Below are 72089 nucleotides of genomic sequence, written 5' to 3'. Positions count from 1 at the left end.
TATGTTGTTTTAATTTTTTTTTAAATACATATATACTTACGTCTCATCTTGGAGAATTAACTCAAATGATCGCAGCTGTCTGATTCGATTTCCCCATACTATTCTTCCAACCACATCTAAAAAACATATTTTCTTGTTAAATTTATAGTAGATGATATAAAAATGATTAAAGAAAAGATATAAATATACCAACAAGCCTTCTTTTATTTGTATGATCTTGTGCAACAGTTGTGACAGTAGACACAATTGGATAAAGTGGATATCCACTGGCAAAATCGCTTACTAACCGAGTAAAAGTTGTGGCATGGTTTATCATTATCGCCTTATCACTGGTGCAGATTTTGTACTGTTGGTACATTGGATTGTCCAAATGGTATTCATCAACTTGGAAATGTTGCACAGAGAATACATTTCCTTTCAGATTCATGTTTCGATATCCGGGCACTAAATGGCGAGGTATGATTGCTAATATTTTTTCTCTCTGGTGTAAATAACAAAATGGTAATGGTATTATTTACAAAATTAAACTTTTAATAGAAGTTGAATATTTTAATTGGAAAAAAACCTTACCTGGCGATCTATCATCCACAAGAGCATCCTGTTGTTTTCCATGTCCTCCCAAACATACAATACTCTAACACTTGTAATGTTCCACCATTCATATATTTGCCCCAAAGCAGAAAATTCATTAACAGTAGTATGATAAATATCCATTTCAACTGAAAAACACTTCAGTTAATAATTGCTATACTTGATGGTTTTTCTAATACATATTGCTTGTACTATGAAATAAAGTAAAAGTTCAATACCTGTTTGATTCTGATATAGCATATAGAACAGATGGTTTTATGAAATCAATGGAACAAATGGTTTGATGGTAAAGTATGGAAGCAAGATTCGTAATCTTAAATACGTATATATGTACAGATTACAAAACATGTTTGTTATTAATGGATGAGATAGATTTAATGTATATCATCAGTTTTTTTTTTAAATGACAATTTAAAAAATCCTAATCAGTTTGGATAGAATTTGAAGTGCTTATCTGATAAGCACTATGATAATTTCGAAGTTAGTGTTATCTTTTTCTAATTAATAATGATATAAACTGTAAAGATAATTTCGAAATTAATATGTTGACTAACATTGATCCTTAAAATTTGGGATATGAATGGTTTTGAGCGGGAAAATATTGACACCTGGGTAACCCTCTACAATAAATACCTATGTTTGCTTCTCTGAAATTCGATAATGACTTGATTCTTCCACCTGGGAAGAAGGTATGTTCACATATTTTTTGTTTTCTCTTTTGATTTAATTGTTACGTTGTAACTAATACTACTTTTGACATAGAAAAACGGCCATAATGTCGAACTCAAGTAGCATTGTAAATAAGCAGGAATGTGAACAAATCATCCTTCAACTTTGTATGCATGAGAAACATGAGAAAGAAAAGAAAAGGGAATGGGCATTGCTAAATTGGAATTGGGATGAGGTTATTGATATTCTAAGTTCTGAAGATGAAAAGCTGGATGATGAAGCTGTGGAAAAGTCTGACACATTAGATTCAACAAAACCAAAAACTTTGTCACCACCACTGAAGAGACCCCGTGTCAAAGTTCAAAGCCGAAACAGATGTTATAGGCTTCGTGATGAAGAAGATGGTGAATTTCCTGTTGATGTCGGGTAAGATCATTTGTACTTTGTTTTACAAACGATCATGAAAAACTGTTTTTTTTATATATTTCAAGGATCAAGAAACTTATGAATGCCTTAAATTTTATTTTTTTGTCAGGAGTGGTTTGATTACTGTTGCAGCTGAAAACCAGCCATCTCAGGATGATGAAGATGCAGTTGTTAACACCTAAGTTTTTTTAGTAGATTTATTTGATGTTGGAATTTTTATGGTTGTCTTTTTTTTGGATTGTTTCAAATAAGTAACATGTTTTTATGGTGTTGTTTTTCCTTTGCTATTACATTATTATTTTCTGGGGTATAAATGCATGCCTTGTTTTTATGTCTTTTAAAAGGCAACCAATGTCACACAATCCATAGGTATTTATTGTAGAGGGTTACCCAGGTGTCAATATTTTCCCGCTCAAAACCATTCATATCCCAAATTTTAAGGATCAATGTTAGTCAACATATTAATTTCGAAATTATCTTTACAGTTTATATCATTATTAATTAGAAAAAGATAACACTAACTTCGAAATTATCATAGTGCTTATCAGATAAGCACTTCAAATTCTATCCAAACTGATTAGGATTTTTTAAATTGTCATTTAAAAAAAAAAACTGATGATATACATTAAATCTATCTCATCCATTAATAACAAACATGTTTTGTAATCTGATTAAATGTCACACATATGACATTTAATCAGAAAATCGATCATTCTTCAAATATGACATTTAATCAGAAAATCGATCTAAAAATGAGACATTTGGTGTTTATCGATTTTTCAGGGTCGACGGGTTGTATGAAAAGCGAAGGCTGAGTAATTGAAAATTAGAGGATCGATGGTTGCTACTAATTGCTTGTAACTGGTATTGGTTTCATATCGATGGATGTGGATTCGCATATGAAATCAATTGTGTTCGCATATATGAAATCAGTTCACATATGACATCAATTGAGTTCGCATTTGGTTTTGTGGGTCAAAACAGTTCGCATAAGAAGTTCACGATTTGTTTGAGGTTAATTGATTTTGATTTCGCAAGCTTGGAGTCGGAGATCTGGATTGTGTTCGCATCTATAGAATGCGAGGAGAATTTAATGGTGATATTCAGTTCGCATTTGGTGACACAAGTACGTGGTTGATGATTTTTGGTTGGTTCGCATTTGAAATCAGTGGGTTTCGCATTTAGGTTCGTATCTGGGTTTCTCAAACAACTGAAATGCGAATATGAGACAACTGATTAATTTCTCAGTTAATGCGATGAAATGCGAATGAACTCAAAGACGGATGGATGCAAGATGCGAAGAATTTGAATGAAAATGCAAAGTTTTTAATGTATAAATGCGAATGAACTCAAAGACGGAAGAAAGTTTTTAATCTTAAATGAAATCATAGTTTCCTAATAAATTAATTAACAAAATACTTAACCCGAAAACAAAATCGAAAACCAAAATATAACCACATAACGTGAACCCACCAAACCAATTACGAATGTCAAAGAAAGACACATGAGAATTAACAAAAAAAAAAAAAAAACTTTCATTCACAAATGGTATAATGCATAAATAAAGCTTATTTTTTTCATTTACATACAAAATATTAAGAACAAAACACTCCCATGTTCTTGTACATGATACATACAAAACAAAGAAGAAACTATTATTCATATGGTACCTTCAAATATAAGAATGATACAATAGTCAAATATGTATATGATAAAATTTGAAACAAATCAATCCAAATTCACAAAATTTTGTCAGTTAAATTTTTTTTGTTGTCTGACAATAAATGAAACCAAAAACTTATGCATTGCAATTTTCAAAAACAAAACTTACAAATGGGTTTACCCCAAACAATAACAAAAACTTACATATTGCAACTTTAAAGAAAAAACTAAACATTCAACTACAAGAGCTCTAAAAACCCAACAAGAAGATCATATTCAGATCTTAAGAAGCTTACCCACGATTTCTTTGAGATGTTGGTTTATATCAATCCATTTCAAGTCCTGTAAACACACATAAACACAAAGTTAGACATACGCATAGATACAGGACGATGGTCAGCAGCACCGGAATTTTAGAAGGATGCATAGAGGAAACTAATATGTGGAAGCTATGAGGTAGCTTTTTGATAGAGAGACAGAAAGGGGAAGTGCAAAGAACGATAACAAAGGTGGTGGGTTTAGCAAGCATTGTTATTTTTCTTGAAAACAAACATTAATTAAATGGATAAGGATTCAACAACTACAGTAAAATGATAGAGTAATAAGATATTTCCTTCATTAACTGGAGTCCATATCAGTACAGATAGTTGAAGATATACCTGAATTGATACAGATAGTTGAGAAATGTCAAAAGGACACAAATACCCTTAGTACCACTTAAACAAGAAAGCTTTACTCTAGATACACTTATACAAGAATATTTAATATACAAATGATTACCCAAAATGTAGACAAACATCAGAACCTGAAATGGAGAGGAAACACCGGAAATTGAGAGTAAACATTGACGATTATGTGATAAATGACTGAAAAGAACACTTTAAAATTGCTAACAAAAACCTGTATTGTTAGAGAACGTTTGTAAATTAATAGTGTTTGCCTCCTGGTTCTGCAATAGAGAGAGAGAGAGAGAGAGAGAGAGAGATGGTTGGAGACCTATGACCACAAAAAGAGAAATTCTCAAATTCACAAAATTTTGTCAGTTAAAGAGCACTAACCTTGAAATCGTGTTGGATCCTGGTCCACTGTGACACTTGTGAAAATGGTTGTCTGAGGTTTCTAGAGAGTCGAGTGCGACCAGCTGTGAGTAGTAGATGGTTAGGTCTCCAGGTATGTGTGTAAAATGCGTAACACTTACGACCTCACAGATAAGAAATTTTTTGCAGTCAATTGGTCATATAAGGGGATGGGGCAGAGATATGAAGAAAAGATTCGTTCTAGACTTGACCGGTGCAATCGATCAAAATCAAATAATTAGAGAATAGAACAGTAGCATATGCTAGATGTCGAGAGATGGGGGTTGTGAACGGTGGTAAGATGAAGTGCGATGATGATGAAGGTGGCCTGTTTGATGGTAGTGAAGGTTATGTGACAACAAAGTTTACTGATGGTGTTGTGATGTTCGATATTCGGGTTTCTAAAGGAGATATGCAAGAGAAGAGAAAGGCAGAGGTGTTTAGCAGCGACTGTAATGGTCTCAGTGGTCAAGGTGTGGTGGGTAACTGCGTCGAATATGGGAGGAATTTTAGAGTATTTAATAGAGAGGGAGAGAGTTCAAGGAGAGAAGAGATGGCGACTCATCTAGGGTTATTCTACAAGGAAGGGCTATAGATACTAAGATAAGAGATGATATATAAAGTTTATCTATAGACCGATTCAATTGGCAAAATCTGAGGAAGACGGGTTCTTCTTTGACCAGTTCAATTTGAAGAAGAAAGCCAAAGCCTATTCAATATGTACGTAATTCATGTTAACCGCGTAAGATTTGGTATTTTTCTATGCATAAACTCATTGTAAATAGCGTAATAAGGGTTATACCTCTTAAAATTTAATATTATTTTATTAATGATTACTTGTACTAACAGCTTAATGGTTTGGACGTCTTAAAAAATATTATTATTATATTGAATCTATTTATGGAAATAGTTGGATTTCTATTATAAAGTAGTATAGATATAAAAGTTCAAATGTGGATTGACAATTATTGTTTAGTTGTCGGAACCAATCATAATTTAGTAAAAATTAAACCATTAATTAAATCAATAATGATTGTATAGCAATATTACATAATTAGATAAATTCCAAAATTAAAATCTAATCATATCCCTAAAAATCTACAAACAGTTTCTTATATACTCGTTGAAATAGCATCATCTTCACCCCACCAGCACCATCGTTTCATTCCAGTCGTCGTCAGCAAGAGGTTCCTCATTCTCGAAGATGTTAACAACCGCCGACAAGCAGCACTCTTTATATTAACAGCCACTGGCAATAAGGGTGGATTGTGATGTTCGTTCTTGACTCTCATTCTCGAAGATGTTCATGAAGTATTTTTTTTTTCTTTAATGTAATTGCTTTTTCATTATGCATTCATAATTGCATTTGCAAATATTATTACCTTTTTTTATATGTAATCTCTGTAAGATGCTAGTTTCTTCCAATTAATTGTGCAATTGTCGTAAGTAATTTTTTTTTTCCAAAATTTTTAATTCAAGTGAATCGTTATTCGTGTTTATGCAGTCTAAAAGAGTAGACTATGAAATAAATAAATAATTTTTTTTCTTGATTTTATGGGCCAAGGGTTCCATAGGATAGGTAAATTGTAAGTTATCAAATTTTGTCAATTTTTTCATTTTGTTCCTGTACAATGGAGTTGGTTTTATATATATTACTACTTATATCAATTTTTTTTTTCAGGAACAAGGGTACATTAATTACTTTATGAATCAAACGAACAAGTTTGAATAGGTAATAGAATTGAAAAAAGTTTGTATCTTGTGTTTTATAGCTATTGAACTTTTAATATCGTCATTAGTTATGCTAAAAGAACATATACCTATTATGTTAGAATATACATCATTCTATTAGAATTTACATCATTATTTTAGAATAGTATTGTAGGTTATTGATCTATTAATGGTGAAAACAAAAATTAAAAATGGTCATTGTGTTGGAATATAAATCAAATACTTTTATTAGAATGTATTTTATAACAAAAACAATATGGTATGCATTATGTTTAGGAATATTTGAGTAGTAATTCATGAACTTTTTTTTTGGATTGTCACATCAATTTGGTTGCAATATATAATGTTGAATAAAGTTGATATTGATATTCTTGATATTTGTTTGGTAGTTTCATAAAGCCAAGAATGTTAAAAGAATCCAAGTTCCAAAATACCAAATATTTTGACATTCAAGAAGCCAAAATAATTTCGTACATACCAATAGTTCGACATTCAAGAATCCAAGAACAAATGTGTTTTGATGCTCTCAATGAACATGTGAGATCAGAAAAAGAAGACGGTGAAATTTATTGCTCTTAACTTAGTGAAAAATCAGCATATTCTTATTTTTTTCATGTATTTTACTTAAGAATGATTTTTTGTATATCATTCTTCAAGAATGCAAAATAGAAATTGTTATTCATTGTAAGATTTTTTAGCCTTTTGATGTAGAATAATTTATAAAATGTAATTATATGACATGTTATTAACTTAAAGAATGCTTTTGTTTACTAAATTCTGCCAAGAATAGGTTTTTCTGACAAAAAGAAATGATTTCTTATTTATAAGTATATTCTTTCAGAATGCACATCATACGTATTAACATATTCTGTCATAATGTCTTAACTAAACAAAAAAAACATTATCATTTATAAATCATATTTTTAAAATTAACAGAATCAATTATCCCATAAAATCCAGATTTTCCTTTTTTAAATTTAGTTCAACCGATTAAAATACTCTTACAATGAAATTTGTGTTATTATATAGTAGATATTATTCCATTGTATTATGAAAGACCTTCAAATAATAGTTATTTATTATTTTAATCTATTGGTCCATAATGGTTCCTACGACCACACAATACTTGTTGTCTACATTATAACATAGCACTATATATATATATATATATATATATATATATATATATATATATATATATATATATATATATATATATATATATATATATATATATATATATATATATATATCTGTGTGTGCGCGCGCGCGCGCGTGTGTGTGTGTGTGTGTGTTTGTGTGATTAGATTTATTTAAGATTATGCTAATTTTGTGAAACCGCGACAACAAATATAAAAATAATTTTAAAATGCAAAAAAACGGAAAAATTCAAAAATTATTTTTTTAATTATTATTTTCATCACTAAAATAATAAAAATAATAATAATAAAAATTACCGTTTTTTTGAAATATACATGAAATATTGTAATAGAATATTACACTATAGATATTCTAATGTGATTTTTAGAATATTAAAATATTCAACTAGATTTATCAGATATATAAAATATTGTAATATTTTATTATAATATGTAAAAAAAGGTATCTTCTTTATTTTTTTAATTGTTTTTGGTATTTTTTTTATTTATTTTGGAAAATATAAAGGTCGAAAATAATATTTGATATTTTTTTTCGAAAATTTTCAATTATTTTGTATTTGAAAATTATTTTTTTATCTACAAAATGAGAGGCTAGGATTGCATCTCACGGTCTTACAAATTTAGGCCATCTTACATTAACTTATATATATATATACATATATATATATATATATATATATATATATATATATATATATATATATATATATATATATATATATATATAATATATAAGTTCAATTGAAAAAATATAAAAGGTTGAGAATGAGAGAATTATTCTCAGTCACTTATTTGTTTTTATCGCAAAAACATTCATTGTACCGTTGGAAATGGGAAAAGAATAATGTGTGTTTTCCAACAAAACATGTTTCCTTAAACTATGATAATCATTACATTAATATATACAAAAACATAGTTTTTCGTTTTTTTATTTTTAATGAGCCATTCTTATCGAAAAATGATTTTAAATATATCAAAATTCATAATTATTAATTCTCTATAAATACATATCCATATTAATATAGTTTTAAGATAAAATAAAAAATTTATATTATAAGTGAATAAAAATGCATCATATTTTTACTACAGTACATTCGTTATTCACTTATGAATAAAAAGTATGATTAATTTCTTTTACAGTTTAAGTATCATTTATATATGAATATAGCATACAATAAACATAGTATATTCATATTTAAATATTAGATGATACATTCACTTGTGAATATTATATAGTATATTCACTTGTGAGTATTAGATGGTATATTCACTTATAAATAATAGATGGTATTTTCATATATAAATATTACGTAGTACTACATGGTATCCTTCAGATCTACAAGTTTTTTTAGCTAGATCTCGTGATGTGGAAGGAGTTCCGATGGGATCTTGAGACGTGGAAGGATTTCCGAGGAAATTTAATGTTCAGACAATGGAGTTTCGGTGGAATACAAGCTGGCACTAGTGTCGCCATCTAGATGTGTGATTTCCGCTCTAGATCTATGAGATCCACCACCATTCAACCACTATAGAACCACCAGTAGTGTCTTCCTCCACCATATTTCTAAGTCCATCCACTAATCGCCACTAGCAACGACGACTACCATGCCACTGACGATTGATGTGGCCAGTTACACGAGCATCAACATCTGACGACACCATATATTTGAGATCTTGCAAGCGGCAATGCTAGATCGGTAAGATTTGGTGGCCTTGTTACAACCAATGTGTCACTCATATGTTGGATTAGGTGTCTAACCCCATAACTATAATTGGTATGTACTTGAATTGATAGTAGCAATGTCCTTTTGGGTTGCCTTCAAACCTGGCAATGGAATAGGATAATTGTTGGAGAGAGAAGAATGATTTATTAATTTATTACCTGGTTAATAAATTAATTTGAAATCAAGATAAATGATTTATTAATGTATTATGGATATAATATATTGATTAGAAATTATATTGTTTAATTAATATTTAAATAGAAATTAATTTGGAATTAATTTTAGGATTAAAGGAATTAATTGAAACTGCAGGGACTAAAGGTGACAATGCTCAAAAGTTGAGCATTACAGCATTCTAGAACCTCCCTTAGAGATGGGGAACAAAATCTAGAGTGTCCTAGGGTTTCCTTGGGCTCTAAGGGTGCCTTGGAAGCCTTAAGGAGGAAGTTAAGGGATTAGGGTTATCTAAGATACACCTGCCTTATCCTAAACCTTCCTTATCACCTATATAAACCCCTATAGCATTGGATTTCATCTAAGGCACTCCAAGAGAGGCTTAGAGCCGAATTTTCCACTTCCCTTCTCTCTCCATAGTAATCATTGGTTGCTTGGTTTGTTTGTGAGCCATTAAAGGCGCGACACTTGTGGCGCTTGCTACCAAAGTTCAAGATCTTTAAGGATTTGATTGTTATTACAATATAACAATCAAGGTATGTATCCTAACCCTAATTATATGTTAATTTCTAAAATTACATGTGCCTTATAGGGTTTTCTTGTTTTTGTTTTCAATGCTTGTATGTCTAATAGTGAAAAACATAGATCCTCAAATTAGGGTCGCATGCACACATAGAATTGTTTGCTATGTATAAAACCCATTAGTGGTATCAGAGCCTTAGGTTTTTGTTTTCAATTAGATTTGATACATATGTATGAATATGACAATTAGGGTTTATGGCTAATAAACCCTGGAGGCTTGATTTTCGAAATTAGGGTTTCTAAACCCTAGATTTCGAAATTTTTGTAGGGTTTCCTAAACCCTTTCCTTTGGCCCTAAGATTTCAATTTTAGGGTTGTCTAACCCTAGAATTTTGAAATTTGCCTTGTCCCCTAGATAGGATTCCCAAATTTTAGGGATTTGGATAATGTTGTATCTTGTAATTATCCTTGATTCCTTAAATAGATAATTAAAGATCTTATGAATTATCACATTCCATAAAATTTTCAAATCTTGGGGGATATGGGATTAGATTAAATTAATTGTTTAATTTAATAGGCAATCCTACAAGATTTAATAATTTTAAATTAATTGTTTAATTTTGGATAATTATTAAATCAATATTTTAATATTTAAGAGTTTAAAATTAAAAAGTTTTAATTTTCGAAAAAGTTAAATATGATTAAAACCCTAGTATTTTAAAAGTATAAAATACACCCTTATACTATATGTAACATTAAAAGTATAATATTTTATATATGTATGAGTAAAGAGTCAGTCTTTCCATTAGTAGGGCTCATTCATGAAGCTGGTCTATAAGGAGTGTTTAATGAAATTGCCTATAAAATGGCGATTGAATGGGTATCCACTCTTACCCACCGCACTCTTGACTAGTTAAAGGTCATTAGCTGAATAGGTAGGATAGGACACAACCTTCCATTATAAGTATAATGAAGAACAAAGTAACTAAATGCTTTTACAAATTCCCAAATCATAGTTACTTTAGGCAAAATGTGAAATTGTATGCTAATCCATGGAATTACACTTCGTACCCTTGTCAAAAGTTATTGGAGCGTGCGTGGTTAACCAACACAATAATTTGGGATTGACATTGGTAGCAAAGGGTGGCTCGATGTTTATCATAGATCAATGGAGCGTGTGTGGCTAACCGGCACATTGATTAGGTGATAGTAGCATTGAGTGCACCATGTTGATTCGCATGGTTATTCACACCTTGTTTGTGATCCTCACCAAAGCGGGTACTATGTTTGGTTACGGTATGTTTGTAGAAACAATTAATTTTGATAGGTATTTTGGTTATTGAATGTTTGTAAAAATGATATCTGTAACATCCCAAAATTCTAGACTAAAAATTTCATTTTAAATTAAACAAATATAAAACAAATTATAGAAAACATAATCAAGTTATTTTATTTCATAAAAATCATAGATCATATGTCTCAAAAGAATGTCATGAGATAGTAACAATGTCAAAGTATAAATCCCAAGAATCTCATATGCGGAAAATCATGTGCGTGATACGCTGCTACCATGTCGGCTCCTTTCCCTTCGAGGAAGAAGTACCTAAAACCAAAATTGAAAACTATAAGCACAAGCTTAGTGAGTTCCGTCATCATACCACATACAATACATAACACATGATGTATAACATATCCTGATACTAGCAACCCATTCGGTCTCTTTCAACCCGTAACTTGCCTAGCATATTAGGGTGTTGGCCTACCCCTTCGGTGCTTTCGACCGGTAACTTACCTAGCATAATAGGGTGCTGGCCTACCCCTTCGGTCCTTTCGACTGGTAACTTACCTAGCATATCATGGTGCTAGCCTACCCCTTTGGTCCTGTCGACCGATACCTTGCATAGCATATCAGGCTGCTGGCCTACCCCTTCGGTCCTTTTGACCGGTACTGGGAACTATTTCACCCGTTACTTCTACCACATATAATCCTATTGTATAAACATATAAGTCATATATTTCCTAGCTTATCCAGGTGCTGGCATACCCCTTCGGCCCTATCGACTGGTACTAGGGCCTATCCTACCCCTCCTACCACTATTACATGACATCATAGCATACTAGCACATAAGCATAATAGATAATGACGTATCAGATAATTATTGCAAAGAAAATCATCTCTACTATAGCTCTTACTAGTGGGCCGACATTGGTGCCTTCGATCCACTTCTACTGTAAGGTAACTCACCTCAATGTTGAGTAATAGTTGAACTGTCCTCGGTGCTGGGATCAACTCCTCTCAAACTCATACACATAACAATCTCATTTAATTACCATTTCATACTCATAACCCCTTTAAGGGTCAACTCTGGTCAATGGTCAAAGTGCCAGTCAACATCCTGGTCAAATTCAATATTTTGGTGGACTTAACTCGCCAAGTTGGTCCATCAACTCATCGTGTTCCATAATCCATAAAACTTTGAAATCTCGATCCTACTCGTCGAGTTCTTTCATGAACTTGTCGAGTTCCATGATTCATAAAACTCTAGAAACCTCGATCCTACTTATCGAGTTCTTTCATTAACTCGTCAAGCTCTTCCTTATAACATAGTCGGGACCTTTTACTCACAACTCGCCGAGTTCCTCCATGAACTCTTCGAGTTCTCCTTCATACAGGGTTGGGACATTTTGCTCATAACTCGCCGAGTTCTTCAATATTCAAACCCAAAACATGTCCAACTTGATGAGTCATCTCCTAGACTCAACGAGTTTACTCGGTAAAAGAAAAGGTTGGGGACCGCGACCCAACTCGCCGAGTTGTATGAAATGCTCGTCGAGTCCCTCATAGTCTAAATCCATACATTTGTTTCTAGTCGGGCTTAATGGATCCAAATCATAGATCTGGTTCCCTAAGGTCGATATATGACGTAAAGTTTCTAACTTTAAGTACATGCATGGGTTATTTAGCTCAAAAATCCCTAAAAAGTGGTTCACAAGTTGCATGGGACTCCCATGGTCATAAAGTTGGCACCTTTATGCCATGGAGTCCCTAAAAGGCTTTGGATCTAAAGTCATGACCCAAAAACATTCTTGCATCCATGAATGGTCCCAAAATAGGCTCCTTAAAACCCTAAACTACTCCATGAGTAGATCTAGTAAATAAATAGGCAAGATATAGACTTTATACCTCAATTAAACGAAAATTAAAGTTCTACTTCTGGATCTAAAGCTTTTTCCTTCAACTAAGCACTCAAGAACAACTGAACAATACGTAAACTAGTTAATACAAGATTGTGAGACTATCTTCGTCATGCCCCTCGGGGTACCAATAAATCCTCACTGGTAGTATAACCAGAGTCTCCTGGAGGGAGAGCATGGAATTTGTGAATAGATCTATTTGGGCACGACTGGGGTGACAAATTTTGTAATCGTACGATGCCTGAAGTGTTGGATTAATGTCTAAGTCCATAACTATAATTGGTAAGACTTGACCCGACCCGGCATGGTCCATTTGGGTTGCATGGCATCATGCACTTGGATAGACTATAATGAGAGAAATAAGACACTTACGGTTATTAATATATTATAAGTTCTAGTATATTAATAATAAGAATAATGAGATTATTTAATTAGTATTGATCAAGAATTAATCTAGAATTAATTAAGTGATCAAAAGAAGACTAATTAAATATATGGGTTGATTGTGTAAATCATTCATTCTTATATATGTGGGCTTGTGATCCAAGATTTCTTATGTTGGACTAAGTCCATGGGGTGACCCATGGATACTCCATGGAGGTTAAAATCCATGGAGCATAAGGAATGGGTAAATTCATGAGTTACATGGTGTAACCCTAATAGCCACCATATAAAAGAAACCCATGGCTCAAGAAATCGGAACACTAACACTATGTGTATGTATGAGGGCTACACGATTTCATGAAGTGTTCTAATTTCTCTCTAAGTTATTCCAAGTGCTTATGGTGTTGTGTGAACCATTTGAGGTGTCACACTTGGGGCACTAAGCACTCAAGCTTCATGAAGACAAGCACCATTAAAGAGGTATGTATTCTATCTTGTTATATTGATATTTTGTATGCTAGATTAGGATAATACCTTGGATGTTCATATTTGCATGTATAATAGAGAAAACATAGATCCAAGGTATTTAGGGTTGCATGTACACTTAGGAGTGTTAGAATGCTCATAACCCAACAGTGGTATCAGAGCCTAGGCTTGTTTTCTTGTTATACCTGCAATAGAAGCTGAAAAATCGAGTTTTGATGCTGTCAGCCCAGCTAACTCGCCGAGTCCATGAAGGGACTCGACGAGTCCAAGGCAAAATGCATCCAACTCGCCGAGTTGTGTTCATGCACTCGACGAGTTGGACCCCAGACAACATATCTTCGAGGTTTTTGGCTAGAAATGGACTAGGAACATTACCCTAAGTTGTTTTGAACTTATAAACTTGTTTTTTAATGTGGTAATGTTCATGCTAATCCATTTTCAAAGATAATTGTCAATAGATTCATGTTTTGTATTAGTTTAAAGGTTAGACTAATTACATGAAAAAGTTTGATTTGAATTATCTTGTTCTTATGAGTTGCTTAGATTAATAGAAAAGTTGAGTGAAAAAGTTGTTTTCAATCCAAATTAATCTAAGAGTTGAGTATAAAATGTGTTTGTGTAACTTATCCTTAAGTTACATGAAGAGTCACATTAAAGACTCATAAAACTCATAAAGTTGGCAAAGGTTACAAAAAAGATGAAGAGTCTTGTCCTTAAGTTATGGAGGTTCAAAAGTCACTTCATTAATAAATAAATAAATAAAATATGTAACCTTAATTAATTCCATAAGTTATAAAATAAAGAAAAGATTAATTCTTTATTAGTTTAAAGTCTTCCATAATTTGTCCACAAGTTATGGAACTTGAAGAGTTTTTGGATTAAAACTACTTTAAATACATAAGTTATGGAATTAATTAGTTTTGAATAGTTTCAAAACTTGCCCTCAAGTTTTGGAATTTGTAAAGTTTTCTCTTATGAATACTTTAATTCCAAGTTAGCCCTTAGAATTTTAAAAGTTAAAATTCAACCCTTATACTTTATAATATTATAAGTTAATAATATTTATATGTATAAGAGTAAAGTCGGTCTTACCGCTAGTACGCCTCATTCACGAAGCCGGTCTATAAGGTGGGTATAAGGTTGTTGCCTATAAAATGGCAACTTAATGGGTGTCCACTCTCACCCACTGCTCGCTTGACTGGTGGAGGGTCGTTAGCCGAACGGGTTTGACATGACTATAATTCTCCCTTCATTAAAAGTATTAATGATAAATACTAAGTAACTAAACTTTTAATAATACCCAATCTTAGTTACTTAGAAAAATGTGAATAAGGTGCTAATCCACGAAACTACACTTTGCACTTTGTTTAAGTCGGTTAGTGGAGCGTGTGTGGTTAACCGGCACACTAACTCGTATTTAACAAGGTAGGCGAAGGGTAACTTAATGTTTATCATAGTATCGATGGAGCGTGTGTGGTTAACCGGCACATCGATTGAGGGGTAACACTTAAGGGTACCATTTGCATGGTTACTTCACACCTTGTTTTGTGATCCTCGGCATCCCAGTCACAAAACCTGAAGGGCACACTCGAGATTGAAACATGCCATTGAACAGTTCAATGAATCTCAAAAGATCTAGGAGTTTCAAAACCAATTAAAACCTAATAATACATTTCATTTATCTTGGTGGAAATTGGTGAATCGTCATTCACCTACCTTCAAATTGTTTTATAGCTTGGATTACGGCATACCTCTTCTAAGTTATAAAATAGTTTGTTGGGTCCTAGCCTTAATATTTTCATATTGGATGTCATATTAAGGACTCAAAGATCAACTATCTTGAATATCTCCCATAACATGTCTGGTTTAGACATTTATGATCTTCCCAAATCTCTTGAAACAAGCTTTCCTAAATGAAGATGATGTCCCATGGATATCATACTTCTTTCTCCTCCTCCAATTATTCTCCCTAACCCACAAGTTCTTGAAAAGTTTAAGATCACTCAAGCCCTAATGGCAAGGCAAGGTCTAAGTGTGATCACATCTTGGAGATGTAGTCACATATTGACAAGCCGGGAGAGAAGGGTGTCAAAGTCTTGAGAAAGTTGGTGGTTCAATCACTTTCTAAGTCACATAGTGAGTTCCTTTGGGACACCTATGAAATAGACTATGACAAGACCCTTAATGATCTTATCTATTTGTTAAGATCAACTTCCTCAAAACTTGATGGACATTGACAATAGTGACACAGGAAATCCAGAAAAGCATTCTCTTCCCAATGGAAAGGGATCGGCCATAGTCAACTCGGTTGAACAAAATGGTAAAGAGAAAAGCTAAGTCTGTGATAGTCCCGTGTACCATTATCAAAGGGTCCATATGTTTATATTGCCAAAGAAAGGGTCATTAGTTGCGAAGCTGCCAAATTTACCTAAGGATGTTAAAGTCAATAAGATTGACTCTACTTCAGGTAAAAGTCCACTAATCTAACTCTGTTAAGTTTCTATTTTCAGATTCCTGATACATGATGTGACTGAGTCACATGGTAATGTTTTAAGAATCAAAGAAAAGTAAAGGAACTTAAAGAAAGAATATGCTGAATCTGATCGCGTAGATGGATTTCTATCGCGTAGTTTGAAAATCGGATTCTTAAGCTACTTCTTAGGAGTTATGAGATATTGCTTAGGAATAGATAACAACAAGTTTTCATATGGGTTGTAAGGATAAGTTTTTCCGCATAGTTTTAAAATAAAAGAAATTTTTGATTTTATTTATTTTAAATATCCTTACAATGGCATTTGAGGAAAAATTGTTGCTTATATGATTCCATTAATAGCAAGAGTGGAAATATGAAATTGATTCTTTCATTTGTGGTAATGTCTAAATTTACCAAATAAGGAAAGATTCTCATCACCCAAGTCTCAATTGGACCGGAACTTGGAATCATGCAAGTTGTATAGCATGATGAATGAGAACTTTCAAGTATTGAAAAATTAAGACTAATTACTTATTCACATGGATGTGTGAGTCAAGTAATGGACTAAGGGATCGAGCACATAGTCATGTGCACTGATTAAGTCCACCACAAAAGATATAAGGCTATTCGTCATAGTTTACTAAAGCTCAGTAAATATGATTATACTTACAAGCTTAAGTGTAACTCTGAGACATTGGAAAAGGTTCCAATGTAAGGCAGAGCGAATAAGAAGAATCAAATTAGGCAGAAGGATAAAAGTTTCTCAAATCTGAAAAGATGGGAGAGTACTTTAGTATCAGCTTTGTGATCATCTTAATGATTAAGAAACCATATCAAAATTAGTTCTCTAAGAAAGTCTTAGTGCATTCTTATGACTAAGAAGAAGGGATCTTGAAATTGTTGAAATGGTTAAATCAAGAAGATGAGTCATACTTCGTTCCAATACAAGTCTTAGAGTCATACTCCAAGATTGTAATTTGAGTGACATGTCTTAAAGAAGGTTTAAAACACTTGACAAATGTAAGAGTAAAAGTTTTCTACTCTTGTACATTTGAAATTGGTAAGTTGTGATGTTTTGGATAAAACAAAGACCAACTTAGGCCAATTGTGTGAAGTGTTTGTCTTGATTAGAATCCACACTATCTCTTGGATGTTTGACAAGGGAGTCTTATAGGTCAAGAGGACAGTGGGAGTCTTAAAGGTCTTGAAAGTCTCAAGAACTAATCAAGAATGAAACCTAAAGTTCTTCACTAGCACACGACTTGAGGTTTATAACCTATCGTGTTGACATATTCTGTGCCCATTCTAGTTAAAGTTGGCTTTGCATATGAGTTCTTAGAGTTCTCAATGTGTTGCACAACAACTTGGAAGCAATGGTAGGCCCTTGAGCTACCAGGTGGCAAGAAATTAAGATTGAGTTCAGTCCATATGAGTTTGGATTTGTCATTGTCCTTATCTTGTGACTATGGTTTTGACAATTCACGTGGATAAGAACACATACACCATTAAATCTAAGTGTCATAGAGTTTCTCTCCGATTCATGAAAATGATGGTGAGGAAACACTTCCACTAAGTAGATTTTAGCTAGATAGCAATTGTGATATTTGCATTCTCAAAGTCGTTAGTGGAGCGTGTGTGGTTTACCGGCACACTAACTTGGACTTGTGAGAAATGGCAAAGGTCAAAACGATCAAGACTATGATTACGGCATCCCTTTTCATAGTTCTTAAAATTGTTTTGACACACCCATGAGCTATCTAAGGGAAGGTGTATGTTTTTTGATAAAGTCTTATCAAAACAATCTAGTATCAGAAATCTGAACTTTGGTAACAAAGTCAATAAAGTATTGATTTCTAGAAGTCGAGCTTTCTGAGTATATGTCAAAGCTAGTGGGAGCATAAGTGTTATGCTAATAATCATCATGTTAGTGGGAGCATGATAATTACGATAAGTATTGCAAGCTAGCAATGTTAATTATAGAAAACAAAAGTTTCAACTAGGAAAAAGTTGTTTTGCTATAATTAAGGGAGAGGAAATTATACTTCATCTCAAATCTATAAGCTTAGATCGTGAGGTTTTAATCATTTAGTCAAGGATATATATGAATTTCATGTTGGAATGGCTCAACATAAGGAAATTCTGTATATGGGTCCATTATTTGCGTTCTTAAATTCGATTATGATTACGGCATCCCTTTTCATAATCTGAATTATGAGAACTTGGCAAATTGAAATGGAAATGTTATAGCAAAAGACTGGTTTAGTCTTTATGTGAGACATCATGAATCGTGTCCCATATGCTTCGGATATAGGACCGATTACATGTGCTATATTCATCCTTTCTAAAATTTTCCGAATGCCTGGGGCGTTAAGAATGGAAAAGGTTTAGAACTGGATATGACTAAAAAGGATTAAACAATTGTCGAGGACAATCTAAGGTTTACCAAAGATTGGTTGCTCAAGGACAATTGGAAGTATAGTGATAATTCTGGAAGGACCATATTGACATAATCTGTAAGGAGGCAACTCTTGTTCAGAAGTGATAGTCGAAATGGAATCTGGAAATGTTTCAAAGTTAGATTTTTCAATCTGTGTAAGATTAAGGAAACTTAATGCAAGAAGGATGGTTCCAAGGACTTGATCTCCTTTGGAATGCTCTGTAATGATTGTTGTTAAGTCTTTCTGACTTTGTGCATAATCATTACAAGAGGATCGATGCATATAAGTTTAGAATCTAACAGATTTCAGTAAATGACATGAATTTGGAATTCTTGCATTTGCAGTAAGGATTTGGGAGTGTGAAAAGAGAATCATTGAAGTTATGTTCAATTGATCTAGTTCACAAAATAAAGATCATAGACAAACATATTATGCATACTTGGTGTATGGCATGACTAGTGTTTAGAAAACATAGTGTACATGCTTGGAGCATGGGATAACTATTGTTTTAAATTCAAGAATAAAAGTTGATAGCTGAAACAGTATACAATGAATAATGTGTAATCATATGGTGATAAATAAAAGGAGTTTTATTTATATTCATAAGTTCTGAGACCATATTGGATTCAATTATTATTGTGTTTCACTTTGCATGTTTTAACTTCCCGAATAAACTAAGTTATTCTTCCGGAATGACTACGTTATTCAAACCATCCACAGTCGGTCATATGTTGGAAGTAGATATGAATTAAGACTGTCATGGGTTGGCTTGTAGAGGTCTAAGTTGTTGGACAAAGGGCTGCAACACTCATGAGTGCTCATAAGTTCTGAGTATTGGATTCAACCCGCGCTCATTGGAATCACTTCATGGATTTTATCACGAGTGATCATGAGACGATAATATCTTATATTCTTCAAACCTAGAGATATGAGTTGTTACTATGAGTTGGTTGTACATTGATTGCACGAAACTGCATTTGGTAACTCGGTGCTATAAAACGTGTCTTTGTGTATGATTCAACAAGTAGTAGAACAAGCCATATGAGTCGAAGTTTATCCATTCCTTTTACCTTTAGGATAAAAGCGATATCTGTGGGCCCCTCGATGATTTGATGATGACAAATGGAAGTGCTCGGCCGGGCCAGGACTGATTTGATTTGTTCAATTAGTCAGTCGTCATAAATCGGAAATCGGGAAACAACTAATGGACAGAGAGAATGATTATAATCCATGTCTCAGTCCATATGATATCTAGAATGGAGGAATATATGATCCCTTATCTAATGGACAAGTCGTTGACAAAGATCAGAGTTCATCTACAAGGTCAGAGTTCGACAGAAGCTTTTGAGAGCTACGATTGCTAGTTGGTTCCTGAAGTCATACGCAATAATAGTTTTAGACTTATCCAAGTGGGAGATTGTTGGATTAATGTCTAAGTCCATAACTATAATTGGTAAGACTTGACCCGACCCGGCATGGTCCATTTGGGTTGCATGGCATCATGCACTTGGATAGACTATAATGAGAGAAATAAGACACTTACGGTTATTAATATATTATAAGTTCTAGTATATTAATAATAAGAATAATGAGATTATTTAATTAGTATTGATCAAGAATTAATCTAGAATTAATTAAGTGATCAAAAGAAGACTAATTAAATATATGGGTTGATTGTGTAAATCATTCATTCTTATATATGTGGGCTTGTGATCCAAGATTTCTTATGTTGGACTAAGTCCATGGGGTGACCCATGGATACTCCATGGAGGTTAAAATCCATGGAGCATAAGGAATGGGTAAAGTCATGAGTTACATGGTGTAACCTTAATAGCCACCATATAAAAGAAACCCATGGCTCAAGAAATCGGAACACTAACACTATGTGTATGTATGAGGGCTACACGATTTCATGAAGTGTTCTAATTTCTCTCTAAGTTATTCCAAGTGCTTATGGTGTTGTGTGAACCATTTGAGGTGTCACACTTGGAGCACTAAGCACTCAAGCTTCATGAAGACAAGCACCATTAAAGAGGTATGTATTCTATCTTGTTATATTGATATTTTGTATGCTAGATTAGGATAATACCTTGGATGTTCATATTTGCATGTATAATAGAGAAAACATAGATCCAAGGTATTTAGGGTTGCATGTACACTTAGGAGTGTTAGAATGCTCATAACCCAACATGAAGAACGTCAAGGAGGTCACATATCAAATTAGTATGGTTATACGACTCACAATAAGTATAAACTAACCTTGTTTACGGGATTTTTTTATTTTAATTAACAAAACTACCTATCTACTTACTTGAAGGTATTCTAGGGTTTTCGAAGAAGAACTTACATTACGTACTTGTGGTAGCCAGGGTTTTCAAACAGAACGTACCTTTCATACAGAAACCAACAAACAAGTTAGAAAATATTGGATTTTCTTAGCAAGCATGCGTACATATTTCAGAACTTGTTAACAACGGTTTTCGATACAAACGATATTTACTTATAATGGAAAGAAAACATTTATACAAATTCAATAACTACTTTTCAATACACAAAAACATGCTTATGAACTCACCAACTTTATGCTGATACGTTTTCAAAACCGCTTGTATTCTCAGGGCAACGATAGACAGGTACCTAGCCAGCTTTTGGAGAAGACGGAGCATTTTTGGAGTCTCGTCTTTATCTTTTGTTATATAATATTATGTACAAACTATGTTTTCAAACAGATGTAAATATTCATATTGTAATGTAACGATTACTTTGATTACTATGATATGATTGTTGTGATACTACGTATGACGTCGACGCCTCCGGACGTTTCCACCATTGTTTTTCCGACGGTTTGGGGGTGTGACACAAATTCAGTGAACCCAACCTAATTTTGTTTGCATTTACACCCATACTTGTACTAAAAGAAAACATCTTTATCATAAGTCTTAAAAAGCTTAGAAACTTTTTTTACTTATATACCAATTTTCTTTTCATTTTCCCACCTATATGGGATGAACTAAACTTATTTATTTACTTCTTTCACCACTTTACATTAAAGATTAATTTTTCATTTATCTTAAATCCGTTTTGAATATGTGATATACTAAAACGAAGGTATCACGAGGAGAACACAAACATATAATTGTTTATTTATTTTAATAACGTTTTAGGTTTTGATATTCATGCTCCAAAAAAAAACAAAAGCTAATAATAATAATAATAATAATAATAATAATAATAATAATAATAATAATAATTAAAAAAAAAAGCTCATTTTTTTGAAATCATTTAAAACCAATTTTCCGACAATTATAAATTAGATGTTTGAAAATTTCATAATATCTTTGAATAAACTTACCGAAAGTAAACAATATATCCAAATTTTAATATATATTTTTTGCTCTTCATTCCAACTCAAGCGAGACTTTTTTTAGAGAACTAACATTGCAAAGTGATATGTGTGTTAGTCGTACGTTAATTATGGGTTAGTAATAATATTTCTAGTTTCTAGTAAACATAATTCATGTAAAAGAAAATGTAAAATTCCTGGGTTTTTATTTAACTATATATCGTGTCACTAAAACTGCGAATCATAACAATCTAATTTTTTTTTTATCTAGTTCTAGTCAGACTATATTGCATACAAAAACCTTTTACAATTATTTGGAATTCACAACGGAAATATCGAGTTCAAGTCATTTAGTCTGAACCTCGTTTATAATATTTGTTAAAGCGGTATAAGTACCCACCACCGCAACAAAAGTTCCAATAAACAAGATCATCAAAATCACACTCATTTCTACCCCAATTCTTTTGAAACCTATCGCGATCTTCCAATAACACAAACATGGAAACAATATCGACACAGTGATGCTCAGAAACGCACCAATAAACGCCATAACATACCCAAAAAAAGGGACCAACAGTGCCACAAAGACAGTGCTCATCACGAGACATGTTCGGATGATACAACTCATCATCTTGCTTTCTCGAAAGGGAAATGTTTCTTCTACTGATGCCGCAATTGGTGCTATGACTAAAGCATATTTCGTTATGGGGTTCATCAGTGTTGTGTAAATTGCTATTTTGGAACTTATATTTTTTGTGGGAAGATTTAATGTCACTTGTGAAGCTAAGTGCTCTCCGAACATCAAGTAGCCTATTATCGCCATCGATCCGTAGCTTATAGTGCTCAAAATAAAGCAAACAAGTAAAACCTGCAATCGTATATAAATAGGTATTGGTTAATACTTATTATATTAATACCTTAGGATCTTAGTTACTTACCAAAAAACACATCTAGTTACCATAAACACCTGATAATTACAAAGTCTTAATATCAACCCTTCCATTATTTCTCAAAATATGCTTGTCTTTTTGTCAAGTGTAGTATCATTAATGTATTTTGGTATGAATGATGGTTAAATTGCAATATAAAACCAAATACTAACCTTGGGGAATTGGGACTTATCCTTCATGGAATTGCATAGAGTTGGAAAAACAGCATGACCACAGTAACAAAAAGTAAACAAGCTTACGGCAGTTGGCAACCCATTCCAATTCCAGAGTTCCCCTCTCTCATGGAATCCAACTCCATCAAAAGCACCACCCCAAAACACAGCCAACACCAGAATCACCGATGCAATTACTCCGCCAGCAGAAACATATGCCAACACCCCCAAATTTCTCAACCAAGTTGTAGGCAATACCACAAGAGCAGTCACCAAAACAAACCCTTGTTTCCCTCCAATTTTCATTCCAAAAATGTCAAAACTTTCCTTTGGAAATAACTTGTGTAAATTGTCACCTTCCATAATTAAAAACTCGACTGCCACCAAGAAAAGCTCGAGGTACATGAAGGTAGAAATAATCGCCCTCCCTTTTCTCCCAAATGCCACTTGGCCTATGTCGGGGTATGTTTTGATGATGAGGGGGTCTGAATCCATGCATCTTTGAAGAAGTAATCCTGTGTAGAAACATAAAAGAGCTACCAAGAGTAGTAAAATTAGGCTTAACCACCCACCTTTTGAGAGCGCATACGGGATAGAAAGTATCCCGACACCTGTATAAAAAACAAGATGACGTTTGTTACTGGGGAAATATGAGATCATGCATAAAAAATATATACGATTGTTTTGTGTGTATTTACCAGATAAAGTATTGACACCATTGAAGCAAGTTCTTAGGAAGGTGGTGCCTTTGGTTGGTGATGATTCATGTGACTGTAAATGCTGGTTTTGGCTCTCCACGCTCTCGACATTGTTGGTGTCCATTTTTGCTTGGTTTTGGGACCAAAAAGTATTGTTTGTTTATAGAAAAGGATGAGGCTCATTTATAAAGAAAGTTGCCATAGTTAATTCAAGATTATGTGGAAAGTTGTCATCTTTAATGACTTTAAGATATTCAGAATTTTGCTTTTGTTTCAGGAATTCATAAAAATTATATTTAAATACTTAACAAGCCCAAAAACAATTAAAATACGAGAAATTAAATATCTTTATATTTTTTGTTTCTAACGATCCTCCTTTCCGTTTAAATGATGACATTTGTCATGTTATTATTCTAAAATATTGTTAAATATCATTAATTGGCATTAAATGTTACTTATATCATCATTTAATTGGATATGATGATATATACGAAAAAAAAAAAAAAAAAAAGGAAAGGATATTCTCTTAAAATATTGGTGAAAAGTTTTTGGTAAGAGATTATTATATGCATTTACAATCCTAACGCTTAAATTCCTGACATCTCTCAGTGGAAACTGAATAAACAAATTAAACGAAACCTAAGTTCCGTTTGCATGCGTGTGTAATATTCCTAGTCTAGAGCAGTCGATCACCACCTTCTTACAAGTGAAACGATGCTAAAGTCATTAATAGTCCAGTTATGATTAGCTTATAATTTCGAAATCATGATTTAAAAGAGACATGATGTATAAAATTTACTTTCTATTAAGGTGATATAATCGCAATTTTATCTTGTTTAGCTGAGTTATCAATTTATTTATCTTCATATCATCATAAAACAAGTTTAACGGCATATTTAATATATTTGATTACTGTTAAGAGTTATGCTTTATTTAAACGCTCTAATGGATGGGTGTCCATCGTGGGTGGTAAACTTATGGTCAGCAAAGGCAGATAGTGAAGATGAATAGATTACCATTTGTATTCTTAAGATACGAAAATAAGCATTATTTTTGGTATGTGTATCCACCATTAGAAACAATTCCACTATGGTTCATTGTTTTGGTACAAAGACCTTTGCTTTTCGTATGGTGGTATATGTCCTTTTGAGAACCTTTTTCCTTATCAGTGAAGGATAGCAAGTAGATTAAGGGTTTATTAATAAAAATATAAAAGTATGATCAGTCAATCGATAAAGTCACAAATAAAGACGTTATCAATCATAACATATTTAAAAATCAATTCAGGAAGCACTATTGTATCCTGGTATTTATTTATTACATTAAATGTTGTTATTTTTATTTCTTATATCATATTTCATATACATCCACATTAGTACGGTCTTACTGTTCTTAATTTAACTGTATCATGTTAGCTTTTAGAATTATATTTTATAACACTCTTTCAAAATTGTAGCCCATTTACACATCAATAACTACCACATACATAATTTTAGTTATTTAAAATTTCAAAATACTCATCATTATGGTATAGTAGTCATAACTTAGTATTTGAACACATCAAAATTGAGTGGGTCTCGGGTTTAATTACTACAGTCTTCAACTGTGAGATGATCTTACGTTAAAAAATAATATGAACTTGTAAATTTCCCCCACACATTGCGGCATGATAATCCCTTTTGTAAGTTGGATTTTGACAATTATATTAACAATAGTTAGGTACATTTGTATTTTAGATACGTATGCAAGACTGGTACTACTGATCAACTCAATTTTATATCATCGATTGAAAACATATTGTATGTAACAGATCGATTGAAAACATATTGTATGTAACAGATATATATGTAACAGAAGTCATACGTACAGTACATACATAAAAATAAACACCAAAATGTACACATAATTTATATCAAAATGTTATTTTATAAAGTATTTTAAGAAATATAGTGGTGGAAAATATCATTTATGAAATTAAGTTGTGAAAAATAAATTGATAAAAGTGACATTTTAAAAAGTAAATGAATGGAAAATATTATTTCACAAAGTATTTTAAGAAATAGATGAGTAAAAAATGTCCTTTACGAATGTTGAAAAAAATGGAGGGGTCAAAATGATAATTGAAAAAATATAGGGATGAAAAATAAAATATTACAAGATATTTTTAAAAATATCAGGGTTGAAATTTCAATTTATGAAAGTTAAGGGTTACCATCGTCGGTGTAAACTTCCACCTTCCTTGAAAATTAATACTATTATATATACATATATATATATATATATATATATATATATATAAGAATTTAGATATTGTCCGCTTATTCCGTAAAATAAAATTATATAGTTAAAATTTGACAAATACATATTGAAAGTAATTATGTTATTAATATTAACCATAAAATAATATTTTTACACTAAATTATTATGTAAAATTGGAATGATTTTGAACCACCTTATAAAATCATATCATTTAATGGTCCTAATCACGACTAATATATGAATAAAACTAAATATTATGATTAACTAAATGGTTGAAATGGATTGTTTTTGAAAATTTTAAAATTTATAATTTTCGAAATGCTACAAGTTGGTATTAGAATATTTGTTTGAGAGAATTGAATGAACATTTGTGTAAATCTAGACCAAGGTCGACCCTAGAGGGAGGGCAAGTTAGGCGACCGCCCGGGGCCTCGCTAAATCTCAGGGCCCCCGAAATGTGTGTGCGTATATATAGATTTAGGGATATAAAATAGAATTTGCAGCAAACAACCAAAGATAGCCGTATCTTAGATGGTTAAGGCGCTTTGTAGTTTTGAAGTGGAACATGTGAGTTCGGATCTGTTAACCATCTTTTTTAATATGTTCAACTTCTCCCGAAGCAACTTGGGTTTTTTCATCTCTGATTGGTTTTTTATCGATCCATCATTTGATTAGGGCATTTTTTTGAAACTCCAATGTCGTCTCGTCACTTGCACCTATACTCTTCTTGCAAATACTCTTTCTCTCATTTCTTTTACTGGTTAGATCTCTATATCTCCAAACGCTTCTTCATTAAGGTTTACGCTTCTTCAACGACGCTTTCTTTTATTTCGTTTACTGATTTGATCTCCAGATCTCCAAGCACTTCTTCATTAAGGTTAGTTATTTTTATCTATATTCTTATATCTAAAAAAATACTCCCTGTAATTTTTTGATTAATGTTCAGCAACTCTTTCTCTCATGTATGTTTGTTGATTAATGTGTTTGGTTATAACACTAAATCGATGGAAGCCTCTAACCTTGTAAATTAGTTTGATTTTCATTTAGTTGTTGTTAGATGAACATTGTGGATGTTTCATATAATTGGTTCAATAGTTGTTTGATTTCTAGATATAGTTAATCATAATAAACTTGATAATTAATTTTACTACAACTTTTTTTTTTCTTAACAGGTGGATGCAAATATGGAAATTCTTTAAAAATTATTCATGTATGAGGGAACACCTTTGTACAGATACAATCTATGAGGATCTAGAAGGGCTTATAGGTTTGGTTATTTAGGTATAAACTTGTTTGGATGGCTGAAAAATATCAAAGTGGAATGTTTTTTTTTACATAAAGGGCAAAGTTTGATGTTATTATTTGCTTATATATAGAGCTAATATTCACAAGATGGTACTCTTCATAAAGGCATTATATTTTCTTTCAAATAGGCTAGAGTTTATGTCTCTTTGCAAGATTAAATTGTTCATTGTCACTATGTTTTGGATTTGGGTATGCAGTGGAGCACTTGAGACTATTCTCGGTTTTAGAGCTTCAAGTTTATCGATATATGGAGAGGTAGATGTTTTTTTTAACATTTTTCCTTCATGACTCGAAAAATATTCTCATTTTTGTATATTTTCGAGAGCATTGTTGGCCGTTCAATATATAATATCTTTTGCCGTTAATTTTTTTTTTTTTTTTTTTTTAATTTTAAAGGGCCCAATTTTTTGTTTTTGTCCAGGGTCTCAAATCGGTTTGGACTGGCCCTACTAATTCTCATTTCATTTTAAATTTAATAGTCTAAGAAGATTATACTGCAAAAGATTGTGTAAAATTCATATATTCTTCATACAGCCTCCGTTCTCGACTTTCTTCATATCGACAGATTGGTATTTACGAGATCTTCAACTCTCGTTTACAATGTTTTGGCTAACACTTAACCTATGTAGCATAGATGCTAAAGCCTAATCGTCACCCACTATTAATCTACGAATGTTATAGATTTGAAAATTAACTTACTCGCTTATCAACATAAGAAACAACTAAACCTAACATGTAGTCTACCCTGAAGCCTAAACCAAAACTAAAATATTATTAGAGGCATACATAGTCATATTTGACAATTTATCTAATGTGATCCTTAACTGAACAAACGTATCTAGGAAATTAAACTAGTTACTTACGATCCTTTTGGTTTCTGTTAACCGAAACCCTGCACCTTGAAGGTTTGGATAGATCTTGAATGATACCCTATCATCGTATTTTAACTCTAAGTCTCATAGGGGAATCTTTAGGGTCTCTTATTGCTTTGTAGGTTCAAATTCTATTAACCATACTACAAAATTACTTGCACTGACGAGGTGTGTCTTTAGCAACTACCACTGCTCACGTATTTCTCAACAAGGAGTCACTCTTATGCTTGAATCCTTGTCAATTCATGCTAAGGTGTCACACCCCAAAACTGGAACGGTGGAAACGTTCGGGAGTGGAGGACGTCATGTTTAGTATCACAAGACATGCATCATAGTAATCAAAGTAATAAACAATCATTTCATTAGAAAGAAAATATTTACAAAGTATGTGGATTACATAACATGGACAAAAAAGTAAATAACAAAACAAGACATGAAGCTATAGTGCTCCATCTTCTAAATTCCCAGTGCGCGTACCTGTCTACTAGTTTCCTGAGAATACAAGTTATTTTGAAAGAGTTGATCAACATTTAAGCTAGTGAGTTCATAAGATTTTAGTGATGTAAGTAAGTTGTAAGTTCTGTTCTGCTTAGAAAAGTTCGTCTGTTCCTCCAAAAAATCCTATATTTCCTACTTTGATGAAAAATAAGTAAAAATGACTCTACAATCCTTTCTATGAGTACTAAGTGGAAATAAGTTATATAAAACTCAGAATAAACAAACAATCAATTGTGTGCATCTGCCTTACGCCCACAACCAAACAAGGAACAGGGAATGAGGTAGAAGGCACACCTCCCATTGTTTGTTAGATCATCATTGTATATAACCATGGCGATTCACTTGGTACTCATAGATTTAATTGCAATAGTTCCTATATATTTGATGAAAAAAGTCTTTAATAAAACCCTTACTTATTTTAGTAAAATGGTAACCATGATGGTTCCTTCTATAATCACTTGGTTTATACTAGCTATATATAACCTAGTATCGAATAGATAGTTAGTTGTGTAAGTCTGCCTTAAGTCCATAACCAAACAATGAACAAGAAGTAAGGCAGAAGGACACATCCAACTACTTATCGGTTCTTAATTATATATAACCCCGATGTATATACCAAGGTATTATAAAGTTAACCACTTAAGGTCCTTTAAGTTATACTGGTTTAATAAAATGGATTAAACCCTATTTACTGATAAGTTTCTAGTTTAGTCTACTTCATGTTATTTCTAAAAAGTATGTTCTTGTACTAGAAAATGATGTATTTGAATTAGTTTAGTATGACCTGAGCTATACCTAGTACTCCTTATGATTACTTGGTGTATACGGAATATATATATATATATATATATATATATATATATATATACACACACACACATATACATATACATATATATATATATATATATATATATATATATATATATATATATATATATATATGTATATATGTATAACTAAGATCGGATTTATACTAGACTGGGTGCATCTGCCCTAAGCCCACAACCAAACAAGGAACAAGAAGTAAGGCGGAAAGCACACGTCCTACTATCTCCTAGACCCGATTAATATATATATCCTTGATGTATACACTAAAGAATCATAAAATTAGCGTTATATGTACCTTTCTACTTAATGTTCATATTACGAATAAGTTATGTATTTTATTTATTACTGTCAGGTACTTTACAAAGATACTCTGTATAAATTATTATCTTTTATCACCTCGTGCCTGCTAACCAAGGTACGTGTAATCGTACTGGTGTTAATGTAGATCCGGAAAGATATATTATTATGTTTTATCACCTCGTGCTTGCTAACCCAGGTACGTGAAATCGTACTGGTGCGAACGCAAACTCGGAAAGATATATTAGTATGCTTTATCACCTCATGCCTGCTAACCCTAGTACGTGAAATTGTACTGGTGTCAACGCAAACCTGGAAAGATATATTAACATCTTAATTCATTACAAATGGTGAATTAAGGATACCATGTCTTCCTAGACTACTAGGAACATCGTATAAGTGTGTACTTTTAGAATTGTTCAACTGTTAGTGTTAGTTTGTTTTTCCCTGTATTTGTTATATTATGCTCTTCTCTATACTTGTTATGGTATGCTCTTCTCTGTACTTGTTATAGTATGAACTGAACCCGTAAACTATACCTATTATATCTTACTAGTATGTTTACTTGAACTGATACCAACTTGAAGAAAAGACTCATTTTATCTACTAAGTTATGATTGTACTTCAAAAACAAAGTTTTGTAAACTATGAAGTAACATAACTTTAAAAGAGTTTTGGAAATGTTTTGATCACTTAATAGTACATAAGCAATCCTTTAAAATATGTTTATAATTAAACATTTACACAATTAGCATTGTGTTCAACTTGTATTCCCCCCCCCCCCCCCCCCGCCCTTTAAAAGCATCAAAACAGTTAAAAGATTGATTATAGGGGTATAAACTCACCTTATATGGGTGATTCAAATGAATAAGCGCGTAAGGATGAGAAGCTCCACTAGTGAAGTCTCAAGACACATACGAGACCTAAATGACATATAATGACATATATTGGCATGAATATAGTGTTTAGAAGCAAACACATGCAAGGAAACACCTTTAGGGACTAGGAAACACTTGGACCAAGTATTAGAATCACATGTGATTCATCTAAATGGAGTGTACGGCCACAAAATAGAGTGTGTGGCAATGGGTGTACAGCTAGGGAGTGTACAACTATACACTCATGGTAATAAGTGCATAAAAGTGTGTTTGAATGGTGGGGAAGCTTGTGGGACTATTGCTCATCAAGTCTTGAAGCTAGAATTGCATTTTAAAGTCCCTTTAGGGGTGTTTTGAAGGGTGTACGGCCACACATGGGTGTACGGTCGTATACTCCTTATGTTCTTGTGTTCTAGGTGTTAATCCAGTTATCCTAACATGTACTAAGCATAGGGAATGAGTACTTACGATTTGGAGGCTCAAAAGGGTTCACAGTCACCAAGAACAAGTGTGTGTTCTTAGTGAAATGGATGAAGATTTGAATATCTAGTCAAAAGATATGTTTTCATGGATGAATCATGAGATGATTACAAGACTAGGAAGGATATCAAGAAAGATGGAATAATCACTTGCCACTTTTGAAGATCAAGATGAGAAACGTGATGATAGTTGAGAGAGAAATCGATGTTCTTGACTTGGAAACAGGAGGAATGACTTGGAAATGGAAGGATATCATACTTAGGGAGGGGGTGTAGGGCCCAACACACATGTGTACGGCCGCACACTCCCTTACATGGAGTGTATGGCTTGATTTCTAGGTGAAGAACTTACGCAACTCGATCCTATACTCAGTGCTTGAATGTACTGAGCTTTGAACCCTAAAACAGACACTAAACAAGGCTAAAAGATAGCGAAAACGAGTCTGATAAACTGATAGATTGAATGGCTAGACTTTACAAAGCAAAACATTTTGTTTTGTCATATAAGGACTCTTATTTAGCCTCAACTACTACCAATAACATCAAGACCAACTAGTCATTCTTAGATCAACGACTGGGTCCACCAATTTTATGTGTATAATTTTTACATTGTCAAACCTTAGAAGGAATTTCCACCACTTTTAATGGGAAAAATCCTTTTCCAAATGATCTCCTTTCATACGTCTCTTATTTTACCTATACGTTCCTTAGACGTTGACTTAAACAAATCAAGCAAGGAAAACATGCTCTTCTTTAACATCGCTCCTACCATTGTCAACCCTTGATATAGGGTAACTGAATCCTTACTATGGGTTTAACCAAACTCTCTAAGTCTGACATATGTATTGAGTGGTCTATTCTTCTTCTGCATTAAAGCATTCAATGCTTTTTATAGAGAACTACGTGACTTACCAAATTCCTGGTCAAAAAGATCTTATGCTATGAGGTTAAACCCTACATCCTCAAAGACATAACCTATATCGTTCTCTTGCCTATCTTAGCCACACCCGAGAATTCTCTAATTCCCTAATCCTACCAAACAAATTGGGAGGAAAGGCCAACCTATCCTTGAGAAGTACTTTAAGGAGCTTATAGCCTATGGGTATTGTAGCTAAATATTTCTTTCTTCTTTTAGCCTAGAAACCAAAACTAACAACCTCAAACTACTTGTGTTGAAATTTTCTAAAGATCTTATCATGCAGAGAGGATGCATGATAGCATATGCATCACGAAAGTTTAAGCCGCATGAGTCCAGATATCCCACACATGATCTTGATTTGAAAGTAGTGGTATTTGATATCATGATCTGGAGGCATTACGTCTATAGGGTCTGTTGTACCATTTACACAGTCCAAAAGAGTTTGAGACACATCATGGGTCAGCCGAACCTGAACATGAGGCAACGAAGATGGTTGGACGTAGTCAAGAGTTATGACTGCGATATCCTTTACCATCCGGGTAAAGTTAACGTGGTAGCGGATGCCTTGAGCCGCAAGTCAGATGGATCTTATGTTTTGACATCATGTATGAGGATTTCGATGGACTCCATACTAGTGGCATTGATTAGAGAGGCCTAGGGTGTGGGTGTACACCATAAGAATTGGAAAATTCAGAGGATCAGGGGCGATATCACCATATTCGTGCAGGATAGTCATGGATTATTGACCCGATGCAGTTGGGTGTGGGTTCCGGTGTCTGGTGGGGTTAGAAAGATTGTACTGAAGGAGGCCCATAAGTCTTGTTTCTCTATTCACCCAGGGGCCACCAAGATATAACGGGATATGTGTTTGAGTTACTTGTGGTTATGCATGAAGCGATAGATCGCTTGCTATGTCAAAAGGTTCTTGACCTGGAGGATAGTCAAGGCCGAGCATTAGAGGCCGCATGGCAAGATTCAGCCTCTGGAGATTCCCATGTGGAAATGGGAACATATCACGATGGACTTTATTACCAAGTTGTCGAGGAAGGCAAAGGGATATGATGCGATATGGGTCATCGTGGATCGATTAACCAAGAGCGCCCATTTTATGGATATTCGGGAGAGTTCATCAGTCGAGAAGTTAGCCGATGTGTATCTCCGTGAGATCCTTTCTCGCCACCGGGTGTCGGTCTCTATTCTATCAGACCGTGATGTTCGATTCACCTCCGGTTTCTGGCAGAAGTTCCATGAGGAACTGGTCACGAGACTGCATTTTAATACCGCTTACCATCCATAGACAGGCGTCCATTGTGAGAGGACCATTCAAACCATCGAGGATATGTTAAGGTCCTATGTCATTGACTTCGGTGGGAGCTAGGATTCCCACCTACCCCTTGCAAAGTTCTCCTACAACAAGAACTTTCATTCTAGCATTGGTGTTCCACCTTTCGAGTTGTTGTATGGGCACACATGTTGTAACCTAGTATGTTGGGGTGAGGTTGGCCATAGGGTCATGGGTTGGACCGAGGTGGTTCTACAGACTACCACGAACATTCAACAGATTAGACAGCGATTGCAGACTACTCAGAGTCAGTGGAAAAGCTATGCCGACCGACGCCGATCCGAGTTGGAGTTCCAGGTCGGCGATATGGTGTTGCTGAAGGTCTCACCCTGGAAGGGTGTGATCCGCTTCAGGAAGAGGGGATAGTTGGGGGCCAAGTTTATTGGACCATTTCGGATTATTGCCAGGGTTGGCAAGGTTGCATATAGACTGGATCTTTCGGAGGAGCTCCGTCAGATTCATAGCACGTTCCACTTCACAATTGCGGAAGTGCATACTAGACGAGGATGCGGTGGTGTCCTTTAATGGCATTTAGGTTGATGAATGCTTGAATTATGTTGAGCAACCAGTGGTTGTATTGGAAAGGAAGATAAAGGTCATGCACAACAAGGAGATACCTCTGGTAAAGGTAGTGCTGCATCGGAAGGGATCCGAGTGGACTTAGGAGCTGGAGTTCGAGATGTGGGAGCATTACCCAGATCTGTTTGTTACACCAAACTTTGAGGATGAAGTCTAGTTCAAGTGGGGGACAATTGTAACATCCCTACTCCCATGTATAAATTTGAAGCTTTTGTATTCATATTTGTAGACCTACTCGATGAGTTTGTTGCCCCAACTCGTCGTGTAGAAATTGATTTGACCGAGGGGATTATGTTGCCTACTCGACAAGTTAGAGGACACAACTCAATGAGTTAAGGCTGTGCTTGAAAACCCTAATTTTTAGGGTTTGCACCCTATTTAAAGGACCTTAAGTCCTCTCTCCAGCCACCCTTACCACCCTATCATCCAGAAGAAAACCCTAAATGGGCTAACCTGCCATTTTGAGTGTGTACAAGGCAAAGAGTGTGTGTTTGGTGCATTTCTTGGAGAAACTTGAAGGTTTTGGAGCTTGGAACAAGAAGGAACTTATAGATCCAACATCTACTCAATTGTAGCAACCTTTTGAAAGTAAAAAGTTGTTACCTTGATCATTTTCTTGTTACATCTTCCTATTCAAGAGTTTAGGGCCTTTTTAGCCTACTTTTGATCCATTTTTGGAAGTTGAGCATGATTTGAAGTTGTAACTTCAGATCTGGACTCCTCTGGGCCCCTTAGTTATAAAGTTATCAGCTTTATCTAGTCTTGGTGTTTCTCAATGCCGTAGACCTCTTGCATGCACATAAAGTTGGCAACTTTACTTGGTAACTACACTCTAGGAGGCTAGATCTAAAGTTTGAACCTTAGTTTCGCTTAAAAGCGTGTGAATGAGAAAAGAGCTGAAGGAACTCGACGAGTTGCATATCCAAATTGACGAGTTGGTTAGGGTTTTCCCGATCTTCTGGACACTGCATGGACTCGATGAGTTGTTTGGTAACTCGGTGAGTTAACTCGAGTTTTTGCAGTTTTTTGAGTTTTGAAGGAACTCGATGAGTCTGTAAGCTACACTTGACGAGTCGGGTCAACATGGACTATTTATCTTGACCATTGACTTTGACTTTGACCAAGGGTTGATCAAGTTTGACTTTTAAGGGTACTTTGGTAATTTGGGGCTTGATAGAATTGGTCCTATGATGATTGTAGGTGGTTGAGTTTAGAGTTGTGTTTGGGAGTTTAACATTATCATCCAATGCTACTTGCCAGGTGAGCTTTCCTCACTTTACTTAAGGGTCGAAGGCACCAAGGTCGGCCCTTTGGATTGTTATCCTGCTTCGTTACTGTTGTGGTCTGTTAGATCGGTATCCTAGTAGATAGGATGCTTCTATGCTTAGTGATCTATAGATCGGTTTGACTGTCTATAGATTGTTATGTAATTATCTGATATATATATATATATATATATATATTCATATGTTTGATTGGTGGTTAAGGCTTTTTGCTTTGTGCATGAGCCAACAAACCGGGGCATTCCAACCCGAAGGTTGTGGGCCAATAGTATTCCATCCCGAAGATGATTGGACTCATAGTATGTGGGCATTCTAACCCGATGGTTGTGGGCCTAGAGTATTCCATCCTGAGGATGATTGGACGCATAATATGTAGGCATTCCAACCCGATGGTTGTGGGCCGAGAGTATTCCATCCCGAGGATGATTAGACTCATAGTATGTGGGCATTCCAGCCCAATGGTTGTGGGTCGAGAGAATTCCATCCCGAGGATGATTAGCCTCATACTATGTGGGCATTCTAACATTATGGTTGTGGGTCGATGGTATACCATCCCGAGGATGATTGGACTAGTAGTATGATGGCATTCCAACCCGATAGTTGAGGATCTGGAGCATTCCAACCTGATGGTTGATTGGGCCTATTGTATGCTATTATTATAAGTGTTTTGTTGTTGTGCGAGTATTTTGGGGGAACTCACTAAGCTTCGAGCTTACAGTTTGGTTTATTGTTTCAGGTATTTCGGAGGACCGCGGGAAGGTGAAGGCTTGATCATGCACCTCCTCATGTTTTGTGTTATAATTTCTAGGAATTACTCCGATGACGAACTATTTTGAAAACAATTTGTAATAAATGGTGTTTTTGGATGTTTCAAAAAGTTTAAAATTTTTGTGAAATTTATGGATGTTACAATAACTCAATTATTTTGTACTTTTGATAGAAAAGTACGTATTTATAAAAGCTAGTCAACAAGATAAACTTTATAAAACACTTTTGGGTATAAAAATACTTTGTGTCAAAATCTGTAGAGCTCACTAACAATTTAGCTGGTGTATCTTAATGCATGTATTCTCCGATTATTTAAAAGGCCAGAAGTGTTCGCAAAGAATCCCCTCCGTTATTTTTATCATACATTTGTAAATGCTTGATTGTTAGACGTGTGTCGCGATTTAGCAATACCTATTTGTTAGTGGTAGGATCCCAAAATCATATTTACGATTCTTAAAATTACTGAAACCTCAGGATCGTTAAATATATCGCAGGATCCTAACTATTATTTACTAATACTTCCTAACAATTATAACTACTATATTTTTCTCCTCTTCTCACATATGCAGAATTAGTTAAGACAAGACTTATTCTTAACAGAGAATCACTTCAACTAAGCTTAAGACCCGGGAATGCCAAGTCAAACAACATGCAAATACTTGTTCAAGGAGGATCCTGGAAATCTCAGAGTTCTTATTGATTAGCTTAAATTGTAAATAACACACTACACACACGATTAGCCTGATAACCACACTTGTAGTCGTATTAGTTTCATCATATTTGTAACCTTAGATTTTAAACAATAAAACACAACAAGGCAGGTGATCATTATCACTTCCTAAGGTTTTATGTCGGAGATCCTATAAAGGATCAAGGGCTTTCCTGGTAACTCACTTGTCAAACTTTGATCATTATTCTGTACCTACATTTCACAAACACCACCGCCTCTCATACAATTTGGTCGAATTGTACTTGAACGATTTCTGACGATAACAATTTGGCGCCCACAATGGGACTATGGTGTTCATAATTGTTCGAGAATCATGTATGCCCAACAACCATTATGCTCTTCCCCCATTCCTCCCATGTCCTATAAAAACCGTCCTCCACCCCCAGCTGGAGCTCCCAAGAAAAATTCTGAGGCACCAAAGAAAAATATCTCTCCGGTCGCTACTGAAGGATTTTAGGATCCTCTTGTAATGATTTCCAATATAGATCTCTTTGTTATGTTGAAGAGATTGGAACAAAAGTTACTCAGCAAAACGAGGACAACAGGAAAACACTCAAGGAAATAGAGAGAATAAGGGTATAGATCCACAAGCCGCAAGAAGCAGCACCCTTGATCTTGCAGCCCAATATCCTGAATTTTGACAATATAGGATCCTCAGCAAACCACCACAAGATAGGATCCTCAACACCAGCCTCTACTCCTGTTTGGGGTGCAACTCCAAAAGTACAAGCTCATACGACCCAGGATCCTAGAGAAACCTTCGTTACTCCCAATAACAACAATCTTGGTAATTTCGTCAATAATAACACTTTTACTACTAATTCTATGGATGTTGATGTAGGAATGAGCTCGATCATGGTGAACTAACTTCAATAACTACGACAAATGATCTCAAAAATACTCGGAGTATTCCATCCTATAATGTAAGTATCCCCAACAAGCCATGGGATCTTAAGATTCAATCCTGCAATTGTTGACACCGAGGTCCCAAAGTGCTTCTAAACTACCAACATGAAGCCTTATGGTGGGACTATGGATCCTGAAGAACATGTTGCACAATACAGGGAAAGAATGGAGATAATCCCCATTCCTACACACTTGAACGAAGCTTGCATATGCAAGGGTTTTGGTTCAACCCTCATATGATCAGCCTTGAAATGGCTGCTGAACGTTCCTCCCTACTCTATTACTTCATTTGCACATTTAGTTAATAGTTTTAACAATCAATTTTCTTGTAGAAGAACATTCAAGGAGATCACTAGTGATCTCTATCGGGTGGTTTAGGATCCTAAGGAATCTCTTCGACATTTCTTAAACAGGTTTGGCATGGAAGCTATGGGTATCCCCAACATCGACATGGAAACTGTTGTTGAAGCCTTCAAAATGGGCTTGAAGAAAGACTATCCTCTCTATGAAGACTTTGTAATTACTCCATGCAAAATAATGGATAAAGTAAGGAGCAGAGCACAAAGGTTCATAAGGCTCGAAGAAGACAATGAGATCTAAAAAATAAGCAACCCACCAAGCTCATATGATATCCCCAACAAGAAGGACGAATCCTTGGCCCAGAGATCCTATAAATCGAAACCTTATATCAGAACCGATCATCATATGGTTAATTCCCTTGAAGATGAAGGTGGAGGGGGAGAAGAATTCCCTAATATCACTGACTATTTTTTTTTTCTATGGATGTTTCAAATTTGATATTTGCTATGTAGGATCTTAAAGGAAAACCGAGATGGCCAAGAAAAGGGAAAAGTCCACCACCTGGAAAGAGAAGCACAAATGGTGCACATACCAAGAGGACTTTGGTCACATTACCGAATATTGCATAGCTTTACGAAAGGAGATTAGTTACCTACTTAGCAAGGAGATCCTAGGAAGGAGAAAAGAAAGATCAAAAGAAAAGGATCAGGATCCTCATAAGACCCTAGAAAAACCAGCATCCCCTCTTGTGAACGCTAAAGTAATCAATGTAATCTTTGTAGGATCTGACATGGGTGGTACCTCTTATTCTACAACAAAGAGACATGCCAATGTATCCAAAAAAGGAAAAGAAGAAAGACTTCAGAAGAATACATCGATCATTAGCGAAAAGGATATTACCTTCATTGAAATAGATGGAATAGACGTCCATGATCCCAACCACGATGGACAGGTGATCACACTTTACATCGCCAACCACTTTGTCACAAGTATCCACGTTGGAAGAGGATCTCTATTCAACATTATGCTCCTGGATGCTTTGAAAAAAATAAACATCCACGAAACTGAAATAGTCAAAAGATCCTCAGTACTAATAGGATTCAGTGGCGAAAAAAAGCATACGGTCAGCAAGATAAAGCTACTTATTTACATAGAGGGGGTAAACTCCATTCAAAGCTTCTATGTAATTGATACATTGCCCTCCTATAATGTTATACTTGGTAGACCATCAGTCTACGATATGAAGGATGTCCCCTAAACATATCATCAGTGTGTTAAGATGGCGACTACATGAGGGATAGTGAAAATCATAGGTGATCAAAAAGAATCCAAGGAGTGCTAAAAGACCTAAATGAAACCCTCAATGGTACTATGACAAGTATAGCAATTAAATCAGGGGGCACAAGGTGTTCTAGAAACTAGAGAGCATGATGTGAAGGAAGTGCCCTTCAACCTCAAGGATCCTGAAGCCAAAGTCCTTAAAGGATCCTCACTACAAGAGCATATCAAGTAAGAAACAATAATGTTATTAAAAGATAGAAGAAAAAATTTCACCTGGAAGCACGAGGACATGACAAGAATAGGCAAAAATATTGTAACTGATAAACTTAACATTGATCGTTCTTTCAAACCAATACACCAAAAAAGAAGGAAGTTTGCACCTGAAAGAAATCATAGCATCCAAGAAGAAGTAGAAAAACTTCTTGAAACAAGGATGATCAAGGAAGTGAAGTTCCCTAGTTGGCTAGTATGTGGAGAGTATGTGTGGGTTACATGGATCTTAACAAGGCTTGCCCTAAGGATCCTTTCCCGTTGCCACACATAGACTCCAAGATAGATATCATGGCTGGCCATGAGTTGTTAACATTCATGGATGCATCAACAGGGGTCTAACAAATTCAAATGGAACCATTTGACCAGGAGCATACCATGTTCATAAACCCAACCAGGTATATATTGTTAGATTGTTATAACCTTTGGTATTAAAAATGTAAGTGCAACATACCAAAGGCTAGTTAACCGGATGTTCAAGGATAAACTAGGGGGACGCCATGGAAGTTTACATCGATGACATGGTGGTTCAATCAAAGAAAGCTAAAGATCACCTCAAAGATCTTGAAGACGCGTTCAACATAGTAGATGAATACAACATGAAGTTGAATCCTTCCAAATGCCATTTTAGAATGAGATCATGCAAGTTCCTTGGACATGTGGTGACTAAAAGAGGAATAGAAGGAAGTCCAGAGAAAATAATATCCATCACCGATTTAAGATCCCCATCCTCAACAAATGATATTTAGAGACTAGCAGGAAGAGTAGAAACTCTAAACAGGTTTATATCAAGATCCTCAAAGAGGTGTAAACCTTTTTATGACATCTTGAAGAAGAAAAAAAGATTTGAGTGGACTAAATACTATGAAAATGATTTGTAGGAGCTTAAAATTGATTTAAGTTATGCACCCTTGCTAGTGAAACCACAAAATGGTGAACCACTCCTCATATACCTTTCAGTATCTTCTAATTCTATCAGTGTAGTTTTAGCCAAGGAACTCAATGGGGACCAACATCCCATATACTACGTAAGTAATAATCTCCTGGATCCTGTGACCATGTATTCCCATCTTGAATAACTAATACCCGCATTAGTAACTGCTTCCACAAAATTAAGACATTATCTGAAACAAACACTATACATGTGAGACCTAATTACCCCATCAAGAATGTTATGCAAAAACATCAAATGTCAAGTAGGATGGAAAAGTGGTCCATGAAGCTAAGAACATATGGCATCAAATATAAACCAATAGTGGCTATAAAGTCACAAGCACTAGCAGACTTTGTGGCTGATTTCGATGATGATTTATAACTTGAAGCAGAGTTGGAAAGCAAAGAACACCAAAAAGAAGAAACCATGGGAATATGGACACTCTTCAGCGACGGTTCCTCAAAATTTAAGGGAACAGGCCTAGGGATGATACTAAAATTGCCACAGGGGGACATCATACCACAGGCAGTCATCTATGAATTTGATGCAACCAACAATGAAGCTGAATACGAAGCATTGATCATGGGATCACAGTTGGATAAGGATCTTTAAATCAAGGATCTTTGGGTATACATTGACTCCTTATTATTAACTAATGATTTTAATGGATCCTATGCAGTAAAAGGCAAAGGACTAGCACTATACCTCCAAATCCTCAAGAAGCTAGCCTCCAAATTCGAAGCTTTCAGCTTAAGCCAAGTTCCTAGAGAAGAAAAAGATGAGGCAGACACACTAGCCAACTTAAGATCTTCCTTTAGGATCCCACCAGAAGTCAAGATCATTATAACCCATATACTGATCCCAGCGATAGAAGATCCCTCCAATAAACTAGATGGTCCCAATCACAATGACCGAGCAACCAACATGGAAATAATTGAGGATCCTGACCCTCAACCACTTCCTCGGGATCCCAATCACCGGGATTTTCCATAGCGCTCCAAATATTGGATCGATCTTATGGTGGAATATGTCCAAAATAGCACAATCCCAAGAGAAGAGAAAAGTGACAGTGCATTCAAGATAAGAGTCTCATGATTTGTGATGATCTAAGGAAGACTATATAGAAAATCCATGGGAGGTCCATACCTTAGATACTTAGAAGATCATGAAGTTGTAAAAGTCCTACAAAATATACACAAAGGATATTGTGGCAACCACATTGGGGGCAGATCCTTATGCTCCAATGTATTAAGGACAGTAAATTACTAGCCAACAATGAAAAATGATGATATTTTACATGCCCAAAGGTGTGATGCTTGTCAAAGACATAACAACATCCTTAATCAACCAGCATAATCGTTGCACCTTGCCGTTTCCCCTTGGTCATTCCTGAAATGTGGAATAGATATAGTTGGAAAGTTACTAATAGGTCCTGGTGGAAAAGTGTTAATGTTAGTAACAACTGACTACTTCTTGAAGTAAATAGAGGATGAAGCCTTTGTTCAAGTACGAGACAAGGTAGTAGTCTCTTTCATTAAACGTAATATCCTGACTAGGTTTGGGATCCTTGCTAAGATCATTTCCAATAGTTGGTCCCAATTCATAAGCAAAAGGACTAGAAACTCTTGTATGATTTGGGGGATTAAAATGATAATGTCTGATATTGTTCGTCCCCAAGCTAATGGCCAAGCTGAATCCAATAATAAGATCATAGTCATTAATTTAAAGAAGATGTTAGATGAGAAGAAAGGAAGATGGTCAGAGGAACATACTTTCGTCCTCTAGGCAGATAGGACCACTTCAAAAATGGTGACTAGTCAAACTCCTTACTCCTTTGTGTTTAGAACAGAAGTCATGATGCCTACTGAAGTAGTAATCTTAACAACAAGATATCAATTGCAAGATCAAGAGAACAACGATAGGATCATAGCCCAAGATCTTGACACTATCGATGAACTCAGTGATCTTTCCAAGATCCTATTGTTGCTCATCAACAAAGGATCACTAAAGTATATAAAAAAAATATGAAATTCATAAGCTCCCAGGTAGATGACTTGGTACATAGTAAAACATTCCAAAATACCAAGGATCCTAGAGTAGGAAAACTGGCACCTAAATGGGAAGAGCCATATCATACTGATTCAAAAGCACGAAAGGTAGCATACTCACTAGATACCCTTGAGGGTAACATCTTGCCATGATCATGTAATGCCATCCATCTAAAATCACACTTCATGTAAATTATATTTATCATTTCCAAACAAAACTCAAGGTAAACTCTCTTTATCTTCTACTTTTATCTAACTCTTTTAATCTTCTGAAAACCATTACTAACTTAAACATCTAAGGGGTGTTAGCCAAACTAATTCCCTCCCCAAGCTAACATTTTCAATGTGCAGGAACACAAGGACCTTAACACTCAAGGCACGACACATAAGGATCCTAATATTCAATTATCCTAATATAATAGGATCCTAATGTTGGAGGATCCTAGTACTCAGGGATCCCAATAAATAAATAATTTTGTAATCGTGACAATTGCAATATGAAAGTATCCAAGTAACTACGAACATAAATTGATCATCTCTAATACGCATTAGGTTACTTAATCCCATGTAAGGCTTAAAGAGCTAATTACATCTTTCATACAAGATAAGGTTTCTACACCTCTTGGATGCACAAAATCTAACTATGGGATGTGGATATAAGGAAAATTTTACGCTTCAGTGACTTGGCAACCCTCTTATCTCTAAACATATGTCAAGATCCTAACGTTTATACATAAGTTTTATAACACTAACATGTTATCTTAATTTGGGATCTTCCCCAATAATTTCCTAAGGTTTATAACACTAACGTGTTATCTTGAGTTAGGATTTTCCCTAGTTTATAACACTGACTCGTTATCCTAAGTTGGGATTTCCCCCAGTTATCTTCTAAGTTTTATAATACTAATGTGTTGTCTTAAGATGGGAATATCCCTAGAAGTTTGTTCAGCACTGTTGTGTTTTCATAAGATGGGATTTTTCCTAGGAAATGTCTAAGGCTTGTACCATTATCATGTTACAAACAGGTATCCTTCCTAATTGCATTCGAAGTTGGTTCCTTCCCAACTTTTTCCTAAAGAGGGACCCCCCCCCCCCCAAACGTTTTCCAAGTAAGAGCAAAACAAGGGAAATCCGTGATGAACTCATAAAGTGAGGATCCTTCTATATGCAAACTCCCAGATTATGCTAAAGGAATCACACCTTTAAATTTATCTTAACTCAAAAGATTATGTACCCTACGGAGCACCAGGTTCTATCTATCCTTTAAAAACATTTTTTTTTATGTAACATTTGAAGGTTTGTTATCTTCAAAGATCTTAACTATTCTAAGATCCCAAGTTAATGACAAACTATTTTCAGGTTGTTCAAGGTTCTTATAATGTATACATTGTTGGATAAGGTGTCTAAATCCATAACTATTTCTGGTATGCACTTGACCCGACCCGACATGGTCCATTTAGGTTGCATGGCACCATGCAATTGGATAGACTAAATGAGAGAAATAACACTTGTGGTTTATTAATATATTCTAAGCTCTAATATATTAATAACATTATTTAATTAGTTTGATCAAGAATTAATTTAGAATTAATTAAGTGATCAAAAGATAACTAATTAAATATATAGGTTGATTATGTAAATCATCCATACTTGTATAGTGGGCTAAGAGGCTCCATGGATTATCAAGTTGGGTTCCACCCATAGGATGCTCCATGGGAGTTACAAACCCATGGGTCATGGAAATGAAGAGTCATGACACATTAGGGTTTACATGGTGTAACCCTAGGTGTGTCAACACTATATAAGGATCATATTCTCCACCAAAATCGGCTACACATGAACAAGTGAGGGTTATGCCGATTTTTACAAGTGTATGATTCTCTCAAAGTTTACTCCTTTGCATTTGGTGTTGTGTGAAGCATTTGAGGCATCGCACTTGGGGTGCTAGGCTCACAAGGTTTCAAGGATCACAAGTAACAATAAGGTAAGTTATTCTATCTTGCATCAAAGTTAAAAATTGTTCCCCATGGATGCTAGATAGGAATATAACCTTGGAATTCAACTTTGCATGATAATTAGACAAACATAGATCCAAGGTTATTAGGGTTGCATGTACACTTAGGAAGTGTTAGAATGCTCAAAACCCATCAGTGGTATCAGATCCTAGGCTTGTTTGTTGAAAAAAATCGTTTTTCTATTTCTGCTCGTATGAACTCGCCGAGTCCATGGGGGGACTTGACGCGTACATGACCAAATTCAAGATACTCGTCGAGTTTGTTCTTGCACTCGACAAGTAGAGGCTGCAGTTTTCAGAATTTCGATTTTCGTTGCTGGAAATGGACTAGAAGCATTACCCTAAATTGTTTTGGTACTTGGAAACATGTTTTAGATGGTGTAATGTTTATGTTAATCCATTTACAATGACAATTATCAAAATTACAAGTTTTAAGTGTAATTTTTTTATTCTTGAAAGTGTTCATATTCATGTTCTTGTTCTTATGATGTTTAGATGATCATAGGAATTGTTTGTAACCTATGTGGTAGATTAATTCATGATCATTATGTGTTTTAACGGAGTCCATAACTTGTCCTCATAGTTATGGAAAACCAAAAGTCACTTTGTTAAAAGTCATTAAAAGATCACATGAGTTATAAAAAATGAAGAGTCTTCATTTTTAATACTCTATTAACTCATAAGTTACAAGAAATAAAAAGTTTTGAAAGTTTACAAAACTTGCCCTCAAGTTTTGGAACAAGTAAAGTCTTAATTAAAACTTTAGTTCCAACCCTTAGAATTTTAAAAGTTAAAACTCAACCCTTATACTTTATAATATTATAAGTTAATAATATATATATATATATATATATATATATATATATATATATATATATATATATATATATAAGATCAAGTCGTCTTACCGCTAGTACGCCTCATTCACGAAGCTGGTCTATAAGGGGGGTATAAGGTTGTTGCCTATAAAATGGCAACTTAATGGGTGTCCACTCTCACCCACCGCATCCTTGATTGGTGGAGGGTCGTTAGCCGAACGGGTAAGACAAGGACTTAAAATTCTCATTAAAAGTATGATGAATATTATAAAGTAACTAAATGTTTTATTAAATTCCCAATCATAGTTACTTTAGGAAAAATGTGAATAAGGTGCTAATCCATGAAATTACACTTTACACTTTGTTTAAGTTGTTGGTGGAACGTGTGTGGTTAACCGGCACACTAACTTGGACTTAACAATGTAGTTAAAGGGTGACTTAAGGTTTATCATAGTATCGGTGGAGCGTGTGTGGTTTACCGGCACATCGATTGAGTGATAAACTTTAAGGGTACCAAGTGATTTGCATGGTTACTTCACACCTCATTTTGTGGTCCTTGGTATCCCAGTGACAAAACCTGGACGGCACACTCGATATTGAAACATGTCATTGAAAAGTTCAATGAATCTCAAAGAATCTAGGAATTTCTAATAACCAGTTAAAAACCTAATATCAATATTTATTTTTTCATGGTTGAAATTGGCGAATCGTCATTCACCTACCTTTCAAATATGTTATAGCTTGGATTACGACATACCTCTTCTAAGTTGTAATATATTGTGATTAGATCCTAGCCTTAATATTACATTTGGGTGTTGTATTAAGGACTCTCTTAATATCTAAACTTATCTTGTCCTCTTCATTCATATGTCTTCAAACAACGCTGCTTCTGGCTCTAATCCTAATAACTCCTTTACCCTTATGAACTTGTGTGGGAAAGTCACTTTTGATGGATCCATCTTCAATGAATGGATCAGAAACATCAGGATGATTACCCGCTACGAGGACAAAGAATATGTCCTTAATAAGGAGCTTAAGGAGATTGATGAGACCACTGCAACTCCTCAGGAGATTGCTGACTTCCAAGCACATGAAAGGTATGCTACCAAAGTAGCATGCATCATGATGGCCACCATGACAACGGAATTCCAAAAGTCCTATGAGGACTTTTACCCTTTTGAAATGCACCAAGATCTGATGGAAAGATACCATAAAAGTGCACGACAAGAGAGGTATGAAATCATCTGCTCCATGATAACAACCTTGATGAAGGACGGAGAGTCCATCACGAGCGACATGCAGAAAATGCAAATGTATGTGGATCGGTTGCTGAAGCTTAATCTGAACTTCCCTGAGGATCTTGCAATAAATATCATTTTGCACTCCTTACCATCGTGCTATGATCAATTCCGCATGACATATCACATGAATAAGGAAGAGGTCACACTCAGCAAACTTCAGGGACTTCTCAAGACAACAAAAACAGGTCTTAAGGGGAAGTCGGTTGTTAACACTCCTACTCCAAACTCCGCCCCGGTTTTCGCAATTGGGAAAAGTCGAGGGAAGAAGAGGAAGATCTCTTTGAAGGGTACCAAGGCTAGGACCCTTGATGGCTGCTCTTCAAGTAGAACCAAGAAAGGTTTCTTCACTCCTTCTTCTGACCCAAAAGAGGCTGAATGCTTCTGTTGCTATGAAAGGTCACATTGGAAGCGGAACTGCCCAAAGTACCAGCATGATGTGAAGGATGGGAAAGTTAAACGCAACCATGCGGGTACTTACACTATCTTATCTAATAACTCACCCCATTATAATTATTGGGTCCTTGATACCGGTTGTGGTATTCATATTTGTTCTGATTTGCAGCGACTAAGAAGAAGTAAGAATGTGGAGCAAGGAATAATAAACTTAATCATGGGGAATTGGAAAGCTTTACCTGTCACTAAGATTGGAGTTTATACTTTATCGCTAAGTAGTGGGTTTAATTTAGATTTGAATAAATGTTGTTATTCACTAGATATGGCAAGAAATATTATTTCCTTTCATGCATTGTATAAACAAGGTTTCACCTTTTCATTTGATAATGAAGTTGGTTCAATTAATGCTTTCTTTAATAATGTTATTTATTTTAAAGCATTACCTTGTGATGGTGTGTATGAAACTGTATCTGTGGTTGATAACTTAGGAAATAATGTTTTGTGTGTTGATTCTGTTAATGATAATAACTTGGATAAAGCATCATTATAGCACTGTTGTCTTGGACATATAAGCAAGAAACTCGTAGGCAAACTCCAAAAGGATGGAGTCTTGGAGTCATTTGACCTAAAGTCAGACGATAGTTGCGAATCATGCTTACTTGGAAAAATGACAAAGTCACCCTTCACAAGTTCTTGTGAGAGGGGAGAAGGTTTATTGGATCTTGTACACACGGATGTGTGTGGGCCCTTCAAACATGCGACAAGGGATGCTAATCATTATTATTTGACTTTTACTAATGATTATAGTAGATATGGATATGTATACTTAATCAAGCATAAGTCAGAGACTTTCGAAAGTTTTAAAGAGTTTAAACAGGAAGTCGAGAATCAATTGGGCGGGAACATTAAGATGCTTCGATCCGATCGAGAAGGTGAGTATCTTAGTTCAGAGTTCCTTGACTATCTTAGGGAATGTGGGATTGTCTCATAATTGACACCTCCCAGGACACCGCAGTTGAATGGTGTGGCTGAGAGGCGTAATCGGACCTTGTTAGACATGGTTCATTCCATCATGAGTCGAGCTTTGCTACCAATCTCATTTTGGGGGTATGCCTTAGAGACTGCTGCCCATACCCTTAATCTGGTCCCTACAAAGAAAGTTGCCAAAACTCCTCATGAGATGTGGACTGGTAAAGTACCCAAACTAGACCACATCAAGATTTGAGGTTGCGAGGCTTTCGTGAGACACGGGACTCATGATAAGCTCGAACCTTGAAGCGAGAGGTGTATGTTCATTGGCTACCCACAACAATCCTTTGCTTACCTCTTCTACAGACCTAGTGAAAATGTGGTCTTTGTATCTAGGAGGGCGTTCTTTCGAGAAATAGAGTTTATAAGCCAAGGAAACAGTGGGAGGCAAGTTGACCTTGAAGAAATTCAAGAGTCAAGCAGTGAAGGAACTTCAAATCCTAGCACTCAACTTGAGAAGGAAACTCTTATTGAGGCAATTGACAAGCCTTTACCTCTGAGGCATTCCACAAGGGTTAGGAATGCACCTGAGCATTACTATGGATTCCATATTACTGCGTAAGGTGATACACTTATCAATGATAAGACACTAATAGGTCTGAATGAACCTAACAGTTATGCGGAAGCCATGGCAGGCCCTGAGTCAGCCAAGTGGAAAGAGGCAATGGACAGCGAGATACAATCCATGTATAACAATCAAGTTTGGAACTTGGTTGAGAATGTACCCGATTGTAAGATTGTAGGGTGCAAATGGATCTTCAAGAAGAAGACCGACATGGATGGTAATGTACACACTTATAAGGCACGACTGGTTGCAAAGGGTTTCTCACAAACTCCGGAGTTGATTATGATGAGACCTTTTCTCCAGTGGCCAAGATTAAGACTATTAGGGTTCCATTAGCCATAATTGCATTTCATGACTATGAAATTTGGCAAATGGATGTCAAAACTGCTTTCCTTAATGGAAAGTTGGCTGAGGATGTGTACATGAGTCAGCCAGAGGGTTTTGTCAATACAGAGTACCCTAATAGAGTGTGTAAGCTTGAGAAATCCATTTATGGATTAAAGCAAGCACCTCGTAGATGGAATATTTGATTTGATGAGAAATTCAAAGAGTTTGGCTTTTCTAGGAGTGAAGATGAATCTTGTGTATATATCAAGGATAGTGGGAGTATAGTTAGCTTTTTGGAGTTGTATGTGGATGACATACTACTCATAGGAAATGACATCCCAACTCTGCAGAAAGTTAAGTCCTGGCTTGGGAAGTGTTTCTCTATGAAGGACCTAGGAGAAACTGCCTATATTCTAGGGATAAGTATCTTGAGAGACTGGAGTAAACGACTAATTGGACTTAGTCAGAGTACCTACTTGGATAAGGTGCTGAAGAGATTCAGCATGCAGGACTCCAAGAAAGGAGAGTTACCCATCTAGAGTAACGCCATATTGAGTAAGACACAAAGCCCTAGTACTAAGGCTGAGATAGCATAAATGAGTCGAATACCTTATGCTTCGACTGTACGATCGATCATGTACGCTATGAAGTGTACTCGACCTGATGTAGCCTTTGCCTTGAGCATGGTTAGCAGGTATCAGGGGAACCCTGGCAAGGCACACTGGACCGCGGTAAAGAATATCCTCAAGTACCTACAGAGGACTAAGGACTGGGTTCTTACCCTCGGTGGGAGTGAAGACTTGAGAGTTGTAGGGTATAGTGATGCTAGCTTTCAGACTGATAGGGATAATTTCCGCTCTCATTCAGGCTGGGTCTTTACCCTAAATGGAGGAGCAATATCTTGGAAGAGTTCCAAGCAAGACACAGTGGCTGATTCAACTTACGAATCAGAGTATATAGCAGCTAGCGAGGCAGCAAAAGAGGCAATATGGCTGAAGAACTTCATTGGAGACCTTGGAGTTATACCAACTTTTAAGGAGCCAATGGAAATTTTATGTGATATTGAAAGTGTTTTTGCCTTAGCCAAGGAACCAAGGGATCATGGGAGATCCAGACACATCGACAGAAAATACCATTTCATCATACATCGAATAGAAGAAGGACTCCTCATGGCAAAGAGGGTATCATCGAATGAGAATCCAGCAGATCCCCTCACGAAGGGACTGACTCGGGTTAAGCATCTCCAGCATACTCAGAGCATAGGGCTGGAGGATGATATTAGATTTAGTAGTTAGATAACCTTGAAACTTGTAAAGTGTAATTGACATTAGATGATGAATAAAAGGTGTTTTATTTATGAGTAAAGTGTTGCTATCTCTTGTCAATCGTTTACTATATTTATTTTGCATGTTTTGACTTCCAAAATAATTATGTTTGGTATATCATATTATTCAAACCTTCACAGTCGGTCATATATCGGAAGTAGGTATGAATCAAGATTGTCATGCTTGGTTGTAGAGGTCTAAGGTGTTGGACATGGCTACAACAATCATGAGTGCTTATAAGTTCTGAGCATTGGACACAACTCACGCTCACTGGAATCACTTCATAGAATTTATCTTGAGTGATCGTGAGACGGTAATATCATATAAGTCTTCAAACCTAGAGATAGGATTTGTTACTTACAAGTTGGTTATGCATTGATTGTACGTAAACGCATTGGTAACTTGATGTTATAAAACGTGCTTTTGTGTATAATTCAATGAGTGGTAGAACAAACATATCAGTCGAAGTTTATCTGTTCCTTCTTGGATTAGAAGTTGATATCTAGGCCCCTCGATGATTTTGTTTTGACCTATGTGCCAGGCCCGGTCAGAAATAAGTTGATGTGTTCAATTAAGTTCTTTGTCATACAAATCGGAAATCGGGAAACAAACTGTTGGACAATAAGTAACACATTGTTCCATGTATTTGTCCGACTGATATCTCAAACAGAAGATTATATGTTCACTTATCTTAAATGGCGTATCATCATCTTCTCAGTTCCAAGAAACCTTGAAAGAGCTATGATTGCTGATCGGTTCCTGAAGTCATACTTGCAGTTATAGTTATTAGACTTATCCAAGTGGGAGACTATTGGATAAGGTGTCTAAGTCCATAACTATTTCTGGTATGCACTTGACCCGACCCGGCATGGTCCATTTGGGTTGCATGGCACCATGCAACTGGATAGACTAAATGATACAAATAACGTACACTTGTGGTTTATTAATATATTATGCGTTCTAATATATTAATAATATTATTTAATTAGTTTGATCAAGAATTAATTTAGAATTAATTAAGTGATCAAATGATAACTAATTAAATATATGGGTTGATTATGTAAATCATCCATACTTGTATAGTGGGCTAAGAGGCTCCATGGATTATCAAGTTGGGTTACACCCATAGGATGCTCCATGGGAGTTACAAACCCATGGGTCATGGAAATGAAGAGTCATGACACATTAGGGTTTACATGGTGTAACCCTAGATGTGTCAACACTATATAAGGATTATATTCTCCACAAAAACCAGCTACACATTAACAAGTGAGGGCTAGGCTTATTTTTACAAGTGTAAGATTCTCTCAAAGTTTACTCCTTTGCATTCGGTGTTGTGTGAAGCATTTGAGGCATCACACTTGGGGTGCTAGGCTCACAAGGTTTCAAGGATCACAAGAAATAACAAGGTAAGTTATTCTATCTTCCATCAAAGTTAAAACTTGTTCCCCATGTATGCTAGATAGGAATATAACCTTGGAATTCAACTTTGCATGATAATTAGACAAACATAGATCCAAGGTTGTTAGGGTGGCATGTTAACTTAGGAAGTGTTAGAATCCTCAAAACCCATCATAATTTTTCTAGGATCTTAATTACATAAGGATCTTCAGAAATGTTGTTGCTACTATCACACAAGACAGCCATGCAAGCAGATAAGTACAAAACAATCATAGATAAAAGAAGAAGTTGTACATTAATTTCATGAAAAACAAAAACTATCTTGTACAAAATCATGTTAAATGTTTTTGTCTAACATGCCTAGATCATTGATTGGTCATCATTGCCTAATATTTTCTCCACCTTATTCGCCTTTGGTTGCTGCCCTTCAGGATCCACACTAGTGTTGACAGATTCACCCTTTGACTTGGCAAGGTCTGCACGCCACCCAGCCAGATTCTTGGATCCTTCGTTGGCCATATATTCATCTAATTTGATCTTGGCTCCCAAAATATCCATGACGGCACTGGCCTTCACTTCAGTGATCACCTCTGTCATCTCTGCATTGTGCTCCTCCTCCATCTCAGCCTTATCTCTGCTCAAAAGCTCCACTCGTTTTAGATGATCCTCATCGGTCGCCTTCCATACTTTCTCTTGCTCTCTTAAACCTAGTTCAACCTTTCAACGCAAATCCTCAAGTCTATGGAAACATGATTAAAGACCTGGAACAAGAGTCACATCAGAAAGAACAAAAAGCAAAGCATAAGGAACAAGAGTAACAATAACACTTACAGCTTGAGAAAAGAAGACCAGCTTCTGGAGTGCATCCTCGGCTCCAAGATTTTCCAAGCTCAAGCTTATAGCTTCAAAAGTTTTCCTCTTCTAGTATCCGGGAGTCTTCATAGTGAGATCGATATAAGCCTTTTGACGCAAGCGAGAAGCTAATATTTTCTTTCTTCATGAGTAATTGACCACTTGACATGGTCGTATCAAGGTTAGAAATGGAGAAACGATCACTGGTGCGTGTGGCTTTGGATCCTAGGAAAACCAATGAAATCTTTAAAATTTCTTGAAATGAGAGATGAAAGTGTCCAAGGATCATTACCGGTATCCATAGGGATGATAGTGGTTGAACTTTCTTGATGATTGTAAGGATCAAGCTTGAATGTCCTGTCAATCTTGGGCATAGCAAGGAAGTTCTTGATTTTATCTTCCGTGTCTTCAACAAGGGGAATTAACTCGTCAAACTTAGAAGCTTGAAAAAATCAAACAAAATAAGAAGTGTGAATATTGGCATCCTCAAAATAAAGATAAGAAATCCTACCCTTTTTAACCCGGGATTGAGATAAAAGATTCTTATTAGGAATTGAGTCACATTTCACAAAAAAAGTATCTTCATTTCCAAGAACCATTGTTATTCTTAGATTTCAATACAAGAGGTGATCTATTGATTTTGACTTTCAATAGGAAACCCAAATTCCCAAATGTCGAAAGGTCGTAAACATAAGATAACTCGTTTACAACAATGTTGAGACCCATGGAGCGGTTCAAATTATCAAACCAATAAAGGACCTCTAAACCGTTAGCATGGCTTGGATATATGAAATCTTAGTAATTTCAAAAAATTCATAGATGATTCTAGAAATGGGATAAGTAAGGCCTAAAATAAAAAGATACTCAGGAAAACAAACCCAAATAAGAGAAATAAAACCATGTTGGATCCTGATATCAAAAGGTTTGAAAACAATACTGGCGGGAAAGGTTCCAATCGAATTCAAAGCTTTGATACTATCATCGTCGAAGATACAAGTTTCCTCGTAGGAAAGGATTTTCTAATCTACAAAATCATCATCAGGTATTGGTTTGATGTTTTCCGCAAGAGAGAACTCCTTTTTGACCATATTTAAAAGAAAACAAGGAAGGGGAAAGATAGATAAAGGTAGTACCTTTGATGATACTCAGTAGACGTCCATAAGAAGAGCTAAAAGAGAAATACAAATTTGAAAGGTTGAATACCTTATTTATACAAGAATCAAGGAACGATAGAAGGGTGATTTGACCTATCTTAAGGGCTAGAAATCTATCCATTGAAATTTAAATTACCCTATCTGTTAAAGTTTTTACTTCATTTTTTACTTTAAAATTATACCTATAAATATTTAAAAACTAACATTTATATTTTCAGGTATAATTTTGGGGAAATTGTTAGGGCCTGGATCACATAATCATATTCGAGATCCTTAATATTACTGAAACCTTAGGATCCTTAAATATATTGTAGGATCCTAATTATTATTACTGATATTTCCTAACACTTGTAACGACTATATTTTTGTCTCTTTTTCTCACATATGCAAAATTAGTCAACACAATACTTATTCTCAATGGAGAATCACTTCAACCAAGCTAAAGACCTCGGAATACCAAGTTAAACAATGTGCAAATACATGTTCAAGGAGGATCCCGAAAATCCCAGACTTCTAGTTGATTAGCTTAGACTATAAATAACACCTGTAAATTACACACTACACACACGATTAGCCTAATTACTACACTTGTACTTGAATTACTTTCATCATCTTTGTAACCTCGGATTTAAATAAATAAAACACAACAAGGAAGGTGATCATTATCTTTTCACCTCCCAAGGTTTCATGTTAGAGAACCTATAAATGATCAAGGGCTTTCCTTGTAACCCACTTGTCCCACTTTGATCAATATTCCATACCTACATTACACAAACACCATAACCTATCATACAATTTGGTCCAATTGCACTTGATCGATTTCTGAACGAAACACTATTGTGAATGTAATTTCTATTTTAGTAATAATAGAAAATTTTATTTGTATTGTTCATTGTATGTTCATAACTGTGATCGCTGATTTATGTCACGCACCTTGGCGTTTCCGTTGGCGTACGGGGTGTAACAGTGCGCATGATCTTAGGGATTGACTGGTTTAGCGGATTTTGAGCCGTGATCAATTGCGTAAAGCAGTTGGTGGTAGTTCGAACCCTAAGTTGGGCGCATAATTGGACATTTATGGTGAGGGTACTAGGGTTGCTTCAGCCTTTTGTTTCACTACTAGGGCTAGAAAGTATCTCCAACATGGTTGTTCAGGTTATCGCTCATATGTAGTTGACACTCAAGTTAAAGGGAGAGTTTCAGTTTTAGAAGTACCAGTGGTCAGAGAATTTCTAGATGTTTTCCCAGAGAATTTACTCAGTGTGCCTTCCATGAGGCATGCAGAGTTTAGGATCGATCTGATCCCTGATGCGACCCCGATTGCTAAGGCGTCGTATCACCTTGCACCATTAAATATTCAAGAGTTGTCCTTTTAGTTTCGGGAGTTGTTGGGCAAATAGTTCATTCGACCAAGTAGTTCACACTAGGAAGCACCGATTCTATTTGTAAAAAAGAAGGATGGGTCACACCGTATATGCATATATTACCAGGAGTTGACCAAGTTGATATTGAATAATCATTACCCACTTCCTAGTATTTATGATCTTCTTGATCGGTTGCAAGGTGCATCTTGGTTCTCCAAGATTGATCTGAGGTCGGGTTACCATCAGATGAGGGCCAGAGAGGAGGACGTGGAGAATACTACATTCTGAAGTCATTATAGTCATTATAATTTAATGGTGATGTTGTTTGGGCTCACCAATGCACTGGAAACATTTATGTAATTGATGAACTGGGTATGCAAGCTGATGCTCGACCGATCAGTTATTATTTTCATTGATGATATTATGGTCTACTCCAAGACTAGGGAGGAGCATGACGAGCATCTATGGGAGTTACTTGGGGTACTGAGGCAGGAAAGGCTTTATGCCAAGTTCTCCAAGTGTGAGTTTTTATTATGAGAGGTCTAGTTCCTGTAACATCTTGTCAATAAGAATGAGATATTGGTCGGTTCGGTCAAGATTAAGGCAGTTATGTAGTGGGAGGTCATGAAGTCCCCATTTGAGATTAGGAGTTTTATGGGATTAGCAGGTTATTATCGGAGGTTCATTCCGGATTTTTCAAAGATTGTCATTCCTCTAACTCACTTGTGAAAGAATTGTGTGGAATTTCGTTGGGTGCATGAGCACCAGGCAACATTTGAGACTCTGAGGTGGTTATGTGAGGTCCTTTTATTCACCCTTTCTGAGGGTATTAATGGTTTTGTGGTATTTTTAGATGCGTCAATCATGGTTTTAAGAGTTGTTCTCATGAAGTGGAAAAGGTCATTACGTATGTATCTAGGCAGTTAAAGCCTCATGAGGTTAGGTATCCTACACACGACTTGGAGTTGGGGGCAGTGGTATTTTCCATCAAGATTTGGCGACACTGTCTCTATGGGGTCCATTATACCATTTACACATACCACAAGAGCTTGAGATATCTTATGGATCGGCCAAATCTGAACACAAGGCAGTGTAGGTGGCTCGACGTAGTCAAGGAATATGACTGTAAGATTCTTTATCATCAGGGAACGCCAATGTGGTCGTTGATGCTTTGAGTCACAAGGCGGGTAGTACTCCCATTCGATAGATCTATTTGAGGATTACCATTGACTCACCACTCCTGGATTTAATCATGGAGGCTAAGGCCAAGGGAATTAGGAGAGAAAATTGGAAGAAGGAGAAGATCAAGTGCTAGATTTGTAGATTTGCAACTAATAGTTGTGGGCTTATGACCTAGTGTAGTCAGTTATGGGTCCTAGTTTTTGGTAGGGTCTAAAAGACATTGATGGAGGAGGCACATAAGTCTAGGTTCTCGATTAATTCTGGAGCCATGATGATATATCTAGACTTAATACTTAGCTATTGGTGGTCATGCATGTAGCAAGAGGTAACATGGTATGTATGAGATTGCACTTCTGCACTTTTTATCACCCTCAGAATTATGGTCAAAGTGAGCGGACTATTCAGACGCTTGACTATATGTTGATGGTGTGTGTCATTGACTTCGGTGGGAGCTGGGACTCCTACCTTCCCCTAACTTATTTTTTGTACAATAATAACTATCATTCTAGCATTGGTGAACTTTCGTATAAGCTTCTTTATAGTAGGAAGTGTCGTACTCCAGTTTGTTTGGGAGAGGTCAACCATAGGAAAATGAGGAATTAGGTGGTTCTCCAAATGACAAAGCTTATTTAGGAAATAATACATAGGTTACAGACAGCACATAGCCGTCGGAGGTGTTATTCTGATAAGCGATAGTCGGAGCTAGAGTTTCAGGTAGGGGACAATGTTTTGCTGAAGGTATCGCCTAGGAAGGGTGTTATACGCTTCATAAAGAGGGCAAAGTTGGGCCCACGGTTCATCATACCTTTTAGTATAGTGGCTAGGGTAGACAAGCTGGACTACCGGTTGAATTTATTGGAGGAGCTTAGTCAGAGTCATAACACCTTCCATGTTTCTCAGCTTTGGAAGTTCTTGGTTGATTATGCGGTGGTTGTCTCGCTAGATGACATTCAGGTCAATGAGCTCTTAAATTATGTGGAGTGACTAATGGTTATTCTGGATAGGAATATGAATTCCTTTCTCAAAAAGGTGGTACCCCTAGTTAAGGTTTAGTGGTAGCATTGGAAGGGTTTCGAATGGACATGGGAGCCCGATTCAGAGATGTGCGAGCATTACCCAGATCTATTTTTAGGTGAGGATTTTGAGGACAAAATTGTAACATCCATAAAATTTTCATAAAGTTTAAACTTTTCAAAACAACTCTTTTTCTATAGAAGTTTTTACAAAAAACTATTGTTCCTAAAACATTATTTAAAAATTAAAGTCTCTTTCAACATAGTTTTCAAACCATTCACATTATCAGAGTTTCCCATAAATAATAAGTCCAAAATGTGAGGATGTGTACAATCACGCCTTCACCTTGCCACAATCCGCTGAAGTACCTGAAACCGTAAACCAAAACTGTAAGCACGAAGCTTAGTGAGTTCCCCCAAAGTACCAACACCAAAATAACTAACATATACAAATAACAACATGCAATGGGTCCACAACTAAAAGACTAGATGACCCCTGAGCCCACATTATGAGTATGGCTTGCCTATCGGGCCCATAGCTCACATCTGGCTTTCTCCTGAGCCAACAACATAAGTATGGATTGCCCTTGGGGCCCACAACTTATGTATGGCTTGCTCCCTGGACCGATCAATCATCGAACTGAACTATCAATATTTAATCCTAAGTACGAGTCTGGCATACCAATCAGGTCCTTAGCTTATACGTGGAATGAAATTGAGCCGTCAGTATGAGTCTGGCATGCCCCACTCGGCCCTCAGCTCATATCTGGATTGCTCCGATACCCGCAAGCCTTAAGTACGAGTATGGCATACCTACCGGGTCCTCAACTTGTATCTGGAATGCTATTGAGCAATCATTAAGAGTTTGGCATGCCCTACCAAACCCTCAGCTCATATCTGGAATGCCCTAGGGTTTTTTGGCTACAACAAGGAGCAGTACAACCTCAACCCAATACAACATGCCGACATATAACATATAAACGTATAAACAGTCTATAGGTAGACAACCAGATCTACAAATCACCACTCATAGAATCATCCTATAAACCAGGATACCGATCTAACAGATCACTACTAAAAGTAACATACTATCACATAATAGGATATCTAATCCAATAGGCTGACCTTGGTGCCTTCGACCAAAAAGTATAGTGAAAATAGCTCACCTCGAGTACAGAAGCTTACTGAAGAAACTCCTAGTTGTTGCCCTGATGGCTTCCCAAGCTATCGAAACCAATAACACACCCAATTAGCAATTGGGTTCCACGCTATAATCTATAATCCTTACTTGGGGTAAAATTACCATTTTACCCCTGACTCCATATGTTCCTTATCCTAAGCCCACAATTTTCCTTATTAAAATTTAGATTACCATCAAGCACCCCTTGGGAAAAACTTGTTCAAAGACATAAATTGAAAGTCAAAGACAACGTTCCAAGTCGATCCAACTCGTCGAGTTGTCCTTCAACTACTCGAGTTTCTCCATCAAATACACAGATCGGGAAAAACCAAGTCAACTTGCTGAGTTGACCAAAAACTAGCCGAGTTCCTTTATCAGATTGAAAATGATGGGAACCGAGCCAACTCACCAAGTTTATCCAACATACTCTTTGAGTTCGCCCAAAACCCACCTCTTAACACATTTAGCACTTAATCCATGAGGACATGACTCCAAAACATAGATCTCGCTTCCTTGAGCTGGAAAACCATGTAAAGTTGCCAACTTTACGTTCATGCATGTCTAAATGAAGCTCTTAAGCTTGGAATGGACTTAACAAATGACTTAATGCATGCATAACACCAAATTCCTCATAAATTTAGCACCTTTAAGCTTAAGGGTACCAAAACCATCTCAGATCTAAAGGAACAACCCCTAAAATGACTTTACTCCATCATCATCCCTAAAAAGAGGCCAAAACACAACAAAAACCCAAATAAGGAGATCTAATCATCCATAAGTCAAGGGATGAACTTTATACCTTAAAGTGACGATAAGAAGTGAAGGGCTTCTAGATCCAAGACTTCCTTCTCCAAGCTAGAAACTTCAAGATCTTCTAACTCCATCACAATGCACAAAAAGAACACAAAACTTCCTTTCAAGGCTCCAAAAACTTGAAAATGGAGACTATAACTTGTTTTAGGCTTTGGACAACAATGGAGGCTGATAACGAGGTGTCACACCCCTAAACCAAATTGGCGGTAACGTTCGGGGGTGGAGGACGTCAAGAATCACAACACATGCATTATAGAAATCAAAGTACAACCATTACATTAATAATGTATAAGTTTTTACATAAGTTTAAACATTTAGCTATTCAACATTTAAAAGTATGTATAATAAAAGACAAAAGATGCAACAGGGCACTAAATAGTCATCTCAAAAGCTCCAAGTGTGTACCTGTCTACTGGAGTCCTGAGAATACAATTTATTTTGAAAGAGACAAAAAGCATTTAAGCTGGTGAGTTCATAAGTATCTAGTTGTGGTTCTTTTGCTTTATGAAAACATTGGTAAGTGTTTTGATATAAATGTTTGTATGCTTCCTATAAAATCCTATATTTTCTACTTGTAACGAAAATGTAATCTTTTACCAAGACCCGACTATTTGTGTGTCTGTTCTTGTGTAAAAAAATGTAATATCTGAGTTTCTACTTGAATTAGTATAGATGGTATGGTTTTTAATTCATATATGTATAAAAGTATGTCTTGTTTTCTATATGTTGGTTATTTTTAATAGAAAATAGTTTGCATTACTTGATGTGAGAAATATCACTAAACAAAAGTAATGGGAAAAATGGAGTTGTACAGTAGTTTTTGTGTAAAATACCCTACTGAAGTACTAACTACCTTTAAAACCAATTAGTTAAAATAAGGTAAAATGTGATATGGTTGTAACCATGCTGATTGACTGATGTAAACACGACGATCATCCGACATCGAAACGATGTGACATTTTGTCACCCTTTAGCCTTGCCTGTTGGGACCATAGCTCACAGTTGGGGTGTGGGAGTGTCTGTCTCATATAGATCAATACACACAATGCTCGCTCTCCCACTAGGAGATTCTTATATTATATATGTTCCTTTTCAAATTGGTATATGTTCCATCTGTAATGTATATGTTCCTTTTATAAATGTATATGTATAGTATTCTTCTTGTACTTGTATGTGTATACGTATATGTATAAGTTCTCTAAACTATACTTATTATAGTTTACTAGTATGTTTTGTTTTGTATCTGATTTTAAGAAAAGACTTAATTGCTCAGCTTGAACGATTGAGTTAAGTATAACTTTAAAGGTAAGATTTAATATTCTTATATGTATTTAGAATGCATGATTATGAGTTAATCGACAGTCGAACTAGTGTATCCTACCCTAAGCACACAACCAAAGAAGGAACAGGATTCAAGGTTATTAATAAAAGTCCTAAGTCCATTAAAGCATATTTATACTCTAATACATAAAGGAATATGATTTTGAAAGTAAGAGAGTTGAAAGGAGTTTAAAAGTAGTTTGAAAAGGGTTTTAAAAACAAGTCTAACAATGTTTTAAATGTACTTTGATAATGTGTTTGAAAACGGTTTGAAACAAGATGTTTAGCATGTATATAAATGTTTACACTAACGCAATTTCAATTGTGTTCAACCTGTAACCCCCCCCCTAAAAAGCATTTAAAATAGTTAAAAGGTTGATTGTAGGGATATGAACTCACTTTATGCGAATGGATCGACTGAAAGATTGATATTGAATTCTAAATATACCAAGTGATATCCAGAGCACAAACATATGCTAATACACATATATTAACACATTTATGTATGTAATTAGTGTATATAACAACTAATCATTCATTAGAAACATCTCTAGGAACTAGGAATCACCTACAATGGAGTGTATGAATCACATGTGATTGATATAAGGGAGTTTACTGCCACACTCGAAGTGTTTACGGCCATAAGGGTGTTTATGGAAAGGAATACTTGGTAAATGAAGGGTTTACGATCGTGACTTGCATCTATGAAGTGTTCACAGTTTCATTTGGAAACCCTAGAAGGTTTTACGGCCAATATATGAACTTATGAAGGGTTTACGGCCATAAGAAGAGTTTACGGTCGTAAACTCTTAAAGATCATGCACTACTGGTTTGTTTCATGTTTAGGAATCAAGAGCTTCTAATGGATAATCAGTATAAGGAAGAGATACTTATGAAATGGAAGCCTTAAAGGTGTTTACACTACTGGTGTGTTCTTGGTGTTCTTGGTGAAAAAGATGAAGATTTGAAGATCTAAACAAAAAGTGATGAATTCATGGATGGAATCAAAGATCTTCATGTGAATAAGAAGGATATCAAGTAATAAAGTATGAAACACTTACTATTTTGAGATGAAATGCAAGGGATCATGATGATACTTGAGAGAGAATTAGGTGTTCTTGACTTGAAGGTGTAAGAAATGAAGAAAATGATGGAAATGGATACTTAAGGGGAGAGTTCACGGCTGGCTTTGTGTTCGGCCATAAACTATTTTTTTGCGGCCGTGAACTCCTTGTGATGGAGTTTCCGACTCGATTGCAACATAACGAACTTAAGTTAACACATCCCTAGCCCCAGTCCTTGAATGTACTAGGCTTAGAACACCCAAATAGACCCTTAATAATATTAAAAGATAGCAGAAACAAATCTGACATTAGATTGAGTTGACTGATTTTAGGAGATAGAAATTTTGGGTTGTCACATCATCCCCCTATTAAAGGGAATCTCATCCTGAAATTAAATCTAAGGAATATATATGGATGGTGGTGAAAGCTATGGATGTTCATGTTCCATTTGATCCTCCCGTTCTTTATTGAAATCAGGTCCTTGATATGCATTTTTGTCGGCCTTCACTATCGGAGTACCATTTCGTCTCCGTTCTCTGGACTTCACTATCTATAGTTTCTATGAATTCTTTCACTGTATAGGATTTCTATGGATTATTTCGCAAAGCCTAGGCTCTCGTTTAACTTGATCTAATAGAGTGGGGTAACAAAGGTACCGTCGGACAACACTTTTTCAAGTTAACGACGTGGAAATTTAGGATGTATTTATTGAACTTTCTAGGTAGTCGGGGCTTGTATCTACTAGACCTGTGAAGGTGTTGCCTAGAATTTGCCATTTAGCTAGTTGCGAGTCACCTACTTTAGTCCAATGCAGAGAGGATCTGCACTTGTGACCAAAGAGGGTTTTGAATTTGAGCAACTTCAAATGCTATCATGATAAGGAACTTAACTAGTTGGCAAAGGGATAACCCAAGCCTTACCAATGTCGATCTCACATACCCGCAACATGTTTTGTAACATTTGAACCGTTCTCTCACTTTATTTGTCGGTTTTTGGGTGGTAGGCTATACTTATATTTAACCTAGTTCCCAAAAGTTGCTAAAGTGACTGCCTGGAATCGTGCGGTGATTCCACTATCTCGATTAGGGATAACAGGTATTGGAACGCCGTGTAGTCTAACAAAAATCTAGGACACACATTTTAATTAGCTTTTCTATCTTTCCTGCTCCTTCAAATTGGCAGGAAGTGTGTGGACTTGGTTAATCTGTCGATGATCCCCTAAAATGGTATCAAGTCCACCCGTTGCCTTGAGTAACTTGGTTATGAAGCCCATTGGAATCCGCTACCACTTCCATTCAGGTATCCTCGATTGTTGTAGTAAGCCTACGGGCTTTTGATATTCTATTTTAACTTTGGTGTAAGTAAGACACTTGTCTACAAAGGTGGCAATGTCTACTTTCCTGATAGGCTACTAATATAACTTTTTGAGATCCAGATACCTCTTGTCTGAATCTTGGATGAACGGAGTATCGTGTATTGTGGGCTTTATCCGGGGCAATGCCTCCGAAGCCACAAAATTTTTGTGTTTTGTTCCAATCCATGAGGTATAGGACCCGGTCACCCTTGACTTCTAAGTTCTTATCCATCCTTCTCAAGGTTTCACCTGTCACATTTTCATGTTTCAAGGCTTCCTATTGAGCCACCTTAATTTGGGTGAAAAGATGTGAATGGATTTGTCATAGTCAATGATTTGAATCTATGAGTTGAGTACTCTTTCCGACTAAGGGTGTCAGCTACTACATTGGCTTAACAAGGATGATAACAAATTTCGTATGCGTAATCATTTAGTAGCTCGGCCCTCTGTCGTTGTCTCATGTTAATCTCTTTCTGGTAGAATATATGATGAAGGTTTTTGCTTTATGGTTCATGATAAAACTCATACTGGGCTCATTCCTCGCTACTGTGTGTATACAAGTCGTATATAATTGAGATCGAGAAGATGTTTGGATGGGTGGCTCTGCCCCAAGTCCACAACCAAACAAGGAACAGGAGATAGGGTGGAAACACACATGTTAAACCCTATTGATTGAATTTATATACCACTCCCGCATATACATTTGTCAGTAATCAGGCTAATCCCATGGGTTCTTAATCTCTATTCACGAACTAGATAATGTTGTACGAGTGGTCTTTCAAGGAGATCTATTGACTATAGGTAGGTTAACCAGGCGTGGTACCCCTCTCTTGGGTACTTCTGAAGTTTGGAAATTAGGAGACGACATGATGGTTCGTATTAGATTTTCCATTTATAGATCCGAAGAATTTTTATTTGATAGATAACCAGGATGAAAGTTCTTTTACACAACACGTAAGTCTTTGCATGGTGAGGGCCAAGCCAAACCATGACAGATGATGACGTCGAAAAATTCGTGACATAAATAGATATCGAATCAATATGGAAGAAATGATCATCAGGACGATGTGTTATGCCAAGCACCTAAGAATCCAGTGCTTCTGGTTTCATGCGTGGTATTTACTACTGCGAACTTTAGAGCCGAAAATAATGAGCGCTAACAATTTAAGGGTACCGATGATTTGGAATAATGTACTTTTCATGGAAGGGTCCCCACAAGGTCTCTCTATAACTGCCTAGTATATACTAGCCAAGTATAATTAAGATTGGAACATCTGTTCACTAAGTGACTTTGCCCTAAATCCACAACCAAACAAGGAACAGGAAATGAAGCTGCATCACTTACTCGAGGTCAATAAATCTTAATTATAAATGGCCCTAAACTATACACTAATTCATCATAGCTTTACCTGATAGGGTTTTGAGTTTTTATAACCGTGCTTTGATTTTGTCTTAACGAGGGAATAATTTTAATTATAATTGGTTATTAAGTTGAGAAGCGTACCAAAATTTCTAGAGGGTTCCCTGATGCTTCTTCATGATCCGAGGTTACACTCCTTCCGTGCCCTCGTCATTTCCTTCTATTGGACAGTCCTTCTTGAAATTTCCCATTTCACCACATAGGTGGCATATTTGACTGATCCAAACATTGGTGGCTGAAGTGATATGCCAAATTGGGATTCTGCAGAAGCGGGTAGTGTGCCCCTTCTTGTTGTAGTTCACGCAGTGCCATACTCGGCAGACTCACAGGTGATGGAAGTTGCACTTCTTGTATTGGGGTAGGTTCCTGGCATATTGGCTTGCTGGGGTAGGAGTAACTAGGACATCAGTAGGAATTGTAGTAGAAGGAGTAGATGTCCTGGCCGCAAAGGCTGCCACTAGGTGTTGTCTCGTGACCATATTTTGAGATGATTTCCACTTCTTTTTATCTCAGAACAGTCGTTTCTTACTCTTAGGGTTGAGGTTCGGTGTGTCTTTACACATTGGTACTAGTTATTGCACTTGGCTATCGCAACAATCAGAATTACCGACAATGTTTCCACTAACATTTGTGTTGTTAGCATTCAGGTGATCCATGACAGCTGCTATGGCTGTTATAACTGCAGCTTGAAACGTAGGTGCATTTATCTAAAGAGTTGGTGTTTTGTAGGTGGGTTGGTTACGTTTCTTCGGAGGTATGATTATGCTACACGATAAGAAAACAAGCTCGTGAGCGATGATGGTTGTTTTTAGATGTATTTTAATTATTTAAATACGCATATATAATTTCCGCACTTTGAACTGTGTTGCTTAAAGTTTCGACCTACATCCCTATGATGCAGTCTTGGTAAAAGGGTAGAAGTAAGTTTTTGGAAAAAGGTCATAAATCGAGTGTCGCTTGAACTAAGTTATCATTACATTCGGGAATTCACTCTCCGAATTTGAAAGGATTTGAAAGCAATTTCAGAACGGAGACTACATAATAAGGACTTATGAGTCTTTATAAATAATCACTCTCAATTGAGATTTCGTGATCCGATTTACTGGTTTTAGCTGTGACGGAAAAAGGTGATAAGCCTAACACATAATCTGATCAGTGTAATCACTAACTCACTAAATCGTATTAATTTATTTGTTATTTAGGTGCCGCAGTAGGTACAAGAACACTGCTTATGTTTCATCTGTGGCCTCCCTCTATTTTCTATTTTACTCTGGAAGGTAATGATTTTGGCTCTCTCCTGGGACCTATACAGAGTCCTCCTTCGCAGGTATATTGAATTTCCATGTCGTCCTACTTTTGATTCTAGCACTGATTCTCATTACTTCATAATGGAGAGTTTGAATCTTGGAAGTTCAGGTGAACTTCTCACTAATGTTTCTAATAGGGTAAAGGCACACGATGATTTCCATAGTTTCTTTATTGTTCATCGATTTCTTTTTCGGAAATCCTCCTAATGAACCTCTTTTGGATCTTTGTTGACTCTTCTGTTGATTGCTGATGTGGCTACAACTATCTAAAGGGGTTTATATGAGAATAGGAATGTCTAAAGAGTGTTAAGAGGTTAATAAAACATTTTATTGTGTGATCCTTACCATGTCCTTCTAGAATCACATAGTGCATACAAATTATATATAGATCAGATCTAATAGACCTTCGAATACACGATACCAATCTATATCCACATCCAAACAAGGAAAAGGAAATAAAGCAAACTCACACATTCTGAGTCTATAAAATATTTATTTTACATAATCTTGGAAGCATACACTTCGGAATTATAGACCTACAAGTAAGGATCTTTTTAGTTTTCACGTAATTTTATTTCATGGAACCTAAAATACTCCTATAGTATTTTAATTATTTGTTTGATTCAAGAATTTTGTGACACATTTTTAGGTTTGTTGTTGTTATATAGCATCAAAAAATACTCCTATAGTATTTTTAAACCTTATGTTTGGCTCTAGCATTCCTTTATGTATATGGTTGGTAAGTTTCAGACTTGTTGCAACACCACCATCACTCCTAAACACACATTGGTCGTATCTCAAATAAATAGAGTTGATTAGGCCATATTTATCCCAAATATGATTACATAACTTTCCAGGTTTGACGGTAACGTCCAACATCCAAAAACTTTAATCTTTTTCTTCTTGTGATACTTATTCTAGTATATATATGTTCTGGATGCACTTATACTTTTATTAAAAAAATTATATTTCAAAGTATATCTCTTGATCAAAGTGTTTTTATCCCAATGTATTTATAGTTGTATATCGTTTATCGTTTGATATACGGAGTTCACTATAAACAATGCTCTGACACCAATCTATCACACCCTCAAACCGAATTGGCGGAAACATTCGGGGACGGAGGACATCATGTCTAGTATCACAACACATGCATTATAGAAATCAAAGTACAACAACCATTGCATTAATAATGTATAAGTTTTAACATAAGTTTAAACATTTAGCTATTCAACATTTAAAAGTAGGTATATGTTCCATCTATAAATGTATATGTTCCTTTTGTAAATGTATACGTATAGTATTCTTCTTGTACTTCTATGTGTATATGTATATGTATAAGTTCTCTAAACTATACTTGTTATAGTTTACTAGTATGTTTTGTTTTGTATCTAATTTAAGGAAAAGACTCAATTGCTTACCTTGAATGATTGAGTTAAGTATAACTTTAAAGGTAAGATTTAATATTCTTATATGTATTTAGCATGCATAATTATGAGTTAATCTACATCCAGACTAGTATATCCTACCCTAAGCCCACAACCAAACAAGCAACATGAGTCAAGGTTAATAACAATAGTCCTAAGTCCATTAAAGCATATTTATAATCTAATACATAGAGGAATATGATTTTGAAAGTAAAAGAGTTGAAAAGAGTTTAAAAGTAGTTTGAAAAGGGTTTTAAAAAGGAGTCTAACAATGTTTTAAAAGTACTTTGATAATGTGTTTGAAAACGGTCTGAAACAAGATGTTTAGCACGTATATAAATGTTTATACTAACACAATTTCAAATGTGTTCATTTGTATTCCCCCCTCCCCCCTAAAAAGCATTTAAAACAGTTAAAAGATTGATTGTAGGGGTTTGAATTCACCTTATGCGAGTGGATCGACTGAAAGATTGATATTAAATGGTAAGTATGCCAAGTGATATCTTGAGCACAAACATATCCTAATACGTATATATTAACACATATATGTATATAATTAGTGTATATAACAACTAATCATTAATTGGAAACATCCCTAGGAACTACGAATCACCCACAATGGAGTGTATCAATCACATGTTACTAATAAAAGGGAGTTTACGGCCACACTCTATGTATTTACGACCATAAGGGTATTTACGGCGAGGAATACTAGGTCAATGAAGGGTTTGCGGTCGTGACTTGCATCTATGAAGTGTTCACGGTTTCATATGGAAACCCTAGAAGGGTTTGCGGTCGTGACTTGCATCTAGAATGGTTTATGTCGAAACTATCAACTTATGAAGGTTTTACGGCCATACGAAGAGTTTACGGCCGTAAACTCTTGAAGATCATGCACTAATGGTTTGTTTCATGGTTAGGAATCAAGAGCTTCTAATGGATAATCAGTATAAGGAAGAGATACTTATGAAATGGAAGCCTTAGAGGTGTTTACGGCCACCAGGAACAAGTGTGTGTTCTTGGTGAAAAAGATGAAGATTTGAAGATCTAAACCAAAAGTGATGAATTCATGGACGGAATCAAAGATCTTCATGTGAATAAGAAGGATATCAAGTAATAAAGTATGAAATGCTTACGATTTTGAGATGAAATGCAAGTGTTCTTGATGATACTTGAGAGAGATTGAGGTGTTCTTGACTTGAAGGTGTAAGAAATGAAGAATAATGAAGGAAATGGATACTTAAGGGGGACAGTTCACGACTGGCTTGGTTACAGTCGTAAACTTCTTGTTTGCGGCCGTGAACTCCTTGTAATGGAGTTTCCGGCTTGTTTCCAACACAACGAACTTAAGTTAAGACATCCCTAGCTCGAATCCTTGAATGTACTAGGCTTAGAACACTCAAACAGACCCTTAATAATACTAAAAGATAGCAGAAACAAATCTTACATTAGATTGAATTGACCGAATTTATGAGATAGAAATTTTGGGTTGTCACAGGAGGCCAGAAGAAAGACTTAAGGACTTTAAATAGGCTGCAAGACCCTAAAAATTAGGGTTTCCTTCCCAGCTGCCAACTTGTCGAGTTGAGGCTCCCCAACTCATCGAGTTGGTTCATTAAACCATCGCGATCCATCCATCTTCAACACGACAAGTTGGTCCCTCCAACTTTCGATTTAGCCTAGAATTAGGGTTTTCCTCAACAATTGATCTACAAGATTTTGGACGTTACAACTCTTCCCCACTTAAATTTGATTTCGTCCATGAAATTACTCCTTAATAACACTCATGACTATAACAAACACTTGAGGAATGCACCTAAAAATTCTTCACATAAACAAACTTCCCAAAACAATCAATCCTTAATAGAAACTGCCAACCTGAAGAAGAACAACCCATGATCCCTTGCAAATACCCAGCCTTATATATCCGCACTTGGGTACTGAATTGGTCTGACTCCCTGACAGACCTCCCAAACTGATCTGATTACTAAAACCATGACATTTATCCATCGAACTATCTATCCAACCTATGATGATAACAATTCCATAAATTCACAAGAGATATAAAATACAAACTTCCTCGACTGTCGGGCCTATACACTGCTACTAAAATCCTGAAACCTTATCCCTTACCCTTCATTCACAAGATGAAGCCACCCTACAACGCAGACCCATAAGCTAGACTTTGAATATATATATATATATATATATATATATATATATATATATATATATATATATTCTTAACCTTCTCTTCTCTTGATACAGACCTTGCATGGTCCCACGCGTGATTCCCAACATGAGTTCCCACCAAAAGCCTGCTCGAAAATGGCTACCCATGATACCTCCTCATAGAACCTTTCCTAAAACTGAAGAATATCAGTTAAATCTACCCCTAGTCCCTAACTAGATCATTACTAGAACCATGAAGAATGATCCTCGAAACACACTGACTGCACACTTAACCCAAAACTGAACCAAATGATGAATATAAAATCTTAGCAACCCTTGACTCTTAGCTATGCCATTACCAACCACTACTTTGACGAGCAATGATGATCAAACCATGAACTTATGTGATACATCCAACCCTTATAGGTTCCAATGCACCCCCACCTGGGCACCCACTCGATACAATCACTAAGAACTTGATGACTTATGACTGCATAAGAAATTTCCAACTTGAGAATTACAATCTAACAACAGCTCGCGAATAGCTGGAATTATAATGCACACATCCTACCGAGACTTTCTGATACCTAACTAATGCTTTCCCCAATCCTTACTGCTTCCCTTATCCAACCAACCGATTTATGCCTACCCTGATCCCCATCAACGCATCCACACCGAAAGAACTCCAAGCAGAAGAAATGAACCATTAAGATCACTAGGCCCACAACCTATGACTAGAATACCCCTACAAGGTCCTCAACATAGGTCTACATTGCCTCTAAGCTCACAACATGAGTCTGGTATTCCCTCCGTCGCCCTAAGCCCATGACTGGAATGCTCCATGTAACCTATTGACACTGCTGTCACCGTATCAATGGCCCAAATCTTCGGGCCTAAAGATACCCACCTCATTCTATTACCGTGAAGGGACCTAAACAAATCCCTTACACTGCCAATTAAGCACCAGAAAGCAGCTACCAAGTTAAACCGTACGAAAACAAAGTCGCACACAACTCACAGATAGGATAAAGGTTACACTCTGAATCCAAATTGCAAGCTGAAATCCAAGAGAACCATGCACATAATTTGAACCAAGAGCCCAATGCCTACTTGCTCCCATACACATACTTAAGAAACCCATAATCTCATTCGAAAAGAAAGGAAACACTAAAGATAATCGAAAAGGCCACCTTACTCAAAACAAGAATATCCTCATGACCGGTCAAATAAGACCCCATACTTGTGAGACTGAATGGATTCCATCACTACACCACTAGCTCAAAAAGACCTCCAAGATGATCTTGATGGTTAACAAAACCTGAGACTATGATGAACCAAACCCCCACTCTATCATTGAGCATAAACACACCTGAAGACCGAAGGAACATATAATATACTTAATAGGAGGGTAGCTGACGCATTCCTTCTGTCACCACTTAAATCCTTCGGAGAATTCCACCTGAATAATGAACTCTATGACCCATGGTCTAGGACACCTTGACACCTAAAATTGAGAAACCACAACCCACCTGGAGCTGAACATACCCGCTTCTGAAAAAGGGGCACCGACCAACATCTGTCTGACAAACCTAATAGCAGCAAACCAAATAGAAAACTGATAGAACCCTCAATGACTAACGCTCACCTTGATAATCTCAATTCTCCCCCACTTAGAACTCGAACCACCGCCCACTGGTGGTGAAACCAAAACATAACCCAAACAGCCCAACCATGTACAACCATACTTGACCATGAAATAAATATCATCCGCAGAATGGTCCTGCAGATATAGATCAAATGAACCCCAAGAAAACCAGAATTTCAGCTGAAAACCTCTGAATTTCCCATAATGACCACTTACAAAGCATAGGAAACTACCGATTTACGATCCAAACATACACCCCTTTCTTGCAACTCACACGACAATCCAACACCTGGCATTCCCATCTCCGAAGGATACGGCCCTTAAACACATTGCTAAGGTACTCTTGCCACATCAACCACTTGCACCCACCGGCGCTAACATCTATTGCCAACCACCGCGACCAATAGTCCTTAAGCTGAGAATCCAATCTAACTTGGGAGGTCACAAACCTGCCACTCTTTCTAACTCCAAAAAGAACAGAAGAGCAAGATCCATGCTACAGATAAATACAACCCAATCCGACAATCCGTAACTTAAATCCAGATGCGATTTCCAATCTGATCATATCTGCCGCTGGCCCGAGACATGACCTCTAACAAAAACCTTGAAGCTTCCAATCAACATAATCATCTGGCTCTGAACCACTCAACCCACATTAATTTTGCCACAGGCCCTGAACAAACACAAAACCCACCCTCGCCTGAGAAGCCCAATCCAAAAGATTGATAGATACGAAATCACTGCCTCGAACCATGGTATCCAACCATGTTATCCTTCCTAACCAGCCCATAGATTCCCTAAAATCTTCCCCGAATCGAGTATGGATTCCATGATTTTAGTAGTACGGACCCAATACTACCTTCCACACATATCCATACTTTCCTCAAGAATTATCCTGGGTCCTGTATGACCTAGTCATAATATTCCCGAAACCTGCTCAACAGCGAAACAATTGCATTAAAGTGCTCCCTAGGCTATCCTAGGGTTCCATACTTCTCTGCCATCAGCTACTGAAG

At 35.9% G+C, this 72089-nt stretch overlaps 4 protein-coding genes and 1 long non-coding RNA gene across 5 annotated transcripts in view; 2 read left to right on the top strand and 3 right to left on the bottom strand.

Annotated features, from left to right (window-relative positions):
* The window catches only part of LOC145033638 (uncharacterized), a 1165-nt gene extending 451 nt beyond the window's left edge, over window positions 1–714 (bottom strand). Inside the window, exons 1-3 of the mRNA XM_078982215.1 lie at window positions 571–714; window positions 190–481; window positions 41–116 (exon numbers count right to left, since the gene is read on the bottom strand). Coding sequence (XP_078838341.1) covers window positions 41–116; window positions 190–481; window positions 571–714 — 512 coding nt within the window. The remainder of the gene's footprint in view (window positions 1–40; window positions 117–189; window positions 482–570) is intronic.
* An 89-nt stretch (window positions 715–803) lies between these two features.
* LOC145033639 (uncharacterized) lies at window positions 804–2125 on the top strand. Its single transcript, XM_078982216.1, has 2 exons — window positions 804–1686; window positions 1796–2125. Exons 1-2 carry the CDS (start codon window positions 1367–1369, stop codon window positions 1866–1868), a joined length of 393 nt encoding a protein of 130 aa, XP_078838342.1. The 5' UTR covers window positions 804–1366; the 3' UTR covers window positions 1869–2125.
* A 1372-nt stretch (window positions 2126–3497) lies between these two features.
* LOC145036447 (uncharacterized) lies at window positions 3498–4611 on the bottom strand. The gene is made up of 2 exons (XR_013678442.1): window positions 4407–4611; window positions 3498–4297 (listed from the first exon to the last, which is right to left on the bottom strand). It is a non-coding gene; the product is annotated as an uncharacterized LOC145036447 (long non-coding RNA).
* Window positions 4612–22236: 17625 nt separating this feature from the next.
* Window positions 22237–24025, bottom strand: LOC145036446 (amino acid transporter AVT1I-like). The gene is made up of 3 exons (XM_078984888.1): window positions 23855–24025; window positions 23157–23767; window positions 22237–22922 (listed from the first exon to the last, which is right to left on the bottom strand). The coding sequence occupies exons 1-3, from the start codon at window positions 23976–23978 to the stop codon at window positions 22401–22403; spliced, it is 1257 nt and encodes a 418-aa protein (XP_078841014.1). The 5' UTR covers window positions 23979–24025; the 3' UTR covers window positions 22237–22400.
* A 14607-nt stretch (window positions 24026–38632) lies between these two features.
* On the top strand, window positions 38633–39358 carry LOC145035464 (uncharacterized). The gene has a single exon (XM_078984007.1). The coding sequence runs from the start codon at window positions 38633–38635 to the stop codon at window positions 39356–39358; it is 726 nt and encodes a 241-aa protein (XP_078840133.1).
* The last annotated feature ends 32731 nt before the right edge of the window (window positions 39359–72089 follow it).

Source organism: Lactuca saligna, chromosome 3 (assembly GCF_052625555.1).
Source record: "Lactuca saligna cultivar CGN05327 chromosome 3, ASM5262555v1, whole genome shotgun sequence".
NCBI lineage: Eukaryota > Viridiplantae > Streptophyta > Magnoliopsida > Asterales > Asteraceae > Lactuca > Lactuca saligna.
Note: the sequence above shows the minus strand (reverse complement) of the source record. Positions and strands in the feature narration are given on the sequence as shown.

What these genes read in the sequence shown, in the direction of transcription:
- LOC145035464 (XM_078984007.1), top strand. Translation starts at nt 38,633, where the DNA reads ATGGCCAAGAAAAGGGAAAAGTCCACCACCTGGAAAGAGAAGCACAAA.
- LOC145036446 (XM_078984888.1), bottom strand. Translation starts at nt 23,978, where the DNA reads ATGGACACCAACAATGTCGAGAGCGTGGAGAGCCAAAACCAGCATTTA. An exon ending in TGGTGTCAATACTTTATCTG is followed by an intron (nt 23,768 to 23,854) that starts GTAAATACACAC and finishes TTTTTTATACAG; the next exon opens with GTGTCGGGATACTTTCTATC. An exon ending in ATAAGTCCCAATTCCCCAAG is followed by an intron (nt 22,923 to 23,156) that starts GTTAGTATTTGG and finishes ATACGATTGCAG; the next exon opens with GTTTTACTTGTTTGCTTTAT.
- LOC145033639 (XM_078982216.1), top strand. Translation starts at nt 1,367, where the DNA reads ATGTCGAACTCAAGTAGCATTGTAAATAAGCAGGAATGTGAACAAATC. An exon ending in GAATTTCCTGTTGATGTCGG is followed by an intron (nt 1,687 to 1,795) that starts GTAAGATCATTT and finishes TTTTTTTGTCAG; the next exon opens with GAGTGGTTTGATTACTGTTG.